We start from the raw sequence: 72089 nt of genomic DNA on the forward strand, positions 1-72089 counted from the left end.
CTTTTTGTGGTGCCTGAATTCCTTATTGTTCAGCTCGTCAATGTTTTTGAAGCATTTTGGGCACACCTTGGCTCCTCGCTTGTTATTATGGTTATTATTGAACACCATCCAGCACAAAATTAAAATAGGTTAAATACATAAATTTACTGCATATTCCAAGACTGTCAAATGGCTCATTTAAGTATATTTACATATTTAAGGTTAACTAGAGCACTCTTCATTTTAGAAGACTAGTAAACAAAGACTCACCTCTGAGTTTACCTAATTTCTCAACAAAATGTCATTATAACATTTTTCTCAGCATATTCCAAGATTGTTAAATGACTCTGTTAAATATTTACATAGTTAAGGTAATCACTTGTCATTTACAAGTCTAGTAAACAAAGATAAATACATTAATTTACCTAAGTTTTTTTCAACAAAAATGTCATTATAACATGTTTCTCAGCATATTCCAAGACTGTAAAGGTAAATATTTACTTAGTTAACGTAATCACTTTTCATTTACAAGTCTAGTAACCAAAGACAAATTCATTAATTTACCTGAGGTTTTTTCAACAAAATCTCATATATGCATTTAAGCAAACACATAGTGTGCAATTGAATATTACTAACATTTTTTGTGGAACACAAGTCTTTTTTTGGTGCCTAAACTCCTTATTGTTCAGCTCGTCAAAGGTTTTGAAGCATTTTGGGCACACCTTGGCTCCTTGCTTGTTATTATGGTTATTATTGAACACCATCCAGCACAAAATTAAAATAGGTTAAATACATAAATTTACTGCATATTCCAAGACTGTCAAATGGCTCATTTAAGTATATTTACATATTTAAGGTTACCTAGAGCACTCTTCATTTTACAAGACTAGTAAACAAAGACTCACCTCTGAGTTTACCTAATTTCTCAACAAAATGTCATTATAAAATTTTTCTCAGCATATTCCAAGATTGTTGAATGGCTCTGTTAAATATTTACATACTTAAGGTAATCAATTGTCATTTACAAGTCTAGTAAACAAAGACAAATACATTAATTTACCTAATTTTTTTTCAACAAAAAGGTCATTATAACATGTTTCTCAGCATATTCCAAGACTGTTAAGGTAAATACTTACTTAGTTAAGGTAATCACTTGTCATTTACAAGTCTACTAAACAAAGACAAATTCATTAATTTACCTGAGTTTTTTTCAACAAAATCTCATATATGCAAACACATAGTGTGCAATTGAATATTACTAAAATTTTTTGTGGAACACAAGTGTTTTTGTCGTGCCTGAATTCCTTATTGTTCAGCTCGTAAAAGTTTTTGAAGCATTTTGGGCACACCTTGGCTCGTCGCTTGTTATTATGGTTATTACTGAACACCATCCAGCACAAAATTAAAATAAGTTAAATACATAAATTTACTGCATATTCCAAGACCATCAAATGGCTCATTTAAGTATACTTACATATTTAAGGTTAGCTAGAGCACTCTTCATTTTAGAAGACTAGTAAACAAAGACTCACCTCTGAGTTTACCTAATTTTTCAACAAAATGTCATTATAAAATTTTTCTCAGCATATTCCAAGATTGTTGTATGGCCCTGTTAAATATTTACATAGTTAAGGTAATCACTTGTCATTTACAAGTCTAGTAAACAAAGACAAACACATTAATTTACCTAAGTTTTTTTCAACAAAAATGTCATTATAACATGTTTCTCAGCATATTCCAAGACTGTTAAGGTAAGTATTTACTTAGTTAACGTAATCACTTGTCATTTACAAGTCTAGTAACCAAAGACAAATTCATTAATTTACCTGAGGTTTTTTCAAAAAAATCTCATATATGCATTTAAGCAAACACGTAGTGTGCAATTGAATATTACTAACATTTTTTTGTGGAAAACAAGTCTTTTTGTGGTGCCTGAATTCCTTATTGTTCAGCTCGTCAAAGTTATTGAAGCATTTTGGGCACACCTTGGCTCCTCGCTTGTTATTAGGGTTATTATTGAACACCATCTAGCACAAAATTAAAATATGTTAAATACATAAATTTACTGCATATTCCAAGACTGTCAAATGGCTCATTTAAGTATATTTACATATTTAAGGTTAGCTAGAGCACTCTTCATTTTAGAAGACTAGTAAACAAAGACTCACCTCTGAGTTTACCTAATTTCTCAACAAAATGTCATTATAACATTTTTCTCAGCATATTCCAAGATTGTTAAATGGCTCTGTTAAATATTTACATAGTTAAGGTTATCACTTGTCATTTACATGTCTAGTAAACAATGACAAATACATTAATTACCTAATTTTTTTCAACAAAAATGTCATTATAACATGTTTCTCAACTTATTCCAAGACTGTTAAGGTAAATATTTACTTAGTTAAGGTAATCACTTGTCATTTACAAGTCTAGTAACCAAAGACAAATTCATTAATTTGCCTGAGGTTTTTTCAACAAAATCTCATATATGCATTTAAGCAAACACGTAGTGTGCAATTGAATATTACTAACATTTTTTGTGGAACACAAGTCTTTTTGTGGTGCCTGAATTCCTTATTGTTCAGTTCGTCAAAGTTTTTGAAGCATTTTGGGCACACATTGGCTCCTCGCTTGTTATTATGGTTATTATTGAACACCATCTAGCACAAAATTAAAATAGGTTAAATACATAAATTTACTGCATATTCCAAGACTGTCAAATGGCTCATTTAAGTATACTTACATATTTAAGGTTAGCTACAACACTCTTCATTTTAGAAGACTAGTAAACAAAGACTCACCTCTGAGTTTACCTAATTTCTCAACAAAATGTCATTATAACATTTTTCTCAGCATATTCCAAGATTGTTAAATGGCTCTTTTAAATATTTACATAGTTAAGGTTATCACTTGTCATTTACAAGTCTAGTAAACAAAGACAAATACATTAATTTACCTAAGTTTTTTTCAACAAAAACGTCATTATAACATGTTTCTCAACATATTCCAAGACTGTTAAGGTAAATACTTAGTTATGGTAATCACTTGTCATTTACAAGTCTAGTAAACAAAGACAAATTCATTAATTTACCTTAGTTTTTTTCAGCAAAATCTCATATATGCATTTAAGCAAACACATAGTGTGCAATTGAATATTACTAAAAAATTTTGTGGAACACAAGTCTTTTTGTGGTGCCTGAATTCCTTATTGTTCAGCTCGTCAAACTTTTTGAAGCATTTTGGGCACACCTTGGCACCTCGCTTGTTATTATGGTTATTATTGAACACCATCCAGCACCAAATTAAAATAGGTTAAATACATAAATTTACTGCATATTCCAAGACTGTCAAATGGCTCATTTAAGTATATTTACATATTTAAGGTTAGCTAGAGCACTCTTCATTTTAGAAGACTAGTAAACAAAGACTCACTTCTGAGTTTACCTAATTTCTCAACAAAATGTCATTATAACATTTTTCTCAGCATATTCCAAGATTATTAAATGGCTCTGTTAAATATTTACATAGTTAAGGTAATCACTTGTCATTTACAAGTCTAGTAAACAAAGACAAATACATTAATTTACCTAAGTTTTTTTCAACAAAAATGTCATTAATTATAACATGTTTCTCAGCATATTCCAAGACTATTAAGGTAAATATTTACTTAGTTAAGATAATCACTTGTCATTTATAAGTCACGTAAACAAAGACAAATTCATTAATTTACCTGAGTTTTTTTCAACAAAATCTCATATATGCATTTAAGCAAACACGTAGTGTGCAATTGAATATTACTAACATTTTTTGTGGAACACAAGTCTTTTTGTGGTGCATGAATTCCTTATTGTTCAGCTCGTCAAAGTTTTTGAAGCATTTTGGGCACAGCTTGGCTCCTTGCTTGTTATTATGGTTATTATTGAACACCATCTAGCACAAAATTAAAATAGGTTAAATACATAAATTTACTGCATATTCCAAGACTGTCAAATGGCTCATTTAAGTATATTTACATATTTAAGGTTAGCTAGAGCACTCTTCATTTTAGAAGACTAGTAAACAAAGACTCACCTCTGAGTTTACCTAATTTCTCAACAAAATGTCATTATAACATTTTTCTCAGCATATTCCAAGATTGTTTAATGGCTTTGTTAAATATTTACATAGTTAAGGTTATCACTTGTCATTTACAAGTCTAGTAAACAAAGACAAGTACATTAATTTACCTAAGTTTTTTTCAACAAAAATGTCATTATAACATGTTTCTCAGCATATTCCAAGACTGTTAAGGTAAATATTTACTTAGTTAAGGAAATCACTTGTCATTTACAAGTGTAGTAAACAAAGGCAAATTCATTAATTTACCTGAGTTTTTTTCAACAAAATCTCATATATGCATTTAAGCAAATACATAGTGTGCAATTGAATATTACTAACATATTTTTATCATATTCCAAGACTGTTAAATGGCTCACCCCTACCTTAAATATTTACACAGTTAAGATAAGCACTTGTAATCTTAGAAGACTAGTAAACAAAGACTCACCTCTAACCAATTTTTTCAACAGAATCTAATAAACTGAAAAATGCATTTAAACAGAGGTGCAATTAAATGAAACTTCTATATTGAATTTTATTTAATGAAACTTCTATGTTGAAGTTAGCTATAATGACCCGCCATCCGAGGAAAAAAAAGATTGGATGTTAACTAACGTTGAAGTTAACTATTGCTTGAATGAGCTAACCAGAATTCTGACGAACCGCAGCCCGAGAAAAAAATAAGAATAAAAAAGAGATGTCAGTCAGCTAATGTTGAAGTTCTAATGCGGAGTCAGCTAAGCGGAGCTCGAACACCCCACCACCGGAAAAAAAAAATTAAAATAAAAAAAGAAGATAAAGGAAAAAAAAAAACGGGAATGTTGATTCCACTACTAGAAAATTGTTATATAGCTACGGCAATTAGCGACGGATGGTTGATTCGTTGCTAAAGCAAGTATTTAGCAATGAATTTAGCAACGAATGGCAATATCGTCCCTTTGATAATTAAATTTCCGCTCCAGCAACAAAAATTGGCGACAGATGGCAAATCTGTTTCTAAAATAAATTAAAAAAATTGGTCAGGTCAGACCGGGCCCGGTGGGCGGGCTGAGATGGGATGGGGGTGGGTTGGGCTATTTTGGAAATTCATAATTTTGTGAGTTTATTTGAAGCAAAACTTAAAAGGTGGCTTGATTTGTAGTAAAACTTGATTCCATGAGTCTAGCTCAAATTCACCCATATAAATATTCCATGCAGGTTGTACATAATTATTTTTGTTTTAATGACTTTTTGTCAGGAGGTCCATAACCAACCATCTTTATTATTTTACGTTTATATGCTATGTGTTTTTGTCCAATAAACACATCCATATCTTTATAATTTTAGGTTTATATGCTATGTGTTTTTCTCCAATAAACACATCCATATGTATTATAAATGAATGCAAATTTAATATATATGATAAAACCATCCCCGACTCTTTAAATTCAATTCCTAATATAACCCTAATTTAACTTTAATTTCATCCATTTTGACCCAAAAAATCTAGGGGAAATATGCAATACCCCCCTCAAATTGAAAATATTTTGAACTAAACCCAATTGATTATTAGAGATTTTTGCCTACACCCAAGTTTCATTCTTAATTAGTGAGACACCCCTAACCATACATAATAAGACTAAAGTGCCCTTATGTGATTAGGTTTTTAATAATTTTTTTTGAAAATAATCGAGTTTTAATTATTTATTTTCCATATGGTTCTGATACCAAACATAATGCAAAAATCATAAACTACCACACGTGTGTTCACATTGGAAGCTGACAAAATGTTTTGTAGAGGGGTAGGTGGTGGAGATTGGGTGCCTTTTAGCTAACATGTTATATATATATTAATATTTACATTATTAAAAATATAACATGTTTATTTATATAAAAACTAAATAAAGAGTAATTGAAAAAGAAAATCAAATAAAAAAAACACAAAAAAAAAAAAAAACAATTCATGTTCCCCAACCTCGTCGCCGCCCTTCGTCGGAATGCGTTACATGGAGATTTCCTTTTTTTCTTTTCTCTCAATTTCTCAATTTTTTCTTCTTTTTTTTTTCTTTTTTTTCCTCAGATTTGTCCACCACCGCCACCGTAGCCACGTCCCCACTCTCTCTGTCATTCACCGTCGTTGTCGTCGCCTCCCCAGGTTTTTTCGATTTTTTTCTTTTTTTTTCTCTCCAAATCTGAAACAACAGCATCAACGTGACTACTCTGGTTCGAATATGACTATTGTTGATTCACTCGATTAGTGATTTATTTATTTCTCGTGTTCGTTGTTTCTCTCGATTTCTCTCTCTTCATACCACTATCGTCTCCACATAAATTTGTACACAACCATTACCGCCGCCGCTCGTTGCCGCCGCCTCTTCATTCGTTTCCACGTAAGACTCTTTCTCTCTTTTTCGTTATCTTTCTCATTTTTTTTTATTTTTTTTTCTGATTTGTCCCCCACCACCACCACCGTCGCCGCCTCTCTCACTCTCTTTACTTCACCACCGCCACCATCGCCGTTGTCGTCGACTCCCCATGACTCTCTTTCGTTATTTTTCTATCTTTATGTATTTTTCGATTTTTTTTTTCATAACAGGACTATAGTCATGTTCGAATATGACTATAGTCATATTTATGTATTTTTTGAATATGATTGTAGTCATATTCCAATAACTAGATTCAAAATTGGTATTTTTTGTGTGAATTTTGATTGGATTGTTTTCGTAAACAATAGGGGAATCTTCTTTGTTTTATATAATTTGGTAAACATGACTATACCACATTATATAATCGAAATTTTTAAGTTGAAAATATAAAAAAAAATGCAATATAAAGAAAGAATATGTCTATATAGTCACATAAAGAAAAAAATTGTCTATATAGTCATATATAGCCTCTCTCACTGATCTCTTTACTTCACCACCGCCACCATCGCCGTTGTCGTCGACTCCCCATGACTCTCTTTCGTTATTTTATATCTTTATGTATTTTTCGAATTTTGTTTTCATAACAGGACTATAGTCATGTTCGAATATGACTATAGTCATATTTATGTATTTTTTGAATATGATTGTAGTCAAATTCGAATATGACTATTGTTGAATATGACTATAGTCATATTCGAATAACTAGATTCAAAATTTGTATTTTTTGTGTGAATTTTGTTTGGATTGTTTTCGTAAACAATAGGGGAATCTTCTTTGTTTTATATAATTTGGTAAACATGACTATACCACATTATATAATCGAAATTTTTAAGTTGAAAATATAAAAAAAATGCAATATAAAGAAAGAATATGTCTATATAGTCACATATAGTCATGTTTAACTATAGTCATATTCGGAGTTGTAAATCTGTCAAGAAAAAAAAATCAATTTTTTGTTTAAAAATTTTTTTAAAAAAAAATTAAATTTTTTTTATTTGAAAAATATTAAAAAATAAAAATAAATGAAAAATGGCTAAAAAATCCGAAAATAATAAAAAATTAAAAAAAAATATTTTTTTTGATTTGGTAGCAAATTTTTAGGAATTTGGAAGAAGATTTTTAGGAATTTGGAAGGAGATTTTTAGGAATTAGATTATTGTTATGGAAAGAGAGAAAAAAAGGAATAATTTAGACTAATTATCCTAATTGACATAAGGGTACAATTGGAAATACAAATTCTAGGGGGCTATCACAAAGAAAGATTGAAGGGTGGACATATCACCATTTATTATGTATATGAGGGGCTTATTGCTAATGACCCCAAAAATCTAATATTGCCGATGCGCAATGTTTTATTTCATCTTATTGGCGATTTATTCTTGGACAAATGAGAGAGAGATTGTTGCAATTACATTAAGATAGATTTTGTCCAGACTTTGTTGCATTTAGTGTCCCGGTGTGATAGCGAATGCTGTTACAATGAATTGCTAAAACAATTCCCAAGTTATTTTAGTGGCAAATATCATTTATAATATGAAATTATTATTTATTAGTGAAAACCCCCGACATATTACAATATATTAGAATGGATTCACTCATTTTTATTTTATAGGGGTTTTATGCACAAGTCCTCACCAACTATTATTATTCTAGGTTTATGTGCTATATCTCTTTAGCCAATAAGTCAATCCCTTTAATATATACTACAAATAAAGCAAAATTAATGTATATGACAAAATTACCCCCAACCATTTAAACCAAATTCCTAATTGTAACCCCAATTCAATTTCAATTTTCATCAATTTTGACTTTTTCCTTTTTTAAACTTTTTCTTTTCTGATTTTTTTGCCGCCGGTTTCTGGCGTGGATTTTTTTTCCTGTTTGTTTTTTCGCCGCCGGTCTCCGGCGTTGATTTTTTTTTTTTCCTAAAACTTTTATCCGTTTCTTTTACGTACGCCACTGAACATTGACTGTAATTGTCTTTTCTAACGAAATATTAATTTCAGGAAGTGGTGGAGACAACAAAGAGCTATGGGTTATTTAAGAAATGTTGGGGGAGCCATGTTACCCACTAACTCTATGTTGTCTCCACCACTAGCTAAAAGTAATTGTCCGTTGGAACTCTATTGGAATAACGTATTCAATGCATTATCCCATTAGAGTTTCTAACTATGTTTCAGGAGGATGAGTGTAGTTATAGATACCATAGTGACATTCAAAGTATTCAAGCATAGCTCAAGGGTATGAGTGTAATTTACTCTTTTTATTTAAGCATACCTCTGAAAAGACAAATTGCCTATATTTTCTTTCATTTCATGAGAAATACGTTCAGAAGGAGCTAATTCAAAACCCCCTAGTAAAATAAGAACACCACCCACATTGAAACCTCCTTCTTACCATTAGCAAAAACTTGTTTCACTTGCTTATCGTATGAAATTCGAAATTGACGGTGACGTGAACTTTATCAAGAAACAAGCGAAAATTAAATTATATTTTATTATGCCTTCATAGATCTACAAAGTATGTGTTGTCCTATGTGATTTAAGAATTATTATTATGCATTATTAATTTATATATTATATGGGGCTTCTTAAATTTTTTGGAATGTGTATTATCTAAGAGCAACTCTTACGAGGTTATTAAATGGGTTATCAAACCCCTCAACCTCCATTTGATTCCCCATATTTAAAAACTCCTTCCTCCAATGGGTTATTAAACTAGAGTTCTATTTTGATAATTCATCCACCCGGAAGTAAATATACATTACAAATAAATAATTATCAAATATTCTCCTGAAAAATAGGAGTACGTGAAAAAAGAAAAACCTCACAAAATTGAGTTTTGTTGTCTATACATAAAAATTTCAATAGAACAAAATTAAATTCTCTACGTTTTCAACAAATTTCCACTGGAAAAAAATCTCAACCGATTTTTTTTTTCTCTAGAGCTTCAACAAAGTTCCACGGAAAAAAACGAATCTCTATGTATATATAAATTCATTTTTTTTTTTCTCTTTTCAAAAGGTAAAAACTTGATTAATATTGATTTTGAGGATAGTTTACCAGAAAAATCGGTTTGTATGGTTATTTAAAATGACTTAAAAAATAAATAATATAGAAATAATCATAAATTTGTTTGATTATTGTTTTTTGATACTTTTGGTTGGAGTTCATTAGTTGTATAGAGATATCAAAGTATAATATGGTTATCAAATGAGTATTTGATAGCCTCATTTGATAACAATGAGTTGGAGTTGCTCTTATAAATTTAGCGAATTATTAAATTAGCACGTTGTCTCCGAGTCAGGATCATGCAAAAATATTATTTAAACGAAATTATTAATTTATCAAGTTCTACTATAAACAAATAAGGTAAAATACAATTTACAATTTACACCCTTGTACTATGGCATGTGTCACATTCACGCTCCTATATTTTACCCATAAATATAACACCCCAATTTTTTACACTCAATAGTCAATCCGTTGACATACGTTAAATTGTTTGTGCAAATACTATTTTGCCCTCACTTATTTAGTACCATACAGACTCTCTCTCTCCTCAATTACTTCACACTTCTAGTCAACAAGAGATCCAAAAGTTCATACTCCATATTCTGCAAAACACCATTTGAAAAGCTTTCACCAATTTTGCGAAAAAAGTATTCATTATCAGGAATCATGGCATAAACAAAGGTTATTTTCCAAATTTTTAAGGTTTTTTCTTCTACTGAAATAAAGTAAAATGTTGTGCTTATTGGTTTATTAACTTATTTTTCCTTTATATTTTTCTGTTTTTATTTTCATGATTATTAGATTATAGCGGAGATGTACGAGTATAAGCAGGGGCGGCCTTGGCCCAAGGCCCACTTCTCAATTCGGTCCAAAAATTATTATATTTTCCCGTTATTATTTTATAATAATTATTTTTTTTTTCTCTTCATCCAACCACTATTTAGAGATGGCAATGGGGCGGGTTTTGCAATTCTCATCCCCACTCTACTATGGCAATCCTCATCCCCATCTTCGTCAAAATCCTTGAACTTTATAAAAAGTATCCCCATACCCGCCCCATAAAATCTTTACGGGTATCGGGGCGGGTAAAAATCTCCATCTATCTTTTCTTCTTTTTTTAATAAATAAATATCCAATCTACTTATAATTTAAAGGTTTATTTCAACAAATAAACAAATATTTAATTATAATACTAATATTTAATTATATAATCGAAACCTAAAAATCCCTTTTTTAGATAATATTTAATATATTACTATTATTTAATTATTTATATTTAATATAATAATTAATAAATATATATTATATATATAAATAATGCAAGGCGGGTACAGGGGATCTACGGGGAGGGTATATGCAAACCCGTCGCCGTACCCGGTCAAAAAAAAAAATTCAATCCCCATACCCGCCCCATTTTTTTTGGGGGCGGTTAATACCCAAAAATTTCGGGGCAGGGCGAGGCGGGGATCCATCGGGGCGGGTCAAACTGCCATCCCTACTCCTATTCTCTTAATCTCTTAATTGCTTCTCTCTTATTTTTTTCATCCAATCTCTTTTGTCCCCTTACTATTTCTCTCTCATTATATTATTTTACTCTAATTTAATTTTTCTTGCACTCCTATATATTTCTCTACTGTTAGTTTCTAGAGTTTGAACTTAGTTGTTTTTTTCCATGTTATTTGTGTTTTTATTTCTCAAAATTAATTTTTTTTCTAATACCCATTTTTATTTAATACATCCATATCTCTCTCTCTCTCACACACACACACACACACACACATATATATATATATATATCGGAATTTAGGGCCTCGATTTTAAGTCTTGTCCAGAGCCTCGAATCACCCAGGACCAGCCCTGAGTGTAAGCAAAATCGTATGTGTCTGTGTGTGTGTGGTTGTGTATGTGTGCGTGCATGTGTGTTGTTGTGGGGCAGAGCATGAGCAGGGAGCGGAGGTGCAACAAATTTGATGCGGTGGAACAGATTTGACGGAAGAAGACAGGATGATGACGTCTCAAGAATAGTGGACTTTTAACAAATTGCAAAAGTGCGACTGTCCTTGTGAAAGACTATTACCGATCAAAGATGTTTAGCAAATTCCCTAACAAATATATGTAAAATGACTCAAAATACCCTTCTTATTAATTGTCCCTGCACTAAATTGTTTTCAAACAAATCACACTAAGTTTCCTAAGAAAACAATAAAAAGAATATATCCAAATAAATTGTCCAACTCCTAAATAAGATCAAATTACGAATAAAATCTTCCTATTTATGTAATTGCAATCAACTCTTACGATATATCTGGTCTTACAAATACCCCCATACAAAGTCAACAATCATGATGCAATATTTTAAATTCCAGCGAATACTCATTTTAAATTTATAACAGGGGAAAATACAATTTGCACCCTTGAATTATGGATGTTGTTGCAAACACCCTCTTGAACTATAAAACGTACTAAAATGCTCCCTCCGTTTCAAATCCGTTTGTGTATGGTGATATGGCGGGTTGACTTTCTCATCTTTTAATTACTTTTATAGCTGCAGCATTTTTTTAACCTTTTTACCCTCAATATACTACATCTACATCTGTATCTATATATGCATATTTGTACATAAAAGTTCATATATATATATATATATATGAGAGTAAAAAGCAGTTTACCCCTAAACATTGACCCATTTTGTGCTTTGCTCCCCAAACAATTTTTTTTTCATGTTTTTACCTAACTTAGTTTTTGGTTGCACGGTGTCCTAAAAAATGCTATTTTTCGGCTATTTTGACCGGAATCTTTACGCACATGCCATTCATGTTGTGAGTTTGACAGGGTCAAAAATGTCTATTCCCTTACATTCATCAAACTAAATTAAAGAAAAAACAAATAAATAATAATAAAAGAAAAGAAGAGTAGGAGGAAAAGTATGCAACACTCCTCCTTCCTCGAGAAAAACCTGAAACTTCAGAGAACCAAAATTGTATACTAGTGTCTAAATATATCTTATTTGAACTGATTTTGTGGACTTTTTGGAATGACATTTTGGGATTTCCTTTGACCATCAACAATGCTCCCGTGCTCCGCCGTCAAACAGTAAAATTAACTATATTACTGCTAAACATCATAAAATTAATTATACTACAGTTTAACACAATAATATTTCTATATTAATCTCTAGTACATTAATATTAACAGAGAAAAATTCATTATTATTGTGTAATAGAGTAATATTAATATGTTGACCGTTCAACAAAGGTAAACATAATAAAAAGTCAAAAAAAATAATATTACTGTGAGTGACAGTAATATTACTACAGCAACAGTAATATCACCGTCAACTACAATAATATTATTGTGTTTTACTGTATAATAGGCACTAATGTTATTACGTTACTCCGTGTATAACTCAAACAAAAAAAACCCAAAAAAATAATAATATTGATGTGGTTGACAGTAATATTATCGTGTTTACGGTTATTTATTGTCAATGACAGTAATATAATTACGTTGACTTGTCAACAAATCAAACAAAATTAACAAAAAAATAACAAAAAAATAATAATATTGTCGTATAATTACATAAATGTATTGTCAATGGGAGTACAATTACGTTAATATACTGTTAGTGACAGTATAATTACGTTAATTTACTGTTAGTGACAGTATATATAGTTACCGTCAATGACTGCACAATTACGGTCAACGATAGCGGCGGGAGTAATAAAAAAAAGCACTAAAGAGAGTCAACGCCGGAATCCGAGGGGGAATAGACCAAGAAAAAAAAATGTCAACGCCGGAGACCGACTATAGAAAAAACAGACCAGCAAAAAAATTTTTGAAAAGTCAACGGCGGGAAAAGTCTAATTTTTGAAAAAAAAAGTCAAAATTGGATTTTTGTGGTCAAAATTGATTAATTAAGGTTACAATTCAGAATTGGGTGTAAATGGTTGGGGTAATTTTGTCATATACATGAAGTTTTCCTTTATTTATAATAAATATTAAATGGATGAGCTTATTGGTGAAAGAAATATAGCCCCTAAACCTAGAATAATAAAGATGGTTGGTTAGGGAATTATGTACAAAAACCCGATATATATATATATATATATATATATATATATATATATATATATATATATATATATTCACAAAAATTAATTATCAACTCATATGTAACCAACAAATACACTAAATTAAACCAAAAGAAAACTAAGAAAATTGTAAAATTATTCTTTTTTGAGGTTTTTTTGTTTTGTTTGAGTTATTCACGAAGTAACGTAACTATGTTACTGTCACTAACAGTAATATTAATTCTTTTGGCTTTTTATTATGTTTATATTTGTTGAATGGTCTACATATTAAAATTACTCTATTACACAATAATAATGAGTTTTGTTGTTTTAATATTACTGTGCTTGAGATTAATATAACTATATTACTGTGTTAAACTGTAGTGTACTTAATTTTATTGTGTTTAATAGTAATATATTTAATATTACTGTCAATCACAGCAATATTGCTGTTTAAACAGAAAAAAAAATGTTAAATAAAAGAAAAAAAAATCAAAAAAGTCAACGCGGGAGACCGGCGTTGACCGCCGGTCCCGCCGGAAAACGGTGGCGGAAAAATCAAGAAGAAAAAAGAAAAAGTCAATGCCGGAGACCGGTTTCTATTCAGCTTGGAAGAGACGGGTAGAAATTTCGCGAGGTTATACGCGTCAAGGTAGCTATTTCTCCATGCCACCGGTTCCTTGAAGTTCACTCCCTCTTCACCGTGCATTTCCTTGTTGCGCCTCGAGTCCAGTTAATTGGTTGAACGGTGTCGAGCGCCACACCTCATTCATCCTCCCACAATCCCTAACAATATGGAGCAGGGTTTCGAGCTCTGAGGAATGGGGGCAGAAAGACGACAGGGGGATTTTACGGCGGAAGAGAGCTACCCTCGTCGGCACAATATCCATGCATGCGACCCTAGCCAAAAGTGTGTCTTGTAGCATAACCAATCGCCATGAGTGTTTCGTAAGCAGTGCCTTATTGAAACAACTTATATCTCGGAATCCAAGTCCGCCTTCTTGTTTCGATAAAAATATTGATGTGGTTGACAGCAATATTACTATAACAACAGTAATATTACCGTCAACCACAAATAATATTATTGTGTTTACAGTAATATTACAATAATAGACAATAATATTATTACGTTAGTTCGTGAATAACTCAAACAAAACAAAAAAAACCTAAAAACATAATAATAATGATGTTAAACATAGTAAAATTAACTAAACGACAGTTAACACAGTAATATTGCTATATTAATCTCTAGCACAAGAATATTAACACAACAAAACTCATTATTATTGTATAGAGTAATATTACTATGTTGACCGTTCAACAAATGTAAACCAAAAGAATAAATATTACTGTGAGTGAGAGTAATATTACTATAACAACAGTAATATTGCCGTCAACCACAGTAATATTACAATAATAGACAATAATATTATTACGTTACTCCGTGAATAACTCAAACAAACAAAAAATCTAAACAAAAAAATAATATTGATGTGGTTGACAACAATATTACTATAACAACAGTAATATTACCGTCAACTACAATCATATTATTGTGTTTACAGTAATATTACAATAATAGACAGTAATATTATTACGTTACTCCGTGAATAACTCAAATAAAACAAAAAACCCTAAAAAATAATAATATTGATGTTGTTGACAGTAATATTTTGTGTTTACAATTATTTTACTGTCAACGACAGTAATATAATTACGTTGACTTGTTAACAAATCAAACAAAATAAAAAAAATTAACAAAAAATAAAGAATAATAATATTACGTTAATTTACTGTCAAGGACAGAACAATTACATAAATGTATTGTCAACGACAGTACAATTACGTTAATTAAGTGTCATTGACAGTATAATTACTTTAATTTACTATCAGTGATAGCACAATTATGGTCAACGTTTAGTGGCAGACGTAAAAAAAAAAAAAAAAAAAAGAAAAACTAAAAAAAAAAAACGCTAAAAAAAGTCAATGCTGGAGACCAGCGTTGACCGTCGGTCAAAGTCGGAAACCGGCAAAAAAATCCAGAAGGAAAAAAAAATCGAAAAGTCAACGGCGGAATCCGGCGGCAAAAAGTTTTTTTGAATTTTTTTTTAAAAAAAAAAAAGTCAAAATTTGATTTTTGTGGTCAAAATTGGATTTTTGTCGACAAAATTCATTAAATTGGGGTTACAATTAAGAATTGGGTATAAGGGGTTGGGGTAATATTGACATATATATATATGAATGTTTCCTTTATTTATAATAAATATTAAAAGGATGAGCTTATTGGTGAATGAGATATAGCTCATAAACATAGAATAATAAAGATGCTTGGCTTGGAACTTATGGACATAAACCCCTTGTTTAATTGTCAATTGCATTTGCTTTATTTCTTGCATTTACACATTTATTTAGTATTTATCATAATTATTGTATTATCCGAGTTCGTCAACAAAATGGTGTACGGTAGAATACCACTACCACGTACCGATTATACCGTACCAAAAGTAACGGTATACTGAATAATGGTATACCGTAATTGTTGGTACGGTAACGGTATATATTTTTTCAATGCCGCAAGATACAGTAGGTACACGTAGGACTGGGACTTGGTTGGTTTTTATCCACCAACCGACCCATTACCGACCATATTTTAAGGCGGATAATCAATTTTTAACCGATCCATTGGATCGGGTCGAAAATTTCAACCAAACCCATCTATAATGGGTCGGTTGGTGGTTTCTAATATTATAAAAAGTTGGTTGACCGATAATTATCGGTCATCCAACTATAATATTAAAATTTTATTAAAAATATAAAATAAAGGCCGTGTTTTCTTAAGTGGTTATTGAAATTATCAAAATAATTAGTATTTTAAATTTTAAAAACAATCAACAAAGGAAAAAAAAATTGACCTAAATCTTCCACCAATTTCTTTATGTCCAACATTAAACAAGAAGCCCACAAAACTCTACTAAATTTCTTGTGCATGTTTGAAATTACTTTGAATTTCCTAATTATATTTTTTCGATAAATTGTAAATAATTATTTTGAACTGATAAATGATGATCACACCGGGCATTACGTGGAATATGGATATTTCTACTCCAAAATTTGATTTTTTTTAAGTGAACTAGGTGGCGGGTATAAACCATGAACCGACCCATTCTAGAACCAAATATTCAGTTATCAACCGTCAACCAATCCGTAAAGGTAACCGTACCAAAACCACCCCTAAAATATACTATAGTCATCTGCAGTCAATTTATGTACAAGAAACTTATAGAAAAATTATCTTTAAAAATATTAACAAATTAAAAAAATTTAAAAATTTAAAAAATTAAAAAAATAATAAATAAAATAACTAATAAAAGAAAAAGACAAAATAATAATTTGTAATTTATATTTTTTATTAAAAAATCTAAAAAAATGAGAAATGTAGGTCCAAAAATGCTAAATGCAGTTGGATATTATGGGAAAAAAGGTTAGGGGTTAGAGTTTTAAATTATAACTAAGAGGGCAAAACGGGTATTTTAATTTGTCTCGAGGTCTATCAGATTAAGATTATAATTTGGGTTTTTGACTAGGAAAAAAAAATCCATAGGACCTATCCATACATATTTTCAAAACTAGGGGAATCCCACATTTCACCTATTTTAATTACACAATTAACCCTAACTAATTAATTGTGTAAGTTAGTTTATCTATGGCATAATAGCAAGCACAAAAATATTCATACTTTTATAGTTGGTACTTGGTAGAGGTAGAGATAGAGATAGATAAAGATAGAAGAAATAGCGTTCCTTAATAATCAAACACCCAAGGAAAGTTGCATTGTACGCATTAACTGGAATTCATAAGCTGATCATTCAATAAAACTCATTAAAATAGATTATGTGGTATTCCTTCAAGGACTAGGATAAAACCATAACAAAACAGACAAAAAAGAAACTAGTCAAAACTATCTTAATTACCAAATACTCTGAAAGAAACCGTAAAAATATTAGGTGTTAGAATTTATTTCGTGCAGATATTAATTATTTGTGTCAGATTCAGTTTTTCGTTACTGTTGCGTGAAGTGTTGCAACAGTTCGTGAAGCAGTTCGTAAAAACAGAAATAAACGAGACACAAATTTTAATGTGGTTCGGATACAATTGTACCCTACATCCACGGGGACCTGCAAATAAAATTTACTATTTTTTAGTTTTACGAATACAATAATAGGACTTAATCGAAATACAAAGACTCCCTCTTTGTCGACGCCGTTCTTGTATACTACGCTGAATTATAAATCTTCAATTTGCAGCACGTCCCTTGCTCCGCACGGTTGAACTCCCTTCAACGTTGAATCCCTCAGTCGGCGGATCGATCTCCTCCCGAGATCTGTTTAAGCCCCTCTCCCGAAGAACCGATCTTCTTTTTGTATAGAAGAAGCAAACTTGTGATACTCCTTGAATCTTGGTGTCTTCAACACAAAGCCTTGAAGCCGGTATATTTTCTATGAAAATCACGTATCACGATGGAACAATAAAAAACGAGAGCCAAGAATATTTTCTGTGAAAAACTTCTCTCGATCAAAGACGTTCCGGGAGCAGCAAAGAAAAGAGAAATCTTTTTCTCTCAAAATAAAGGCACAAGCTGCACACACGTTGATGCTCTTGTTTATATATATTTCCTTAGAGAATAGTAGAGCCCTACACAAAATTAGAGCCCATTAGGTTAGATTTGATCTCACGTAAGGAAAGAAAGAGTTGTGTAACAAGAAAGGTCTTAGTCAAGAAAATTCCTTGTTAACAAAACACTTAGGCAATTAAATAAATTAATGACAAAATAAGAGTTAAAAGAACTAAGGAAACTTCCCTAGTTTTTATACACGGTTTTCACACACGTGTTGAAAACCCGAAATTAGAATCCTCTCGGATTCTAACAATCTCCCCCTTTGTCATCTATTTATTATAATCAAGTCCTCCCCCTTAGTCAAATACCTGAAAATAAAACAATTAGATGATAGACGAAAGCAATAAAACTAAGGATCATCATCAACTCTTTCAACAACAAGAGTGGCATCAACTGCTGCAATAGTAGGTGCCACAGTTTCAGCAACTGTTCCCACAGTAGTGGCTTCGGCAGGTGGTTCACAACGGAGTCAGCTCCCCCTGCATGTGTGTCTTCCACTGTGAATGATCCTTAGGCAACTCCCCTTGTAAATGACTTCATTCTTCCCCTTTGCTTACTTGGCTTTGTAGACTTGGAGAGCGACGTGGTAAATCACCCACTTGATAAAAGACTCAGCAAATAACGTCGGCATTATAGCTCCTCCTTTTATATTCTTGTGAAGACCTAAACCAATTAATGACAATAAACATCTCCATAGAATTCCACTTGGTGTTGTGGACTTAGAATCCCACCGAGATTCTAACACTCTCCCCCTTTGGCATTGATTGGTCAGAACATTTACTCCCTCTAAATATATGATACATGCATGAACAAGGGTCAGCAAATTCAAAATAACATCTGCAAATATAAACAGTTGCAACTGTTTATCAAACAGTTCAGCAGATAGTGTACAGTTGTTCAATTTAGCAAAGAACAACAAAAAATATGCAGTGGTAGAATCAACTTCCCTTTACAATGAATTCCTCCGTATTTGTCCTGTATTTCTGCACTATTCCAACAACTGTATGATGCATTGTCACAACAGTTGTCTGAACTCCCCCTGCAATCATGCACTGTTCCAGCAACTGTCTGATGCACTGTCGCAACACTTGTCGGAACTCCCCCTGTGTTCATGCCATCGATACTGTTCTTTTCTCCCCCTTTCTGGACAATCACCATGCATAGACAACTCAACATGGTGCACGTAGATGTTCAAACACTTAACAAAAAGATCTTGATGATTCGAGCAAGCTGTTCAAACACTTAACAAAAAGATCAAACGTAGAGAGAATTTTGAAAGTAAGTAAGAAGAATCACCATACATGACGTGCACACAAAATCACAAACTCATAAACTCAATACCACACGATAATTGCAATTCGAAAATCAAAGGATAATGATATCAAATCCAACATTAAATAACAAAGACTACTGAGTTTGCCAAACTTCATATGAGACGTGGAAATGCGAGGAGTAAAATCAATAGATCCGGCTGCAACAAAAATCAAATTTAACCGGCACATAAACAAAAATCCCGTCTCTCTCTCTCTCTCTTTTTTTTTTTTTTTTTTTTTTAATAATGCCTAATGCAAGACAAGAAGTAAACATGAGAAATAAGCATGAGTGAAGAGACAGATGTGAATAGGATATCGCATGGACAAACAAAACATATGGGATTTATCTTCACATTCACGATAAGCGCAATCCCCAAAAATCCGACTGCCAATGCAACCAATAAACTTAATAATCCCAAGTCAAACACAAAGATGCTCTTATTAGGTAGCGTACACACACGTCTAATGGTAGCTTTTTCTCATGAAAAATAGAGCAATTAAAAGGAACGAGATTATGGTGGTCGTGCAATGTGAAGTCCCCTGGGCTTTCTAATTGAGCCTTGTAGTGAGTGTTCGGTCAAGTGGTTTACTGGCTCGACTCAACTAGGCTTCGAACTATTCACTGACCATATGTATAATTTATAATGGCCGTGCAATGTGTAGTCCCTTGGGCTTTCTAATTCAGCCTTGTAGCGAGCTTTCGGCCACGTGATTTACTGGCTCGACTCAAAAAGGCTTCGAACTATTCACTGACCAAATGGTTGTAGATATATATATATATATTAGTGACAGTAGTTCAAGAGTAGCTTTCACTCATTAAAAGAGGCAGCTTTTCCCTATAAAAACATCCAACCATGACAAGACTATTCAGAGAAATAAATAAGTTGGAGCCTTTTAAGTAATCATTTTGGGAATTGGTGAAGTTCTACCCCCACAAAATTTAGAAATACACGAAGTATCAAATTCACATTTGTCTCAATCATATGCAGTATGCTTAATGCAGGTCCTATATGAGATGCAAAAACATATGAAGTGTCCTACCACTAAAAGTTGCAAGTCTGGACACACAGACTGTTGCAACAGTTCATGCAACTGCATCAGATTAAACAACATAAATTCCCAGCGATTTTCGCAAGGAATCAAATTTCTGTGCATCAAGGGTTTTTGCAAAAGCATCAGTTAATTCATTCTCCGTTGCAGCATAATCAATTGAGACAACCCCCTTTTCGACCAAGCCCCTTATGAAAAGATGACAAATATCAGTAAGCTTAGTTCTCGAATGCTGAATTGGATTCATAAACTTATTTTTCGCATACAAATTATCACAATTCAGATTACCAAGTTTTTTATTCCCCAAACTAGCTTTGTCACCAGAACTGTTGGAACAGTTAGTACTATCATCACATGAGTTTAAAGAAGTAATGGCAGATAAACAATTAAGATCAGACTTCTTTACCCAGATTTTTTGTTGAGATTTATTCACTAAATCAACCTTTATCTTGGGTTTTTGAGACGACACAAAAGTGTGATCAATTTTAGCGGAAAGTGGTGAGCGGGCCATTATTCTTTTAACCATTTTCAAGTACTTAAAACACTTGGGTCGTATATGACCAGGAACATGACAAAAATGACAGGTAGGGACAAAACGTTTTCTTTGAGATGACTGTGTTGATGCAACTGTCGCAACAGTTTGTGAAACAATGGATTGTTTAACAAAATTGATTTTTCTTTTTGAATCTTCTTTCTGTTTCAATGCATCATTAGATAGCTGATTACCCCCTATACCTATACGACAGTAGTTCGGCTGATTTTTGTTCAAAATTTCATTCAAGGTTACTCTACCAGTATTAAACTTAGAAATAACATCTTGGGTTTGAGCAAATTTAGCCTTCAAGCTATCTATTTCTCTACTAGAAGAAATAACATTTTGTTCAAGAGTAGAAATTCTTACCTTCAACACTTTATTTTCCTCTATGAGAACATGCTTATCCTTTTCAAGGCGCTTATTTACCTCAGATACTTCAAGCCACTTCCTGTACATTTTTTCATATACATCTTTCACCTCTTCGAGGGTTGGCTCTTCATCATCACTACTGCTCTCAGATTCACCTGCAAAATTAAATGGTGAAGTCAAACTATTGTCCTTATTTAAAGATAATTCATCATACCTGAAATCTGTCGGACAGACTGTTGCAACAGTTCCCTCGGTTATGCTCATCGAAGTAGTACCACTGAATGCCATAAAGTTAGTGGTTTGATATCCTTTGTTGTTCTCATCCTCATCACTGTCCTCTTTATCACTCCAAACAGTGGTGAGTGACATCCTGTTTTTCTTCAAAGTGTTCGCACACTCGGCCTGAATATGTCCAAAACCCCCATACTCTCGACATTGCTTTCTCCTAGACTTTGCATCACCAAAATAACCATTATTAGAAAACTTTTTAAATTTGTTAGGGTTAACAGACTTACCTGATTGAGAGGAATTTTCTCTATTTTCAATTTTTTGACGCAGGCTTTCGAGGTTATTTGACATAATTGCTAAGGATTCTTCAACATCAATGTCACACTCATGAAATGTTTGGCCTTGTGAGATGCCATGGGAAGCTTCAGCTTGGAATGCCACATTCTTCACCTTTTTCTTTTCTCGAATATTTGCTCTAAAATTCATTTCTTGGGTTTGCAGTTTACCCATGAGTTCATCTAGCTTTAGCGTATTGATATCTCTCACTTCTTCGATTGCTTCAACTGTGTAAGCGAATCTTTCTGGTAATGAACGTAGTGCCTTTCTTACCAACTTTGTTTCCGAGTATTGTTCACCTAGTGCATACGATTCATTTGAAATATCACACAGCTTAGCGTGGAAATCAGCTATCGTCTCGTCCTCCTCCATATGAAGACTCTCAAATCTCGTGGCTAGCATCTGCAGCTTAGATGTTTTAACAGTTGATGTGCCTTCATACGTCACTTGTAGGATCTCCCATGCCTTTTTTGCTGATTCACACGATGCTATCAGTTTGAACTGATTGTCACCAACGCCATTGAAAATTGAGTTTATCGCCCTTGAGTTGTAATTGGCAAGTAATATCTCTTCATTAGTCCATGCTTCTTCTGGTTTTACCGTTTGCGTACCATCCGTTCCTTTAGCCATGGGCGGGGTCCAACCAGTCACGATAGCACGCCAAGCTCGTTCATCAACGGACTTGATGAACATCTTCATCTTCGATTTCCAGTAAGAGTAGTTTGATCCATCCAAGAGAGGTGGTCGTACTGTAGACGCTCCTTCACGATGAAGCATATCTGCACAAAACAAATTAAAAAATTAAATCCCAAAATCTCACTAAGTGTATCTAGTGACAGGCTCTTGATGCCAATTGTTAGAATTTATTTCGTGCAGATATTAATTATTTGTGTCAGATTCAGTTTTTCGTTACTGTTGCGTGAAGTGTTGCAACAGTTCGTGAAACAGTTCGTAAAAACAGAAATAAACGAGACACAAATTTTAATGTGGTTCGGATACAATTGTACCCTACATCCACGGGGACCTGCAAATAAAATTTACTATTTTTTAGTTTTACGAATACAATAATAGGACTTAATCGAAATACAAAGACTCCCTCTTTGTCGACGCCGTTCTTGTATACTACGCTGAATTATAAATCTTCAATTTGCAGCACGTCCCTTGCTCCGCACGGTTGAACTCCCTTCAACGTTGAATCCCTCAGTCGGCGGATCGATCTCCTCCCGAGATCTGTTTAAGCCCCTCTCCCAAAGAACCGATCTTCTTTTTGTATAGAAGAAGCAAACTTGTGATACTCCTTGAATCTTGGTGTCTTCAACACAAAGCCTTGAAGCCGGTATATTTTCTATGAAAATCACGTATCACGATGGAACAATAAAAAACGAGAGCCAAGAATATTTTCTGTGAAAAACTTCTTTCGATCAAAGACGTTCCGGGAGCAGCAAAGAAAAGAGAAATCTTTTTCTCTCAAAATAAAGGCACAAGCTGCACACACGTTGATGCTCTTGTTTATATATATTTCCTTAGAGAATAGTAGAGCCCTACACAAAATTAGAGCCCATTAGGTTAGATTTGATCTCACGTAAGGAAAGAAAGAGTTGTGTAACAAGAAAGGTCTTAGTCAAGAAAATTCCTTGTTAACAAAACACTTAGGCAATTAAATAAATTAATGACAAAATAAGAGTTAAAAGAACTAAGGAAACTTCCCTAGTTTTTATACACGGTTTTCACACACGTGTTGAAAACCCGAAATTAGAATCCTCTCGGATTCTAACATTAGGTACTGTGGAAAATTTCATGTTGGATCCAAGAGGTCATTATTGACTTGTTAGCTGCAACATTACTGGACGGCAATATCGATTTCGTGCTTCTATCTTCCAAATCAAAGATATGGAGTTCCCTGTCGAGATTCTTGTCGAGATTCCTGTCATCTTCGTTTGTATGGTAAATGGAATTTGGTTTTGTTCCTATAGAAGGACAACAATATCCAGCACCATTTAGACTAACAAAAATTGTCCGATTGCCAATGTTTTGTAACTCAATGCACTTCATTGGATTTGTATCAATCCGAAAAACAGCAAAGTTCATTCCCTCGTAAGAATCATTTATGAAAGGGTATATTTTTTGAACCATCAAGAGCTCACCTCCACAAGATTGTGTTGACTCAATCAACCATATCTCATATAAACGTGACGAATGATCCAAGGCTCTATCATTGGTAGCTCGATAAACTTGATAGTGTTACCCACAAAATTAATAGTAACAAATTTATCCGGATCCATGTAGCCGTAAGTAGTACCTTGAAAAGATACAATCGCTTCTAAATTATCAAAACCAACACGACCATTATCTTGTTCTTGTTCTTCTTGTTGTTCTAGTGTCCGTGTCACATATTCTTCGTCTCCAATCTTGCAAAAAGATTGCTCCAAAACCATTGAACAAAATGTAACAATTAGGTTCCGTGGGCGGTTTGGTCAAGATACATTGATTGTAATCGCATGGATTAATCAATTTGGGGAGCTTGATGATATCATTGGTTATTGGATTGAAAAGACAACAATCACCATAATCATTATCATCAACGAGTTCCACTAAAATCAACCATCCATAAGAAGAACCGAGTACCTTCTTGCCGTCCAAGACCGGAAAACTATCTAACGTGCAACTCCGTTTCTCCGAAGGATTGTAGATTAAATGTTTTTCCACCGACTTCCCATGAGTTATCATAAGCAAAGGAGTTTCGCTCGCCCCGTTTATGCCCTTGGTTTCCATAGTAAATGAATTGGCTGCAATTATAAAGATTCATGAGTTTTTAATTATCCATAAACAACAAATCGACATCAATAGTGAATAATTATAACAAAAATTTCCCGAATTCAATTAATAATACATCTTCTTTTCTCTTCAAACTATTAATAACAGGTAAATCTAGATAAATTAATAAATTGACAAGGCAGAGAGGTTTATAGTAAAGTATTCAGAATTTGTTTGATGAATGAATACATACACGTACGTTTATTTAAGTATCCACATCGTCAAACAAAAATTTAACAAATAAACAAAAAAAAAGAATAAAAAAATTGAGGGGCTTACAGAATTCCTTCGAAACAGCAGTGCAACGAAAAAGAGAGAGAGATTTGAGGATAAATTTGAATGACAATAGAGAGATGCGAATGTGCATATATATATAAATATGTATATATTCGACTTATTATCTGGCCAATATATAATAAAATTGGGTCCATTTGATATACACCCTTAATATGAAAAATATATAGGGATAGGTCCACCCCTAAAATTCTTTCTTTGAGATAACCCCTGGAGAGGCAAAAGTACTATTGTGCCCTTATATCTAATTTTTGTTCAACTGTATTCAGCATTTTTGCTAACTGCATTCAGCATTATGGTCAACTGCAATTAGCATTCAGACCTGCATTTATCACATTCTCAGATTTTTTTAATAAAAAATTATAAATGTTTATTTTATTATTATTTTTATATATACCTCTGTTGTATTTTTTATTTTTTTATTTTTTTTTATTTTTTTAATTTTTTAAAATTGCTTAATTTTTTGTAATTTTTAATTTTAATATTTTTTTAAAAAATTTTTAATTTTAATATTTTTTTAAAAAAATTTAAATTTTTAAATTTTTAATTTTTAATTTTGTTTCAATTTTTTGATAAATTTACTGTATTGAAATTGAGTAGACATGACTCTTGTATATATTACATATGATTATATAAAAAAAACTTCATCTACACCAAAAGTAAAAATTCACAATTTAATCTTGATATTATAAATCAATTAATACCCAACAAACAAAAAATTGGAAAAACACAATCATCAACATCACTGTACATCAGAAAAAACACATAACTTATATAGCTTATATATAACAATATATTACTACGAGTTACTACACGTGACTATATATGACTACACATGACTATATATGACTACATGTATATGACTACACGTGACTATATATGACTACACATGACTATATATGACTACATGTATATGACTACACATGACTATATATGACTACATGTATATGACTACACGTGACTATATATGACTACATGTATATGACAATACGTGACTATATATGACTACATGTATATGACTACACGTGACTATATATGACTACTATGTGACTATATATGACTACATGTATATGACCACATGTGACTTATAGTCAGATATAGTGTAGTTTGTATTTATAGCTTCAAATCTTACTTTTCAACACAACAACAATTTCAATCTATCGATTGCAAAAGAACTGCACCATGTCCTCTCGGCAAAAACTTATTGCATAGAAGTTGTTCGAACACCAAGACCTGTGACAAAAAAATCAAGTTCACCTTAAAAATTGAAGTTATAAATCAACTCATAACAACAAAATACGGATTGAAAATACACAATCACATGCACATGTTACTACATATTACTATATATTCCATTTTAGAGGGATGGGGCAATTTGTTCCAAGCACCCCATCTTAAATTAACTCTTACAACGAAGGCAATATTTACGATGATAAACCATAAGAACTGTGAGAACGAACCATTGAATTTCTTTAAACTCTCAGTTTCAAGTCTTCTGTAATCAGTTTCACCAGAAAATTAACTTACAATCCAGTGTCTATATATCCAGCAATTTTTGGCAGTTCCAAATTCATGTGTCTAGGTTTTGTATGCACCAAATTCATGAAAAATCAATCAGTATCACATAATCGATTCGTAACTATATAAGATTTCGCTTACTGTGCAATCCATACATAATTACAAATAATAACAAAATTCTTGTTAATATATATTCCATTAAATATACACAAAAAAGTCAAATCATCTTCCTACAGTATGAATGTCAATTGTTTAATGAGTTCCCATCCACCGACCAAAAGTCCCCGAAATCAAATACAAGCATCGAACATGAATCTATTCCGTCCGCAATAATATGAAGAGAAAACTGTAATCAACTATAGATACAGTTCTAGAGAAAAAAAAAAAGTAAAAGGCCGAACACTTACTTTCTTAACAGATTCTTCAGGGGCGTTGTTTTTTAAACAGTAAATTGTGGAAGGTCTTTTCGTGCTTGCAACATGAAGCTTCGAAGAAGCAGGAATTAGCGGCAAAAAATGGCGGTCCTGTAAAATTCTCGTGTTCGTAGCGGGACCCAAGTACTCTTGCAAGACCTGCAATCGCAATTGATGATAAATTCTGAGGGTACACAACTTCTGGTTTAAACACACACACACACACACACACACACACACACACACACACACACACACACACACACACACACACACACACACACACACACACACACACACACACACATACACACACACACATTCGTGGCTGAGATTTGTAAACAAATTAAAATTAACAAGTCGACCTACTGTGTGTCGGATCTGCTGTAAAAAGACAGCGATTTTCCAGATCCGTTGTCGGCGGCGCTAGATGGAGGGGGAGCGACCGCTTGAACGGTGGAGGTGGAGCGAGGATGGGCGGTGGAAGAATGGTTAGAGTGAGAAAGGAACCGAGCAGCACGGTGGCGGAGCAGCGGCGATTTTATGCCGGTGGCGGAGCAGCGGCGGTTTTGCGCCGGTGGCAGAGCAGCGGAGCAGGTGGGAGGTGAAAAAGGGAAGAGACGGTGGGAGGAGGGAGGATAGAACGAGAGTTGAGAGAGAGGGGGTTAGGGTTTTAAATTGAAATTAAAAGGGCAAAATGGGTATTTCAATTTGTCCAGGGGGGTCTGTCAAATTAAGATTAGAAATTGGGTTTTTGACTAGATAAGAAAAATTTATAGGACCTATGCTTATATATTTTCAAAACTAGGGGTGTATCCCAAATTTCCCCAATAAAATTTGGAAGGAAACGTAATTAGATGCAACTCTAATTAATACAAAACACGGAAACCAAATCATAATAAAATAAGAAAAAGACTCATGAATAAATTGGGAAAATTAGACAAAAAACCCCATCAAGAAAATATAAGGAAACACCCCCTCCCAAAACTAATTAGAGAAAACCCCCGTAGCTAATATTCCATCCATGTGATATTTTCATAATTCCAAAACTACCTTTAATTGTCTATTGTACTCTTTCAAAACTCTAATCTTATTTTTAATTTTGCATTCCGCCTCTTTCATGTTTCGAGCTTTTCTCTCTTCTCTGTTTTCTCTCCTCTGTTTTCTTCTCTTTTTTTATCTGTTTTCTCTGGCAATCTTCTCCCCGCCTCTACTGCTGCCGCCGCCGCCGGAAGATGGAGAACGAAAGATGAGAAAGCACTCGTCGTCAACGTGTGGAGGAGAAAAACTCTTCTTTCTCAACAGCCTGTTCCTCCCCGTCGACGTGTGGAGGAAGAAAAAGAGAAACATGCTGTTGAAAAATAAGACGAAGCACTTGTCGTCGGAGAAGAATCAACAAAAATTGCTGATGAAGGTATTTGTTTTTGTGGACATTGAAATGTTAATTTGTGATTTTTTGTATGAATTATTTATTTTATTTATTTTATTATTGTTAAGGATTGGTTGAATTGTGTGGTGCGACGGTGTGGTGACGATGGGGAGGCAGATTTAGGGTTTTTTGGTGGATCAGGCGGAGGACGGCGCGTGTAGAGAAATTCGCACAGACTGGAATCTTAATCGACTATGTACATGTTCAATAGTCGATTAAGCTAATCGACTGTGCTCTGGTAGTCGATTGAGGTTGATCGACTCCAATTTTTTTTTTTTTTTTGGATTTTTTGTTCATTGATTCCAATTGTATAAATCATTATAATGTTTGTATATTTTTTTTTGTTTTTGTAATATATAGTTGATTTTGCATTTTTTCGCAGTTGTGATTTGTTATTTTTAGTAGCAGATTTTTAATCAACTATGCTTCACATCATAGTCCATTAATATGATGATTTGTTCGATGCTACACCCGGTGAAAAACACCGGGTGGGTCTTCTGCTGCCACGTGTCTCTTTTTTTGTATTTTATAATAGATTCCCCGCTAGGGTTTACCTTTAGGGGTTTTAGAAAAATAAAAAAAGAACACGTGGCAGCAGAAGACCCACCCGGTGTTTTTCACCGGGTGTAGCATCGAAGGAACCTAATATGATTCATTGACTCCAATTTTTTATTTTATTTTGGATTTTTTGTTTATTGATTCCAATTGTATAAATCAGTTATAATGTTTGTATATTATTTATTTTTGTAAAATATAGTTGAGTTTGCATTTTTGTAAATTTGTTATTTTTAGTAGTCGGTTCCTTAATTGCGTATAATTCATCATAGTCGATTCAATATGCTTCATATGGGTGGATAGTGGTGATGAAGTGACAAAAAAAGGAACATAATTGGAAAAATGAGTGGTTGAAATTAGGAGTGGGTGTTTTTCAAATGGTGCAAAATAATTTGGGGCTCTCCCTATTAAAAGAAGTATTGACGGGGTTATATCAAAGAACCCCTAAATAAATCATCTCCAACTACTGAGTTCTAGAAGAAATTATATATTCGCATGAAGGTGAATGCATATATAATGAAATAGTTAGTGAGAAGCTCCAATACATTTGACTATATTTCTATGGATCCAAATTCTTTTTTTAATAGGATTATTTCAAATAAGCCCATCAATTAGTATTTATTATAAAGGGGTCTAGATAAAAAAGGCAAATGCATATATAATGAAGGGCAAATGGCAAAAAGGCCCATCACATGGGACTTAAATGTATTTTGGTCCACAAAAAAACCAGTCTCTCAATTAAGCCCATCCCCATGTCTTTAGTCTAAAATACCCTCAATAATATAATTCTTATCAATTTCACCCATTATGCTCTAACTTCCTTAATATTATACATTGACCCCGGATTTAAACAAATATATCACATTAACCCCCAAAACTTTTTTTTTTTCAGAAAATAATTTTTTTTTTCTGAAATATTTTTTTTCCGGCCAGATTCCGGCGTTGACCGCCGCTCTCCGGCATTGACTTTTTTTTTTTTTGAAATTTTTTTTTCTTGAAACTTTTTCCGGCCGGTCAACCACCGTTGACCGTCGGTCTCCGGCGTTGACTTTTTTTTTTTGAATTCGTTTTCTTAGAAAAAAAATATTTTAATTAATATAACTGTCTTGGCTACTAAATTACTGTCTCAGACAGTAATATTACTGTTTGGGACAGTAATATTATGAATATTATTTTTCCGAACAGTCATATTATTAATATTATTGTCTAAGACAGTTAAATTACTGTTGGAGACAGTAATTTAACATCCAAGGCAGTAATATTAATTAAAATAATTTTTTTTAAGGAAAAAAAAAAGTCAATTAACAGTTAAATAACTGCCAGAGACAGTAATTTAGCAACGAATACAGTAATATTAATTAAAAATATTTTTTTAAGAATAAAAAAGTCAATTAACAGTTAAATTACTGTCTCCGACAGTTAAATAACTGCTAAAGACAGTAATTTAGCAACGAATACAGTAATATTAATAAAAATATTTTTGAAGAAAAAAAAAATAGTCAATTAACAGTTAAATTACTGTCTCCGACAGTTAAATAACTGCCGGAGACAGTAATTTAGCAGCCAAGACAGTAATATAAAATTAAAATATTTTTTTTAAGAAAAAACAAAATTATAAAAAAAAAAAAAAAAAAAAGTCAACGCCGGAGACCCGGCGGTCAACAGCAATTGACCGGCCGGAAAAAAATTTCAGGAAAAAAGAATTCAAAAAAAAAAAGTCAACGCCGGTCAACGGCGGCGACCGGCGGTCTCCGGTGGTTTGGGGTCAAAATTGAAATTAGGGTTAAAATTGGTTAATTGATGAAATTGGGCTAAATTGGAATGTAAATCATGAAATTGGAGTTAAATTGGGTTTCAATGAATTGGGGGTAATTTTGGTATATATAAAAGGATTTTCCTTATTTGCAAATAAGTTTGAATGGGCTGGATTTATTTGAAAGAAAAAAAGTTGGATGTCCCTCTTTTAATTAAGTGGCCTTGTCATGGGCCTATTTGTCAGTACCCCTATAATGAAATAGTTACTGAGAAGCTCCAATACATTTGACTGTATTTAGATGGATCCAAATTCTTTTTCAATAGGACACTTTACAAATAAGTCCATCAATGAGTACTGATTATAAAGGGGTCCAGATAAAAAACTCTTTTACAAAAAAATTCACACATGGTCCAGATGTTTTTGGTAAAAGACTAAAATAGTCCCTCACATTTTAATATGTTCCAATTTCATCATTTAATTTAATTTAACCTCAATTTGACCCCAAATTTCACGAATTATTCAATTTGACCCGTAACACAATTTTATGGATAATTTTGTCCTTCGCCGGCGATGACCGCCGGTCTCCGGCGTTGATTTTTTTTTTCTTTCTTTCTTTCTTTCACTTCTTTTTGCCCCCTCCTTTAAACAACAATGTTGTTGTGATTGACAGTAATATTAACACAGTAATATTAACTATATACTACAGTTTAATACAGTAATATTGTTGTATTAATCTCTAGTACAAAAAAATATTAACACAACAAAAGTCATTATTATTTTGAAATAGAGTGATTTTAATATGTTGACCATTCAACAAATGTAAACATAATAAAAAGCCAAAAGAATTAATATATGTGGTTGACAGTAATATTACTATCAACCACAATAAGTATTATTGTGTTTACAGTAATATTACAATATTAGACACTAATATTATTAGGAGGTTAGGTAAGGGTAAGTCTGTTATAAAGGATGATTTCATTAGTGAGGAGATGCATAATTGACTGCAAAATGAAGAAGATGATAAAGAACATCATTACAATGACAATTACATCTCCTCAAACAACTACATCTTAACCACTAATACTAACCACTAAAAATTCTAACCACTATTTTACATCATTACAATGACAATTAAACAACCTAAGACAACCAAAAGAACTTTGAAGATCTTCATTCTATATTTGTTGTACTAGGCAATTAAATTCTCCATTTTTTTTTCTTTCATAGGACTTTTTTTTTCCTTTGCCATCATATCTTCTTGCTTTGCCAATTCATAATATTATATCTTCATATCTTTTAACCTATTTGTCATCATATCTTCTTCATAATATTATATCTCCTTTTCTCTTATAGCTAGCCAATTCATGCTTCAAACGTTCTATTCTTCTTATCAATCCAGGGATAATATTTTTTGATCTGGCACATAATTTAGGATCATGCCATTTGAATACATCACAGTATTTAACTCTTTGTTCGAAAAGAAACACATTTGTGTGTGACCAATAATATCAATAATACACACACACACAGACATAATACTAAAAACAAAAGTTTATATATTTACCTACCTAATCACCCTAATGTCATTTTAAATACCAGATCAAGTATTTCATCTCCATCATAAAAAATGGAACTGCACAGAGAATCCATCCTAAGCCAGACCGATGTTTCCTTCTCACTTGCAAAGCAACTCATCTCCACCGACTTCAAAGACAAAAATGTCATTTTCTCGCCTTTGTCGATCCACATCTAGTTGGGCATGATTGCGGCCGGGTCGAAAGGCCCGACCCGAGATCAGATGCTGGGCTTTTTCAAGTCCAGTTCCATTGAAGAACTGAACTCGCTCTTGCCGCAGCACGTGACCAAGGTGTTCTCCGACGGTGAGCCGCTTGGTGGGCCCAGTTTGTCCTTGGTCAACAGCGTTTGGGTTGACCAGAGTCTCAGCTTTAAGCCCCATTACAAAGAAATTATCCAGAATGGTTACAGGGCTGCTTCTTATCGTGTTGATTTTCTGACTAAGGTTAGTTTTGTTCGTTCTTTTAGTTAGTCCACGTATTTGTCTATGCCTCTTTTATATATGGGGTTATTTTACATACCCAAGCCACCAAATAAACTAGACATATTCCTGGAAAAGCGAAAGTACTATAATACCCTTGTATGCAATTTTCGACTAAACTGCATTCAGCATTTCTGGTCCTTCATTTATCGTTTTCGCTGATTTTCTTTTTTTTAATAAACATGTTTGTTAGATATATATATATATATATATATATATATATATATATATATATAATTTTTTTTATAAATAAAATAAATAAATAAACAAATAAATAATTATATATAATACTGACTTATACAAATTTCAATATTTATATTATAAATCACCTCATAACCAATAAAATACAAATCGAAAATACACAAATATATGCATATGTAAATACATGTTACTATAGTAATGTATAGTAATGTACAATAATGTATACAGTCTGTTGAACAAAGCAGATGTAACTTCAACAAAAAATTTTGACACCTTCAAGGAAAGGATCAATGGCCTTCATTAAGCTGCAGTTGCAAAATGAAAACAAAAAAAATATTTTAGTGCAAATCAATCAAAATTAAAGAAACAGTAAAACACTCAAAAAACAACAAACACTAAGAGATCGAGAGATAGAGAGAGAGAGGCCATAACTGCAAATTTTAGATCAAACCGTCAATGACTCTTCACCCCAAGCGCCTCCTAACAAAACCCTTGCCGCCGCAAACCACCAATGATTCCGCGCTCATAAATGCAAAAAAATATAGAAATAAATCTGAAAATATAAAAATGAATGAAATTTACATCAAAATATAGATCCCGACGAGAGGAATGCAACGGTGGGTAGCCTGTCAAATTCCGACTGGCGAAAAACTACACCTTTGGTAAGACAAATGTCGTCGAAATATGCCGACTAAAAAAATTGCAGAAACAGATTTAGCACCCAAACTGAATGGAATAACCATCTAAAGAAAGAGCTCGACGAGAGGAATCCAACGATAGTTGAACTACTGAATTCCGACCACCAGAGAGAGAGTTATGACTCCGGGAAGCAATATCGCCGGTTAGAGACCATGGGAGGGCGGGATTTGGATCTGGGAAATGGGAGAGGAAGATAGAGACCGATATGGGTTGACTAGGGTTTAAAACTGATTTAAAAGGGTATTCTGGGTATTTCAGGGTGGCCTAGGGGGGTATGTCAAATTATTATCCAAATGGAGGAGGTTTGCACTAGGGTGTAAACAACATGGTAGTTAGTTATATATATTTTCGAAATGAGGGTGGTCTCTAAAATAATCCCTTTATATATATTGGGTTAATTGTATATTGCCACCTTTGCTTTGCCCGTTTTTCCACTTTGTCTCCTAAACTAAGTAAATTCGCACGCGCACACCCAAACCCACTTTTTTCAGGCATATAACCACTTATGACAAATATTGGGACGAATCTTTTCTTTTACCGACGCACGCACGATACACATGTTTAATGTAAGTGATTTTTGGTCTTTTCGACTCAAGTAATTTGTGGGCCCTGTTTTTTTCACTTCTTCTCCTTCCCTCTCTCTCGCACACACACACACACACATACAGACATCCCACATCGTCATCTTCTTCTTCTCTTCTTTTTTTGTGCTTTTATCAAGAATCAATCTTTTTTGAAGAAACTCCGTTTGAGGCTTTGTGAATGCTGTGAAATAGGTACTGAATTTGATGGATCGGTGGATGAAGAAAGAAGTCATTTTGGGATTTTATTGGTGTTTTTGGAGATGGATATAAATAGTGCTTGTTTTTTGGCATTTTGTTGGTAAAAGGATTTGGGATTTTGGAGATGGGCAAAGTGCACAAATTGTCCAAATGGCAAAGAAGATGCTTGTCGATGGAAAGGTGGACAAACCCAACAAGAGTGAAGAGGAGACTCACTATGATTTTGATTTGTTTGTAATTGGGAAGGTGAACAAACCCAGTGAAATTAATTGAAATTAAAGTCCGGGTTTTTGTTGAATTAATTGAGGGGGAGAAACTCCTATGGAAGAAGAACTAAAGTTTTCTTTTAGTTCATTTCGAACTTTGAGAAGTTTCAAATTAAGTTCAATCGAGTGCTTGGAACTTTCAAATTCACCCATATGATATATTCAGTTGAAAAGACGAAAAAAACCCATGTACTTTGTCATGTGCTTTGCGTGTGCGCCGGAATTTGTGAAGATTCGCTAGAATATTCTCTTTGGGTGATTAAATGAGTCAAAATAACGGGTTTGGGTGTGCCCGTGCGAATCTTTTTAATTAATGGGGCAAAATAGAAAAATGGGTAAAGTTCAGGTGGCAAAATGATATTAACACTATATATTTCATGCATTGTTTGTCCGGATTTCATGCATTTTTTCTTGATCGTCTTGATTACAAGAAGAATATATCATGGGTTTTTATCTTTTCCCGCTCTAGCTATTCGCTTCATCTCTTGAAATGGGTTTTGTAGTTCCTTTCAATATTTTGTTTGGATTTTGAGTTTTCTGCGTTTTTATATATACACAAAATTGAGGGATAAAAATGTCCGAAAAAGTAAAACTTTGAAAAAAAATTATATAAATGAGAAACCCAGTATGCCACATCATCGTCCACTAATAGATTGTAAAGTGTAAACAGAATGACAACTTTGTTACATTTTGTAGTTGAAGGGTATTTTGTACGACCACATAGTTAAGGGGTGTAAATCTAATATAGTTGTATCCGACATAGGCATTTGTTGAGTGTAGATATTACACTCAACACGTTTACTTTACGTGGATCTTTTGTTTCGATTTAATTATATTTGTGCTTTAATTGATTGATTTTGTGTTTTATATGTGAAAAACGAAAATTAGGTGTTCATGAAGAAGATCAAAAAGAAAGGAAAAAAGTTGCAAATAAGGAAACAAATCAAATTGGAAGAAGGAATCTCGCCACAGCTTTGACAGTGTCCACCATTTCGAGCATATCTCTCTCACACGAACTCCGAATTAGGTGATTTTGGCGGCATTGGAAAGCTAATTTCAAGGGCGACAATTCTTATTTACACAACATTCCAAAACTCGGAATCCAACATGGCACAAATCGATGAACAAATCCTGATGGGGGAAAGTGGCGGAAATTGATTCCTATTAGGTTTCCACTACTTCCTTATCAAGAAAAGCCTATAAAAGCAACAAGGTGTAGCATAACCAGGTGTAGCATTTAACTCTCCACAAAAATTCCTAAAGACTAAAAATCCTTTCTATGTACACGTCAGACTTCTCCCAATTTTCGAAGGGAATATAATCGAGTTGGATTCTAACACACTTAATTTAAGAAAATAATTCAACGTTCAAATGGACCAATTAACTATGCGTAAACTCCCTTCGTGTCGTACAAAATCTGCACCAAATAAATCTCAGTTAGGAAAATAAATTGAATGCTTTAATTAATCTCTTGAAATTAACCGCGTTAATTATTAACAAAAAATGAGATTCCGTGCAAGAAAAATGAAAACGTATAGACTTTTCCGCAATAAAATGAAATTAGGCGAATTGGGTGTATGTTTCTCTTAACACTATGGGGAACTTTAATGAAAACATATCGACTTTTACCTATAGCTTTTCAAAGTTTACGTGTGTTGCAGTTTTATTTTAATTATTGTATTTTCTTATCTTGATGATTTTTTGAAGGCTGATGAGGTAATAAAAGAAGTGAATAAATGGGCTGAGAACGAAACAAATGGCCACATCGAAGAAATACTGCCACCTGATTCAGTTGATGCTCACTAGGCTTATCCTCGCTAATGCAGTGTATTTTAAAGGAAAATGGGAGGAACAATTTGATGCGTCAATGACTAAAGACGACGAGTTTTTCCTCTTAAACGGAAGCTCAATTAAAGTACCTTTCATGACAAGTTGGGAGAGGCAATATATCCGTGATTTTGAGGGTTTCAAGGTTTTGAGGCTGCCGTATAAACAAGGTGAAGATAAACGCAAATTCTCAATGTATATATTTCTTCCAGATGCAAAAGATGGCCTACCATCCTTGATAGAAAAAGCCGGCTCTGAATCGGGATTTATCGAGAAACACCTCCCTCTCTGGGATGTCAAAGTTGGTAATTTCCGAATTCCAAAATTTAAGATAGAATTCGAATTTCGAGCGGGAGAAGTTCTGAGGGAGCTCGGAATGGTGCTTCCTTTTTCTTGCGGTGATCTCACTGAAATGGTGTACTCAACTATAACTACCCCGACAGAGAAATTGTTCGTCTCGGAAATTTTCCACAAGGCGTTCGTTGAAGTGAACGAGGAAGGCACGGAAGCTGCAGCAGTTTCGGTTGGTGTATTTCAACTTCAACGTTTGAGAATTGAGACGAAATATGATTTTGTGGCTGATCATCCTTTCATGTTTGTTATAAGAGAAGATATGAGTGGGATGGTTCTCTTCATTGGGCAGCTACTTGAACCCTCCACTACTTAATTATCGGCACATGTTAATTTTGTGACATCTTTTGGTTTTGTGGTTGGAATTGATAAAAATATTGTGTGATTAATATATTTTCGTCGATATGATTGTGTAATATAATATGTGTGTCATGTGTACATTTTTTTTTTATTGATTGAGTAATAACTGGACGGAGAATCCTCTGTCTGTGTATGGATGATGTAAGATGTTTCACTGTAAAAATGTCGAAAACACCCTTCTCATTCTGTTGGTTTTAGTTTTTAAAAACTGTTCATTTGCCCAATTTTGGTTGGAATAATTTCTTTAGGACAAACTCCATGTAATTATATTTTACTACAATAGGATAAAAATTAATTGTAAGCGCAAGTCGTAGCAATGGTTGCTTGCTGCAGAGAGTTAACTGAAACAACTAAATCTTGTCCATATATAAGATAAGAAGAAAGTCCTTAATAACATCGTATGAAATTTCGTCAATAATTACCCACATAAGAAGAAATAGAATTCAAAATAGATTAATACGAACTTACGTACATGGTAGCTCTGTAAACAATACTTTCTTCTTATTAGCGTATATATTATATATATTACGTATATTATTATTATTCTTATTTATTATAGTTACCTTGTATAATAGGTTACCTTGTGTAGTAGGTTAGGGTTTCCTACATATAACTATATATATGATTAATATACGTGAGATATATTATTCTCTCTTTTCTCCAAATCTATTTCTCCTATATTGTATCAGACACTAGGTTAACCTAGCCGTCACCACCCCTTCTTCTCCATAGCCGTGGCCCCCCCTTCTTCTCCATGGCCGACGACGCTTCTTCTCCCTCCACCGCCTCTCTCAATCCTTTTTCACCTTTCTCATGCCATCTCTAATATCAAATCTCTTATCCCCGTTACTCTAGATCTGAAAAATCCTAATTATCAAAAGTGGAGCCACTTTTCCACAATTACCGTCAGTCGTTTCTGCCTCTCCGATCTTCTACATGGAAAACCCCGACCGGATTCGATTTCCGCCGATGAATGGCAGCGCGCCGACTATCTCCTCCAATCTTGGATTTACGGCACCATCTCCGATGATTTGTCCAGCATGGTTCTCTAAAAAACCTCCACCGCCAGTGATCTATGGACCGCCATCTCTTCTCTCTTCACCGATAACAAAGATTATCGAGCCATTCAACTTGAAGAAAAATTCAAGTCCCTCAAGAAAGGCACTCTCTCCATTCACGATTATTGCCAAATAATCAAAACCACGGCGGACAACTTGGCCGATCTCGGAAATCCAATCTCCGACAAACAACTCGTCCTATAAACCCTACACGGCCTTCCGAAAAATTACGGGACCGTCGCCAACCTCATCTCCTTTCAGAATCCCCTTTCCACCTTTCTACAGACCCGATCGCTTCTTCAGATGGAAGAAACAAGAATTGCTGAACCGGAGAAGACCGCTGCTGTTTTCTACGCCTCCAACGCGAACTGTCCATCAAATAGTTGCAACGGTTCCTGCAATAGTTCCCGCGGAGGTAGTTCTTCGCGCTATTAGCGCGAATGTGGCCGATCCAACCGCCGCGGAGGTCGCAACACTAACCGTCACCCCATGCAACACTACGGCTACCATAGTGCTCATGGCGCATCTCAACTCTGGCGCGCACCTTACCGACAACCGTCAATTCTGGGATCCGCTCCAAATACATCGGGCTACCCATCCACTCCAGCGGCTCAAGCCTACTTTACTGGACCACCTGAACCCTACACCGGCCACTCGGCTCCTACTAAGGTTCATCCGCACCATCGTACCTTTTTATTTGAGCTTTTGGTGTGTTTTAACAATAATTGGTGCTTAAAAAGTTGATTTATTGAATTTTAGGTACAAATTGAAGAATTGGAAAAGTATGGGGTCAAAACTGCAATTTTGGAGAAAATATGGGCCAAAAGTGAAAAAAAATAAAAAAATTTGAAGATATATAGCATGGGACGGCCGTCCCAGATTTACACTTAAAATTGGGACGGCAGTCTGAGAAGCAGAAACAGCCTCTGGTTTTGGGACGGCCGTCCGAGTTTTAGTACAAAATGCGGGACGGCCGTCCGAGATGACGAAAAGGCGCAGTAAAGGAATCCTAATTGCACAAGGAATCTACCTTCTTCTCCATGTTTTCCACCGTATATAAGACCAAGACAAGCACACAATTGGGGATCGATCTTTTACGCAATTTTCAAGAGCAACAAAGCAATAACGAAGACGAAGAATTCGAAGACTCCAAGCATAGACTTATCGTTTATGATTAATTTTATTTGCGTTTTTCCTTTAATCATGAGTAGCTAATTTTCTTATTTCTAGGATTTTATTTGGAACCCTATGTGGGATTTATGAACCCAATTCAATGATTTTATGTAAGTTTTAATTCTAGATTATTTCTCCTACTTGTTTTATTAAGTGCATGAATTTGATCACCTTATGTGCTTTTATGTAATTGTATCGCATGAATTGGAAGATCGGGTTAATAATTAGAACTGTGGTAGAAGAGCCTTTGTGGTATTAACATATGAATATAGTTAATCTCTTAGGTAGCCATTATTGAGATTTGTGCTTAATGTTGTGTTCTAGAATTAATTGCATAGGAATATAGTAATTAAATCTAGAGTATTAGAATCGTAATACACGCGGAAGCGGGTTATGATTATATTAGCATCTCAGGTTAATAATCCGGGTTAATTGCTTGCATAATTGAAGGAATTGGGGGAGTAATAATCACATAGGGGGAAGAATAAAATTCTAGGCTTGTTTACTCTGATTAAACCTTCGTTTTTAATTGCTTTCGTGCTCTTGTCGTTTTAATTTGCTTTTTAATTTAGTTAATTCTCCCAAAATTCGACTGTGTAGGGTGGGCTTGATAATAATTGGTAGGATTTAGCGTCTAGGATTAAATAATTAAATATTCTCTGCGGGTTCGATATCCGAACTTTTAGTCCACTATATTACTTGTACGATACGTGCACTTGCGTGTAGGTTATCAACCAACAAGTTTTTGGCGCCGTTGCCGGGGAGTATTTTAATTATTTATTTTATTCTAGCTCTAGATTTGAACAATTTTCACGATTGACCCATTTAATTTTTGTTTTATTTTATTTTTCTTTTTAGGTACTGTGTATGCGCAGGAGACTCGATCTTGCTAGAGAACCGTTTGATCCCGAAATCGAACGTACCTTTCGAACCGCTAGGAGAATTCAACGCGAAAATAATATAATGGAGGACGAAGAACACAGGGCAGCGGGCAATTTACTCAATGCCAACGAAAACCAAATCCAAGACCCACCCCCTCAACTCCCATTACAGCAAGCAGCTAGGCCACAGGCACTTCAAGACTACATAATCCCACTCTCGACGGGTTCCGGCCGAGCATCCAATATCCACCTATTGAGGCGCACAATTTTGAGATCAAGCAAGGCCTATTGATGATGCTCCAAAATAACGGGCTATTTAGTGGATTGGCGGTTGAAGATCCCCATCTTCACATTGTCAATTTTCTAGATACCTGTAATTCCCACCGTCAAAACGGCGTTTCTCAAGAGGCGCTTCAATTAATTCTCTTCAAACACTCCTTACAAGGAAGAGCTCACCAGTGGTTGATGTCCCAAGCCCCCCACTCTATCTCGTCGTGGTCTCAACTCCTCAACCTTTTCATGAAAGTTTATAGCTCACCCGAGAAGGACGAGAGAATCCGACGAGAAATTCATAATTTCGTCCAAGAGCAAGGTGAGCAATTATACGAGGCATGGGAGAGATTTAAAAATATTTTGCGGCAGTGTCCAACACATGAAGTCGAACAATGGCGGCAAATCCACATCTTCTACCAAGGGATTAACGAGAATGCACGAACCGTCTTAAATGCATCAACCGGGGGAAATTTCATAAGTCAATCGATACCGGATGCATTTATCATGTTGGATCAAATTGCACAAAATCGGTTTGCCAAGTCAAGAAAGAGGACGGTTAGTGGAGCCAAGAAAATTCCCGGAGTGTTGGAGTTAGATGCAATTACGGGCCTTCAAGCTCAAGTGACCCAAATTGCTCAACAAAATCAGCCGCTTCTGCAGCACATCAAAGCAAGTCCACCACAACAAGTCCAAGCTATTGATTCTCCATGTTGTGAAATTTGTGGTGGAAATCATTACACGCTCCAATGCCAACAAGATGTGGAGTCGCTCAACTACGTCAACAATGCGCCTCGCCAATTCCAAAATCAAGGATGGAGATCACAAGGGCAATATGGATGAAATCAACAAGGCCAAGGATATCAAAGACCTCAAGGTCAATTCCAAAATCAAGCCCCTCCTCAACAAAGCTATCAAGGCAACAATCCACCGGCCCAAAAATCAAACGCGGATGAGCTATTGGCTCAATTCATGACCGCTACCCAAGCCTCACTGTGGAATTTGGAGAATCAATTCACTCAATTCGTTGTGAATCAAGAGAAACGTCCGGCGGGAGCATTGCCATCGTATACGGAAGATCCTCGAAAGCAAAAGTTTGAGACGTGCCAATCTATCGATGTCAAGATCGAAAAAATGGAATAAATTCAAACAAAGCCGCAAGTCACTGTAGCTGAATGGGTGGAACCAATCCCATATCCACAACGATTGCGAACGAAAAAGATCGAGGTCGAGACGTGCCAAACAGTCACCTTGAAGAACGGTAAGCAATTGGAGGAAGCCCCACGAAAAGAGAAGAGAAAGACGGTAATCGAGAAGCCGAAAGTGAATGAGGAAAAATAATCAACTCATGAAGAGCCACCATCAACGGTGCCTTCACAAGTCCCTCCAATTCCTTATCCTCAAAATTTTATAAAGAAGAAGCTCGATGCCGAATATCTAAGATTTTTGGACAAGTTGAAGGAAATTCGCATAAATATTCCTTTCATTGAAGCACTTCAAAAGATGCCAAAGTGGGTGAAGTTCCTAAAGGACCTCGTGAAGAAAAGTAACAAATTGCAAGGGAACGAGATGATCCAACTCACGGAGCAAATTAGTGCAATTCTTACTTGGCCCCTTCCACAAAAACTCGGCGATCCAGGTAATTTTACTATTCCTTGTACTATAGGAGGTAAAAATTTTAGATCCCTCATTGATTTAGGCGCTAGCATTAATCTTATGCCTTATTCCACTTTTAAAAATCTTGGGTTAGGAGAAATTGAACCGACGGCTATAACTCTTCAATTAGCCGATAGATCTTTAGTTTGCCCAAAAGGTATTTTAGAGAATGTGCTAGTGAAAGTCAATAAATTTATCTTCCCTGTCGATTTCGTTATACTTGATATAGAAGAGGATATGGAGATACCTCTTATCGTAGGGAGGCCGTTTTTAGCCACGTCAAAAACTCTTATTGATTGTGCTAGTGGTGATCTCACAATGACTGTGCATGATCAAACAATCAAATTCAATGTTTTTAGTGCTAATAAAAATTCATGTGATAATAATGATTGTTTTGCTATTGAGCTTATGGATTTTACAAATAATGAAAAGTTTGGTGTTTTGATCTTGGACAATGGGAAAGCATCTTTGAGTGCAGGAGATGATGGCGGAAACAAGAATCAGAAGGAGCAAGTTTACTTCATGGATTCAATTTCAACTCCTCCGAGAGAAAGTCATACGAGTCGAGGTCTTAACGACGATGAGAATGCAAGGAAGATGTTGCCACCCAAAGACTCGAGCAAGTCACGAGAGAAGGATGAGTCAAGCTATTGGGGTCGTAAGGAGAAAGTCAAAAGGAAATTGCACAAAGGACAATTGGTGTTATTGTGCAAATCACGGCTGTGGTTATTACCAAGGAAGCTCAAATCAAAGTGGTCGGTACCGTTTATTGTCCAAGAAATTCTTCCTCACGAGGTAGTTAAGATAAAGGAATGAGATTCAAATCGTACGTTCAACGTGAAGCGGAGCCGGCTCAAACCATATTGGGAAGCGAGTGAAGATTGCCAAGTGACTTCGGTCACTTTTGCTTGAAAATAATGAAGCAACGTCCGGCTGAAGACTTTAAACTTAGCGCTTCTCGGGAGACAACCCGAGCTTTAATGTTTTTCGTAGTTTCTTTAATTTTTCGTTTCGTTTTTATTGTCATAGGCATGCATTCTAATTAATTTATTCGAATTTTAATTTTCAGGGTCGAAAACATGGTCAGGGGGTCGAGACGGCCGTCCGAAATTGCAAGCAAAATCCCGGACGGCCGTCTGAGAAACAGAACGAAACAATTGTCATCTCTGCCCATGGGACGGCCGTCCGAAAAATAGGTGTAAATGTGGGACTGCAGTCCGACATTTTGCACAAACATCGGGACGGCCGTCCGAACCTATTTGGGGCGTTTTAAATTTTAAAAATCAGATTTTCTCCCCCCATTATTTGCTAAACCCTCCTCGTTCCTTCTCTCCAAATCCCACTCACAAGGAGGCTAGAGAATCAAACCAAATTCTCCAAAATCTACTCTTTCAAGGTACGCCCACAAGGTGTTCGACAATTTGCTCCAACCAAATTTTGAGTTCGATTGTCAACCAATTCTCACCGAATCTATTACAACCTCTCTCCCAACTATGTCGTCCAACAAACGAGGCCGCATGAGCGAAGCATCATATTCCAAAGGGAAGGGAAAGGGAAAGAAAAGTGCCACCGCCCGTACCCGAGCTTTCCGATGAGGACGAGTGTGACAGAGCCGAGGGAGGAGCACCCCGATCACATCGATTCCGACTAAATCAGGTGTTTTCTATCCTTAAACTTTGTGCTAATTTCGTTGAGGGCAACGAAAATTTTAAGTTTGGGGGTGAAAAACATGTTTTTTTGTGCTTATTTGTTTTAGTTTGCATGCATTAGGTTTTATTTATTTTTATTGCTTTTATCGTTTTTTCCGGAATATAAAAAAAAAAAAAACCTTTGCTTGAGTCGAATGCATTGATGAGTTATGATGGTGAGAGATGATCAATGTTTGATGATGAAATTGCTTGTTTTGTGTGATAAGGATTAAATGTTTGTTTATCTTTCGATTCAACGAAACTTAGAAGCGAATTATTGCTAGGAATCACACTTTGTGCATTGCTTTGGTTGAATGTTTTGTATTTTAAATTTGGAATTAATTTGTGCTAGATCATGCTATGTTCGGTTTTAGAACTCACCATAGGAAATTTATGATACAAAGTATTGAGTAGTGAGTGATTTGAGATATGATTTGGGCCTTCTTTGAACCGTTTGAGCATTTCAAGCCGACCTTTTTATCGAAATAATCCTTAGAACCTTGATTTGAGCCTCAAAGAAAATGTGTTCTTTCTTTTAGCCAATGTGTAAGGTAGAATAGGTGGAGATTCTTGAAAAATTACCCCTTGGAGTTCGGTCGAAAATTTTTATAAGGTCCTTCTTCTTCTTCGAAAAAAAAAAGAGAGAAAAAGAGAAGAAGAAGAGACTAGAAGGGAGAAATAAGGACTAGTTGTTGAATTGTTTTGAAAGCTCGATCCATTGTCTTAAGAGCAAAAGTGGAGACTTTTGAACTCTTAAGAATCGAGTTTATTAAAGTCCTTAGAGGTGAATTCATTGTTTCAAACGCCTATCTTTCAAATTTTGGCGTAATCACCTCAATTTAAGAAGAATAGCCACATATACCCATATTTCCTACCTCGAACCAAAGAGCCTAACAATTGAAAGCCACAAAGCCCCAATGATCCCAATAGCTTAATGTTCGATATTAGTAGAGTAGAATAATTTGGTGAGTATTTGGAGTCAAGCATATGCATGCAAGTATAGTTTTTTTCTATCTTTAATTTGCAAATATTGGATGCTTGAAGCAATTGTATGAATTGTGGTTTTTGGTAATGGTGAGTGACTAAGTGTTGTTGAATTTTGAGCTTGCGAATGCCTAAGAATTTTCATTATAATTACAAGTTCTGAAAACGTGAAGTTGATCATTGATCTATGTAATGAGATGTAGTAGTTGACTTATTTGTTTATTGGTAGATTTTGCTTGAGGACAAGCAAAAGTTCAAGTTTGGGGGTGTGTTAAGTGTATATTTTTACACTTTATCGTACTTTTTTTATTTGAGCTTTTGGTGTGTTTTAACGATAGTTGGTGCTTAAAAAGTTGATTTATTGTATTTTAGGTACAAATTGAAGAATTGGAAAAGTATTGGGTCAAAGCTGCAATTTTGGAGATAATATGGGCCAAGAGTGAACAAATCAAAAATATGAAGATATATAGCATGGGACGGCCGTCCCAGATTTACACTTAAAACTGGGACGGCCGTCTGAGAAGCAGAAACACCCTCTGGTTTTGGGACGGCCGTCCGAGTTTTAGTACAAAATTCGGGACGGCCGTCCGAGATGACGAAAAGGCGCAGTAAAGGAATCCTAATTGCACAAAGAAACTACCTTCTTCTCCATATTTTCCACCCTATATAAGACCAAGACAAGCACACAATTGGGGATCGATCTTTTACGCAATTTTCAAGAGCAACAAAGCAATAACGAAGACGAAGAATTCGAAGACTCCAAGCATAGAATTATCGTTTATGATTAATTTTATTTGCGTTTTTCCTTTAATCATGAGTAGCTAATTTTCTTATTTCTAGGATTTTATTTGGAAGCCTATGTGGGATTTATGAACCCAATTCTATGATTTTATGCAAGTTTTAACTCCGGATTATTTCTCTTACTTGTTTTATTAAGGGCATGAATTTGATCACCTTATGTGCTTTTATGTTATTGTTAATCGCATGAATCGGAAGATCGGGTTAATAATTAGAACTGTGGTAGAAGAGCCTTTGTGATATTAACATAGGAATATAGTTAATCTCTTAGGTAGCCATTATTGAGATTTGTGCTTAATGTTGTGTTCTAGAATTAATTGCATAGGAATATAGTAATTAAATCTAGAGTATTAGAATCGTAATACACGCGGAAGCGGGTTATGATTATTTTAGCATCTCAGGTTAATAATCCGGGTTTATTGCTTGCATAATTGAAGGAATGGGGGAGTAATAATCACATAGGAGGTAGAATAAAATTCTAGGCTTGTTTACTCTGATTAAACCTTCGTTTTTAATTGCTTTCGCGCTCTTGTCGTTTTAATTTGCTTTTTAATTTAGTTAATTCTCTCAAAATTTGACTGTGTAGGGTGGGCTTGATAATAATTGGTAGGATTTAGCGTCTAGGATTAAATAATTAAATATTCCTTGTGGGTTCGATATCCGGACTTTTAGTCCACTATATTACTTGTACGATACGTGCACTTGCGTGTAGGTTATCAACCAACAAGTTTTTGGCGCCGTTGCCGGGGAGTATTTTAATTATTTATTTTATTCTAGCTTTAGATTTGAACAAATTTCACGATTCACCCATTTAATTTTTGTTTTATTTTATTTTTCTTTTTAGGTACTGTGTATGCGCAGGAGACTCGATCTTGCTAGAGAACCGTTTGATCCCGAAATCGAACGTACTTTTCGAGCCGCTAGGAGACTTCAACGCGAAAACAATATAATGGAGGACGAAGAACCCAAGGCAGCGGGCAATTTACTCAATGCAAACGGAAACCAAATCCAAGACCTTCAACTCCCATTACAGCCAGCAGCTAGGCCACGGGCACTTCAAGACTACATAATCCCCACTCTCGACGGGTTCCGGCCGAGCATCCAATATCCACCTATTGAGGCGCACAATTTTGAGATCAAGCAAGTCCTATTGACGATGCTCCAAAATAACGGGCTATTTAGTGGATTGGCGGGTGAAAATCCCCATCTTCACATTGTCAATTTTCTAGATACCTGTAATTCCCACCGTCAAAACGGCGTTTCTCAAGAGGCGCTTCAATTAATTCTCTTCAAACACTCGTTACAAGGAAGAGCTCGCCAGTGGTTGATGTCCCAAGCCCCCCACTCTATCTCGTCGTGGTCTCAACTCCTCAACCTTTTCATGAAAGTTTATAGCTCACCCGAGAAGGACGAGAGAATCCGACGAGAAATTCATAATTTCGTCCAAGAGCAAGGTGAGCAATTATACGAGGCATGGGAGAGATTTAAAAATCTTTTGCGGCAGTTCGTAAAAACAGAAATAAACGAGACACAAATTTTAATGTGGTTCGGATACAATTGTACCCTACATCCACAGGGACCTGCAAATAAAATTTACTATTTTTTAGTTTTACGAATACAATAATAGGACTTAATCGAAATACAAAGACTCCCTCTTTGTCGACGCCGTTCTTGTATACTACGCTGAATTATAAATCTTCAATTTGCAGCACGTCCCTTGCTCCGCACGGTTGAACTCCCTTCAACGTTGAATCCCTCAGTCGGCGGATCGATCTCCTCCCGAGATCTGTTTAAGCCCCTCTCCCAAAGAACCGATCTTCTTTTTGTATAGAAGAAGCAAACTTGTGATACTCCTTGAATCTTGGTGTCTTCAACACAAAGCCTTGAAGCCGGTATATTTTCTATGAAAATCACGTATCACGATGGAACAATAAAAAACGAGAGCCAAGAATATTTTCTGTGAAAAACTTCTTTCGATCAAAGACGTTCCGGGAGCAGCAAAGAAAAGAGAAATCTTTTTCTCTCAAAATAAAGGCACAAGCTGCACACACGTTGATGCTCTTGTTTATATATATTTCCTTAGAGAATAGTAGAGCCCTACACAAAATTAGAGCCCATTAGGTTAGATTTGATCTCACGTAAGGAAAGAAAGAGTTGTGTAACAAGAAAGGTCTTAGTCAAGAAAATTCCTTGTTAACAAAACACTTAGGCAATTAAATAAATTAATGACAAAATAAGAGTTAAAAGAACTAAGGAAACTTCCCTAGTTTTTATACACGGTTTTCACACACGTGTTGAAAACCCGAAATTAGAATCCTCTCGGATTCTAACATTAGGTACTGTGGAAAATTTCATGTTGGATCCAAGAGGTCATTATTGACTTGTTAGCTGCAACATTACTGGACGGCAATATCGATTTCGTGCTTCTATCTTCCAAATCAAAGATATGGAGTTCCCTGTCGAGATTCTTGTCGAGATTCCTGTCATCTTCGTTTGTATGGTAAATGGAATTTGGTTTTGTTCCTATAGAAGGACAACAATATCCAGCACCATTTAGACTAACAAAAATTGTCCGATTGCCAATGTTTTGTAACTCAATGCACTTCATTGGATTTGTATCAATCCGAAAAACAGCAAAGTTCATTCCCTCGTAAGAATCATTTATGAAAGGGTATATTTTTTGAACCATCAAGAGCTCACCTCCACAAGATTGTGTTGACTCAATCAACCATATCTCATATAAACGTGACGAATGATCCAAGGCTCTATCATTGGTAGCTCGATAAACTTGATAGTGTTACCCACAAAATTAATAGTAACAAATTTATCCGGATCCATGTAGCCGTAAGTAGTACCTTGAAAAGATACAATCGCTTCTAAATTATCAAAACCAACACGACCATTATCTTGTTCTTGTTCTTCTTGTTGTTCTAGTGTCCGTGTCACATATTCTTCGTCTCCAATCTTGCAAAAAGATTGCTCCAAAACCATTGAACAAAATGTAACAATTAGGTTCCGTGGGCGGTTTGGTCAAGATACATTGATTGTAATCGCATGGATTAATCAATTTGGGGAGCTTGATGATATCATTGGTTATTGGATTGAAAAGACAACAATCACCATAATCATTATCATCAACGAGTTCCACTAAAATCAACCATCCATAAGAAGAACCGAGTACCTTCTTGCCGTCCAAGACCGGAAAACTATCTAACGTGCAACTCCGTTTCTCCGAAGGATTGTAGATTAAATGTTTTTCCACCGACTTCCCATGAGTTATCATAAGCAAAGGAGTTTCGCTCGCCCCGTTTATGCCCTTGGTTTCCATAGTAAATGAATTGGCTGCAATTATAAAGATTCATGAGTTTTTAATTATCCATAAACAACAAATCGACATCAATAGTGAATAATTATAACAAAAATTTCCCGAATTCAATTAATAATACATCTTCTTTTCTCTTCAAACTATTAATAACAGGTAAATCTAGATAAATTAATAAATTGACAAGGCAGAGAGGTTTATAGTAAAGTATTCAGAATTTGTTTGATGAATGAATACATACACGTACGTTTATTTAAGTATCAACATCGTCAAACAAAAATTTAACAAATAAACAAAAAAAAAGAATAAAAAAATTGAGGGGCTTACAGAATTCCTTCGAAACAGCAGTGCAACGAAAAAGAGAGAGAGATTTGAGGATAAATTTGAATGACAATAGAGAGATGCGAATGTGCATATATATATAAATATGTATATATTCGACTTATTATCTGGCCAATATATAATAAAATTGGGTCCATTTGATATACACCCTTAATATGAAAAATATATAGGGATAGGTCCACCCCTAAAATTCTTTCTTTGAGATAACCCCTGGAGAGGCAAAAGTACTATTGTGCCCTTATATCTAATTTTTGTTCAACTGTATTCAGCATTTTTGCTAACTGCATTCAGCATTATGGTCAACTGCAATTAGCATTCAGACCTGCATTTATCACATTCTCAGATTTTTTTAATAAAAAATTATAAATGTTTATTTTATTATTATTTTTATATATACCTCTGTTGTATTTTTTATTTTTTTATTTTTTTTTATTTTTTTAATTTTTTAAAATTGCTTAATTTTTTGTAATTTTTAATTTTAATATTTTTTTAAAAAATTTTTAATTTTAATATTTTTTTAAAAAAATTTAAATTTTTAAATTTTTAATTTTTAATTTTGTTTCAATTTTTTGATAAATTTACTGTATTGAAATTGAGTAGACATGACTCTTGTATATATTACATATGATTATATAAAAAAAACTTCATCTACACCAAAAGTAAAAATTCACAATTTAATCTTGATATTATAAATCAATTAATACCCAACAAACAAAAAATTGGAAAAACACAATCATCAACATCACTGTACATCAGAAAAAACACATAACTTATATAGCTTATATATAACAATATATTACTACGAGTTACTACACGTGACTATATATGACTACACATGACTATATATGACTACATGTATATGACTACACGTGACTATATATGACTACACATGACTATATATGACTACATGTATATGACTACACATGACTATATATGACTACATGTATATGACTACACGTGACTATATATGACTACATGTATATGACAATACGTGACTATATATGACTACATGTATATGACTACACGTGACTATATATGACTACTATGTGACTATATATGACTACATGTATATGACCACATGTGACTTATAGTCAGATATAGTGTAGTTTGTATTTATAGCTTCAAATCTTACTTTTCAACACAACAACAATTTCAATCTATCGATTGCAAAAGAACTGCACCATGTCCTCTCGGCAAAAACTTATTGCATAGAAGTTGTTCGAACACCAAGACCTGTGACAAAAAAATCAAGTTCACCTTAAAAATTGAAGTTATAAATCAACTCATAACAACAAAATACGGATTGAAAATACACAATCACATGCACATGTTACTACATATTACTATATATTCCATTTTAGAGGGATGGGGCAATTTGTTCCAAGCACCCCATCTTAAATTAACTCTTACAACGAAGGCAATATTTACGATGATAAACCATAAGAACTGTGAGAACGAACCATTGAATTTCTTTAAACTCTCAGTTTCAAGTCTTCTGTAATCAGTTTCACCAGAAAATTAACTTACAATCCAGTGTCTATATATCCAGCAATTTTTGGCAGTTCCAAATTCATGTGTCTAGGTTTTGTATGCACCAAATTCATGAAAAATCAATCAGTATCACATAATCGATTCGTAACTATATAAGATTTCGCTTACTGTGCAATCCATACATAATTACAAATAATAACAAAATTCTTGTTAATATATATTCCATTAAATATACACAAAAAAGTCAAATCATCTTCCTACAGTATGAATGTCAATTGTTTAATGAGTTCCCATCCACCGACCAAAAGTCCCCGAAATCAAATACAAGCATCGAACATGAATCTATTCCGTCCGCAATAATATGAAGAGAAAACTGTAATCAACTATAGATACAGTTCTAGAGAAAAAAAAAAGTAAAAGGCCGAACACTTACTTTCTTAAGAGATTCTTCAGGGGCGTTGTTTTTTAAACAGTAAATTGTGGAAGGTCTTTTCGTGCTTGCAACATGAAGCTTCGAAGAAGCAGGAATTAGCGGCAAAAAATGGCGGTCCTGTAAAATTCTCGTGTTCGTAGCGGGACCCAAGTACTCTTGCAAGACCTGCAATCGCAATTGATGATAAATTCTGAGGGTACACAACTTCTGGTTTAAACACACACACACACACACACACACACACACACACACACACACACACACACACACACACACACACACACACACACACACACACACACACACACACACACACACACACACACACACACACACACACACACACACACACACACACACACACACACACACATACACACACACACATTCGTGGCTGAGATTTGTAAACAAATTAAAATTAACAAGTCGACCTACTGTGTGTCGGATCTGCTGTAAAAAGACAGCGATTTTCCAGATCCGTTGTCGGCGGCGCTAGATGGAGGGGGAGCGACCGCTTGAACGGTGGAGGTGGAGCGAGGATGGGCGGTGGAAGAATGGTTAGAGTGAGAAAGGAACCGAGCAGCACGGTGGCGGAGCAGCGGCGATTTTATGCCGGTGGCGGAGCAGCGGCGGTTTTGCGCCGGTGGCAGAGCAGCGGAGCAGGTGGGAGGTGAAAAAGGGAAGAGACGGTGGGAGGAGGGAGGATAGAACGAGAGTTGAGAGAGAGGGGGTTAGGGTTTTAAATTGAAATTAAAAGGGCAAAATGGGTATTTCAATTTGTCCAGGGGGGTCTGTCAAATTAAGATTAGAAATTGGGTTTTTGACTAGATAAGAAAAATTTATAGGACCTATGCTTATATATTTTCAAAACTAGGGGTGTATCCCAAATTTCCCCAATAAAATTTGGAAGGAAACGTAATTAGATGCAACTCTAATTAATACAAAACACGGAAACCAAATCATAATAAAATAAGAAAAAGACTCATGAATAAATTGGGAAAATTAGACAAAAAACCCCATCAAGAAAATATAAGGAAACACCCCCTCCCAAAACTAATTAGAGAAAACCCCCGTAGCTAATATTCCATCCATGTGATATTTTCATAATTCCAAAACTACCTTTAATTGTCTATTGTACTCTTTCAAAACTCTAATCTTATTTTTAATTTTGCATTCCGCCTCTTTCATGTTTCGAGCTTTTCTCTCTTCTCTGTTTTCTCTCCTCTGTTTTCTTCTCTTTTTTTATCTGTTTTCTCTGGCAATCTTCTCCCCGCCTCTACTGCTGCCGCCGCCGCCGGAAGATGGAGAACGAAAGATGAGAAAGCACTCGTCGTCAACGTGTGGAGGAGAAAAACTCTTCTTTCTCAACAGCCTGTTCCTCCCCGTCGACGTGTGGAGGAAGAAAAAGAGAAACATGCTGTTGAAAAATAAGACGAAGCACTTGTCGTCGGAGAAGAATCAACAAAAATTGCTGATGAAGGTATTTGTTTTTGTGGACATTGAAATGTTAATTTGTGATTTTTTGTATGAATTATTTATTTTATTTATTTTATTATTGTTAAGGATTGGTTGAATTGTGTGGTGCGACGGTGTGGTGACGATGGGGAGGCAGATTTAGGGTTTTTTGGTGGATCAGGCGGAGGACGGCGCGTGTAGAGAAATTCGCACAGACTGGAATCTTAATCGACTATGTACATGTTCAATAGTCGATTAAGCTAATCGACTGTGCTCTGGTAGTCGATTGAGGTTGATCGACTCCAATTTTTTTTTTTTTTTTGGATTTTTTGTTCATTGATTCCAATTGTATAAATCATTATAATGTTTGTATATTTTTTTTTGTTTTTGTAATATATAGTTGATTTTGCATTTTTTCGCAGTTGTGATTTGTTATTTTTAGTAGCAGATTTTTAATCAACTATGCTTCACATCATAGTCCATTAATATGATGATTTGTTCGATGCTACACCCGGTGAAAAACACCGGGTGGGTCTTCTGCTGCCACGTGTCTCTTTTTTTGTATTTTATAATAGATTCCCCGCTAGGGTTTACCTTTAGGGGTTTTAGAAAAATAAAAAAAGAACACGTGGCAGCAGAAGACCCACCCGGTGTTTTTCACCGGGTGTAGCATCGAAGGAACCTAATATGATTCATTGACTCCAATTTTTTATTTTATTTTGGATTTTTTGTTTATTGATTCCAATTGTATAAATCAGTTATAATGTTTGTATATTATTTATTTTTGTAAAATATAGTTGAGTTTGCATTTTTGTAAATTTGTTATTTTTAGTAGTCGGTTCCTTAATTGCGTATAATTCATCATAGTCGATTCAATATGCTTCATATGGGTGGATAGTGGTGATGAAGTGACAAAAAAAGGAACATAATTGGAAAAATGAGTGGTTGAAATTAGGAGTGGGTGTTTTTCAAATGGTGCAAAATAATTTGGGGCTCTCCCTATTAAAAGAAGTATTGACGGGGTTATATCAAAGAACCCCTAAATAAATCATCTCCAACTACTGAGTTCTAGAAGAAATTATATATTCGCATGAAGGTGAATGCATATATAATGAAATAGTTAGTGAGAAGCTCCAATACATTTGACTATATTTCTATGGATCCAAATTCTTTTTTTAATAGGATTATTTCAAATAAGCCCATCAATTAGTATTTATTATAAAGGGGTCTAGATAAAAAAGGCAAATGCATATATAATGAAGGGCAAATGGCAAAAAGGCCCATCACATGGGACTTAAATGTATTTTGGTCCACAAAAAAACCAGTCTCTCAATTAAGCCCATCCCCATGTCTTTAGTCTAAAATACCCTCAATAATATAATTCTTATCAATTTCACCCATTATGCTCTAACTTCCTTAATATTATACATTGACCCCGGATTTAAACAAATATATCACATTAACCCCCAAAACTTTTTTTTTTTCAGAAAATAATTTTTTTTTTCTGAAATATTTTTTTTCCGGCCAGATTCCGGCGTTGACCGCCGCTCTCCGGCATTGACTTTTTTTTTTTTTTGAAATTTTTTTTTCTTGAAACTTTTTCCGGCCGGTCAACCACCGTTGACCGTCGGTCTCCGGCGTTGACTTTTTTTTTTTGAATTCGTTTTCTTAGAAAAAAAATATTTTAATTAATATAACTGTCTTGGCTACTAAATTACTGTCTCAGACAGTAATATTACTGTTTGGGACAGTAATATTATGAATATTATTTTTCCGAACAGTCATATTATTAATATTATTGTCTAAGACAGTTAAATTACTGTTGGAGACAGTAATTTAACATCCAAGGCAGTAATATTAATTAAAATAATTTTTTTTAAGGAAAAAAAAAGTCAATTAACAGTTAAATAACTGCCAGAGACAGTAATTTAGCAACGAATACAGTAATATTAATTAAAAATATTTTTTTAAGAATAAAAAAGTCAATTAACAGTTAAATTACTGTCTCCGACAGTTAAATAACTGCTAAAGACAGTAATTTAGCAACGAATACAGTAATATTAATAAAAATATTTTTGAAGAAAAAAAAAATAGTCAATTAACAGTTAAATTACTGTCTCCGACAGTTAAATAACTGCCGGAGACAGTAATTTAGCAGCCAAGACAGTAATATAAAATTAAAATATTTTTTTTAAGAAAAAACAAAATTATAAAAAAAAAAAAAAAAAAAAGTCAACGCCGGAGACCCGGCGGTCAACAGCAATTGACCGGCCGGAAAAAAATTTCAGGAAAAAAAAATTCAAAAAAAAAAAGTCAACGCCGGTCAACGGCGGCGACCGGCGGTCTCCGGTGGTTTGGGGTCAAAATTGAAATTAGGGTTAAAATTGGTTAATTGATGAAATTGGGCTAAATTGGAATGTAAATCATGAAATTGGAGTTAAATTGGGTTTCAATGAATTGGGGGTAATTTTGGTATATATAAAAGGATTTTCCTTATTTGCAAATAAGTTTGAATGGGCTGGATTTATTTGAAAGAAAAAAAGTTGGATGTCCCTCTTTTAATTAAGTGGCCTTGTCATGGGCCTATTTGTCAGTACCCCTATAATGAAATAGTTACTGAGAAGCTCCAATACATTTGACTGTATTTAGATGGATCCAAATTCTTTTTCAATAGGACACTTTACAAATAAGTCCATCAATGAGTACTGATTATAAAGGGGTCCAGATAAAAAACTCTTTTACAAAAAAATTCACACATGGTCCAGAGGTTTTTGGTAAAAGACTAAAATAGTCCCTCACATTTTAATATGTTCCAATTTCATCATTTAATTTAATTTAACCTCAATTTGACCCCAAATTTCACGAATTATTCAATTTGACCCGTAACACAATTTTATGGATAATTTTGTCCTTCGCCGGCGATGACCGCCGGTCTCCGGCGTTGATTTTTTTTTTCTTTCTTTCTTTCTTTCACTTCTTTTTGCCCCCTCCTTTAAACAACAATGTTGTTGTGATTGACAGTAATATTAACACAGTAATATTAACTATATACTACAGTTTAATACAGTAATATTGTTGTATTAATCTCTAGTACAAAAAAATATTAACACAACAAAAGTCATTATTATTTTGAAATAGAGTGATTTTAATATGTTGACCATTCAACAAATGTAAACATAATAAAAAGCCAAAAGAATTAATATATGTGGTTGACAGTAATATTACTATCAACCACAATAAGTATTATTGTGTTTACAGTAATATTACAATATTAGACACTAATATTATTAGGAGGTTAGGTAAGGGTAAGTCTGTTATAAAGGATGATTTCATTAGTGAGGAGATGCATAATTGACTGCAAAATGAAGAAGATGATAAAGAACATCATTACAATGACAATTACATCTCCTCAAACAACTACATCTTAACCACTAATACTAACCACTAAAAATTCTAACCACTATTTTACATCATTACAATGACAATTAAACAACCTAAGACAACCAAAAGAACTTTGAAGATCTTCATTCTATATTTGTTGTACTAGGCAATTAAATTCTCCATTTTTTTTTCTTTCATAGGACTTTTTTTTTCCTTTGCCATCATATCTTCTTGCTTTGCCAATTCATAATATTATATCTTCATATCTTTTAACCTATTTGTCATCATATCTTCTTCATAATATTATATCTCCTTTTCTCTTATAGCTAGCCAATTCATGCTTCAAACGTTCTATTCTTCTTATCAATCCAGGGATAATATTTTTTGATCTGGCACATAATTTAGGATCATGCCATTTGAATACATCACAGTATTTAACTCTTTGTTCGAAAAGAAACACATTTGTGTGTGACCAATAATATCAATAATACACACACACACAGACATAATACTAAAAACAAAAGTTTATATATTTACCTACCTAATCACCCTAATGTCATTTTAAATACCAGATCAAGTATTTCATCTCCATCATAAAAAATGGAACTGCACAGAGAATCCATCCTAAGCCAGACCGATGTTTCCTTCTCACTTGCAAAGCAACTCATCTCCACCGACTTCAAAGACAAAAATGTCATTTTCTCGCCTTTGTCGATCCACATCTTGTTGGGCATGATTGCGGCCGGGTCGAAAGGCCCGACCCGAGATCAGATGCTGGGCTTTTTCAAGTCCAGTTCCATTGAAGAACTGAACTCGCTCTTGCCGCAGCACGTGACCAAGGTGTTCTCCGACGGTGAGCCGCTTGGTGGGCCCAGTTTGTCCTTGGTCAACAGCGTTTGGGTTGACCAGAGTCTCAGCTTTAAGCCCCATTACAAAGAAATTATCCAGAATGGTTACAGGGCTGCTTCTTATCGTGTTGATTTTCTGACTAAGGTTAGTTTTGTTCGTTCTTTTAGTTAGTCCACGTATTTGTCTATGCCTCTTTTATATATGGGGTTATTTTACATACCCAAGCCACCAAATAAACTAGACATATTCCTGGAAAAGCGAAAGTACTATAATACCCTTGTATGCAATTTTCGACTAAACTGCATTCAGCATTTCTGGTCCTTCATTTATCGTTTTCGCTGATTTTCTTTTTTTTAATAAACATGTTTGTTAGATATATATATATATATATATATATATATATATATATATATATATATATATATATATATATATATATATATATATATATATATATATATATATATATATATATATATATATATAATTTTTTTTATAAATAAAATAAATAAATAAACAAATAAATAATTATATATAATACTGACTTATACAAATTTCAATATTTATATTATAAATCACCTCATAACCAATAAAATACAAATCGAAAATACACAAATATATGCATATGTAAATACATGTTACTATAGTAATGTATAGTAATGTACAATAATGTATACAGTCTGTTGAACAAAGCAGATGTAACTTCAACAAAAAATTTTGACACCTTCAAGGAAAGGATCAATGGCCTTCATTAAGCTGCAGTTGCAAAATGAAAACAAAAAAAATATTTTAGTGCAAATCAATCAAAATTAAAGAAACAGTAAAACACTCAAAAAACAACAAACACTAAGAGATCGAGAGATAGAGAGAGAGAGGCCATAACTGCGAATTTTAGATCAAACCGTCAATGACTCTTCACCCCAAGCGCCTCCTAACAAAACCCTTGCCGCCGCAAACCACCAATGATTCCGCGCTCATAAATGCAAAAAAATATAGAAATAAATCTGAAAATATAAAAATGAATGAAATTTACATCAAAATATAGATCCCGACGAGAGGAATGCAACGGTGGGTAGCCTGTCAAATTCCGACTGGCGAAAAACTACACCTTTGGTAAGACAAATGTCGTCGAAATATGCCGACTAAAAAAATTGCAGAAACAGATTTAGCACCCAAACTGAATGGAATAACCATCTAAAGAAAGAGCTCGACGAGAGGAATCCAACGATAGTTGAACTATCGAATTCCGACCACCAGAGAGAGAGTTATGACTCCGGGAAGCAATATCGCCGGTTAGAGACCATGGGAGGGCGGGATTTGGATCTGGGAAATGGGAGAGGAAGATAGAGACCGATATGGGTTGACTAGGGTTTAAAACTGATTTAAAAGGGTATTCTGGGTATTTCAGGGTGGCCTAGGGGGGTATGTCAAATTATTATCCAAATGGAGGAGGTTTGCACTAGGGTGTAAACAACATGGTAGTTAGTTATATATATTTTCGAAATGAGGGTGGTCTCTAAAATAATCCCTTTATATATATTGGGTTAATTGTATATTGCCACCTTTGCTTTGCCCGTTTTTCCACTTTGTCTCCTAAACTAAGTAAATTCGCACGCGCACACCCAAACCCACTTTTTTCAGGCATATAACCACTTATGACAAATATTGGGACGAATCTTTTCTTTTACCGACGCACGCACGATACACATGTTTAATGTAAGTGATTTTTGGTCTTTTCGACTCAAGTAATTTGTGGGCCCTGTTTTTTTCACTTCTTCTCCTTCCCTCTCTCTCGCACACACACACACACACACATACAGACATCCCACATCGTCATCTTCTTCTTCTCTTCTTTTTTTGTGCTTTTATCAAGAATCAATCTTTTTTGAAGAAACTCCGTTTGAGGCTTTGTGAATGCTGTGAAATAGGTACTGAATTTGATGGATCGGTGGATGAAGAAAGAAGTCATTTTGGGATTTTATTGGTGTTTTTGGAGATGGATATAAATAGTGCTTGTTTTTTGGCATTTTGTTGGTAAAAGGATTTGGGATTTTGGAGATGGGCAAAGTGCACAAATTGTCCAAATGGCAAAGAAGATGCTTGTCGATGGAAAGGTGGACAAACCCAACAAGAGTGAAGAGGAGACTCACTATGATTTTGATTTGTTTGTAATTGGGAAGGTGAACAAACCCAGTGAAATTAATTGAAATTAAAGTCCGGGTTTTTGTTGAATTAATTGAGGGGGAGAAACTCCTATGGAAGAAGAACTAAAGTTTTCTTTTAGTTCATTTCGAACTTTGAGAAGTTTCAAATTAAGTTCAATCGAGTGCTTGGAACTTTCAAATTCACCCATATGATATATTCAGTTGAAAAGACGAAAAAAACCCATGTACTTTGTCATGTGCTTTGCGTGTGCGCCGGAATTTGTGAAGATTCGCTAGAATATTCTCTTTGGGTGATTAAATGAGTCAAAATAACGGGTTTGGGTGTGCCCGTGCGAATCTTTTTAATTAATGGGGCAAAATAGAAAAATGGGTAAAGTTCAGGTGGCAAAATGATATTAACACTATATATTTCATGCATTGTTTGTCCGGATTTCATGCATTTTTTCTTGATCGTCTTGATTACAAGAAGAATATATCATGGGTTTTTATCTTTTCCCGCTCTAGCTATTCGCTTCATCTCTTGAAATGGGTTTTGTAGTTCCTTTCAATATTTTGTTTGGATTTTGAGTTTTTTGCGTTTTTATATATACACAAAATTGAGGGATAAAAATGTCCGAAAAAGTAAAACTTTGAAAAAAAATTATATAAATGAGAAACCCAGTATGCCACATCATCGTCCACTAATAGATTGTAAAGTGTAAACAGAATGACAACTTTGTTACATTTTGTAGTTGAAGGGTATTTTGTACGACCACATAGTTAAGGGGTGTAAATCTAATATAGTTGTATCCGACATAGGCATTTGTTGAGTGTAGATATTACACTCAACACGTTTACTTTACGTGGATCTTTTGTTTCGATTTAATTATATTTGTGCTTTAATTGATTGATTTTGTGTTTTATATGTGAAAAACGAAAATTAGGTGTTCATGAAGAAGATCAAAAAGAAAGGAAAAAAGTTGCAAATAAGGAAACAAATCAAATTGGAAGAAGGAATCTCGCCACAGCTTTGACAGTGTCCACCATTTCGAGCATATCTCTCTCACACGAACTCCGAATTAGGTGATTTTGGCGGCATTGGAAAGCTAATTTCAAGGGCGACAATTCTTATTTACACAACATTCCAAAACTCGGAATCCAACATGGCACAAATCGATGAACAAATCCTGATGGGGGAAAGTGGCGGAAATTGATTCCTATTAGGTTTCCACTACTTCCTTATCAAGAAAAGCCTATAAAAGCAACAAGGTGTAGCATAACCAGGTGTAGCATTTAACTCTCCACAAAAATTCCGAAAGACTAAAAATCCTTTCTATGTACACGTCAGACTTCTCCCAATTTTCGAAGGGAATATAATCGAGTTGGATTCTAACACACTTAATTTAAGAAAATAATTCAACGTTCAAATGGACCAATTAACTATGCGTAAACTCCCTTCGTGTCGTACAAAATCTGCACCAAATAAATCTCAGTTAGGAAAATAAATTGAATGCTTTAATTAATCTCTTGAAATTAACCGCGTTAATTATTAACAAAAAATGAGATTCCGTGCAAGAAAAATGAAAACGTATAGACTTTTCCGCAATAAAATGAAATTAGGCGAATTGGGTGTATGTTTCTCTTAACACTATGGGGAACTTTAATGAAAACATATCGACTTTTACCTATAGCTTTTCAAAGTTTACGTGTGTTGCAGTTTTATTTTAATTATTGTATTTTCTTATCTTGATGATTTTTTGAAGGCTGATGAGGTAATAAAAGAAGTGAATATATGGGCTGAGAACGAAACAAATGGCCACATCGAAGAAATACTGCCACCTGATTCAGTTGATGCTCACTAGGCTTATCCTCGCTAATGCAGTGTATTTTAAAGGAAAATGGGAGGAACAATTTGATGCGTCAATGACTAAAGACGACGAGTTTTTCCTCTTAAACGGAAGCTCAATTAAAGTACCTTTCATGACAAGTTGGGAGAGGCAATATATCCGTGATTTTGAGGGTTTCAAGGTTTTGAGGCTGCCGTATAAACAAGGTGAAGATAAACGCAAATTCTCAATGTATATATTTCTTCCAGATGCAAAAGATGGCCTACCATCCTTGATAGAAAAAGCCGGCTCTGAATCGGGATTTATCGAGAAACACCTCCCTCTCTGGGATGTCAAAGTTGGTAATTTCCGAATTCCAAAATTTAAGATAGAATTCGAATTTCGAGCGGGAGAAGTTCTGAGGGAGCTCGGAATGGTGCTTCCTTTTTCTTGCGGTGATCTCACTGAAATGGTGTACTCAACTATAACTACCCCGACAGAGAAATTGTTCGTCTCGGAAATTTTCCACAAGGCGTTCGTTGAAGTGAACGAGGAAGGCACGGAAGCTGCAGCAGTTTCGGTTGGTGTATTTCAACTTCAACGTTTGAGAATTGAGACGAAATATGATTTTGTGGCTGATCATCCTTTCATGTTTGTTATAAGAGAAGATATGAGTGGGATGGTTCTCTTCATTGGGCAGCTACTTGAACCCTCCACTACTTAATTATCGGCACATGTTAATTTTGTGACATCTTTTGGTTTTGTGGTTGGAATTGATAAAAATATTGTGTGATTAATATATTTTCGTCGATATGATTGTGTAATATAATATGTGTGTCATGTGTACATTTTTTTTTTATTGATTGAGTAATAACTGGACGGAGAATCCTCTGTCTGTGTATGGATGATGTAAGATGTTTCACTGTAAAAATGTCGAAAACACCCTTCTCATTCTGTTGGTTTTAGTTTTTAAAAACTGTTCATTTGCCCAATTTTGGTTGGAATAATTTCTTTAGGACAAACTCCATGTAATTATATTTTACTACAATAGGATAAAAATTAATTGTAAGCGCAAGTCGTAGCAATGGTTGCTTGCTGCAGAGAGTTAACTGAAACAACTAAATCTTGTCCATATATAAGATAAGAAGAAAGTCCTTAATAACATCGTATGAAATTTCGTCAATAATTACCCACATAAGAAGAAATAGAATTCAAAATAGATTAATACGAACTTACGTACATGGTAGCTCTGTAAACAATACTTTCTTCTTATTAGCGTATATATTATATATATTACGTATATTATTATTATTCTTATTTATTATAGTTACCTTGTATAATAGGTTACCTTGTGTAGTAGGTTAGGGTTTCCTACATATAACTATATATATGATTAATATACGTGAGATATATTATTCTCTCTTTTCTCCAAATCTATTTCTCCTATATTGTATCAGACACTAGGTTAACCTAGCCGTCACCACCCCTTCTTCTCCATAGCCGTGGCCCCCCCTTCTTCTCCATGGCCGACGACGCTTCTTCTCCCTCCACCGCCTCTCTCAATCCTTTTTCACCTTTCTCATGCCATCTCTAATATCAAATCTCTTATCCCCGTTACTCTAGATCTGAAAAATCCTAATTATCAAAAGTGGAGCCACTTTTCCACAATTACCGTCAGTCGTTTCTGCCTCTCCGATCTTCTACATGGAAAACCCCGACCGGATTCGATTTCCGCCGATGAATGGCAGCGCGCCGACTATCTCCTCCAATCTTGGATTTACGGCACCATCTCCGATGATTTGTCCAGCATGGTTCTCTAAAAAACCTCCACCGCCAGTGATCTATGGACCGCCATCTCTTCTCTCTTCACCGATAACAAAGATTATCGAGCCATTCAACTTGAAGAAAAATTCAAGTCCCTCAAGAAAGGCACTCTCTCCATTCACGATTATTGCCAAATAATCAAAACCACGGCGGACAACTTGGCCGATCTCGGAAATCCAATCTCCGACAAACAACTCGTCCTATAAACCCTACACGGCCTTCCGAAAAATTACGGGACCGTCGCCAACCTCATCTCCTTTCAGAATCCCCTTTCCACCTTTCTACAGACCCGATCGCTTCTTCAGATGGAAGAAACAAGAATTGCTGAACCGGAGAAGACCGCTGCTGTTTTCTACGCCTCCAACGCGAACTGTCCATCAAATAGTTGCAACGGTTCCTGCAATAGTTCCCGCGGAGGTAGTTCTTCGCGCTATTAGCGCGAATGTGGCCGATCCAACCGCCGCGGAGGTCGCAACACTAACCGTCACCCCATGCAACACTACGGCTACCATAGTGCTCATGGCGCATCTCAACTCTGGCGCGCACCTTACCGACAACCGTCAATTCTGGGATCCGCTCCAAATACATCGGGCTACCCATCCACTCCAGCGGCTCAAGCCTACTTTACTGGACCACCTGAACCCTACACCGGCCACTCGGCTCCTACTCAGGTTCATCCGCACCATCGTACCTTTTTATTTGAGCTTTTGGTGTGTTTTAACAATAATTGGTGCTTAAAAAGTTGATTTATTGAATTTTAGGTACAAATTGAAGAATTGGAAAAGTATGGGGTCAAAACTGCAATTTTGGAGAAAATATGGGCCAAAAGTGAAAAAAAATAAAAAAATTTGAAGATATATAGCATGGGACGGCCGTCCCAGATTTACACTTAAAATTGGGACGGCAGTCTGAGAAGCAGAAACAGCCTCTGGTTTTGGGACGGCCGTCCGAGTTTTAGTACAAAATGCGGGACGGCCGTCCGAGATGACGAAAAGGCGCAGTAAAGGAATCCTAATTGCACAAGGAATCTACCTTCTTCTCCATGTTTTCCACCGTATATAAGACCAAGACAAGCACACAATTGGGGATCGATCTTTTACGCAATTTTCAAGAGCAACAAAGCAATAACGAAGACGAAGAATTCGAAGACTCCAAGCATAGACTTATCGTTTATGATTAATTTTATTTGCGTTTTTCCTTTAATCATGAGTAGCTAATTTTCTTATTTCTAGGATTTTATTTGGAACCCTATGTGGGATTTATGAACCCAATTCAATGATTTTATGTAAGTTTTAATTCTAGATTATTTCTCCTACTTGTTTTATTAAGTGCATGAATTTGATCACCTTATGTGCTTTTATGTAATTGTATCGCATGAATTGGAAGATCGGGTTAATAATTAGAACTGTGGTAGAAGAGCCTTTGTGGTATTAACATATGAATATAGTTAATCTCTTAGGTAGCCATTATTGAGATTTGTGCTTAATGTTGTGTTCTAGAATTAATTGCATAGGAATATAGTAATTAAATCTAGAGTATTAGAATCGTAATACACGCGGAAGCGGGTTATGATTATATTAGCATCTCAGGTTAATAATCCGGGTTAATTGCTTGCATAATTGAAGGAATTGGGGGAGTAATAATCACATAGGGGGAAGAATAAAATTCTAGGCTTGTTTACTCTGATTAAACCTTCGTTTTTAATTGCTTTCGTGCTCTTGTCGTTTTAATTTGCTTTTTAATTTAGTTAATTCTCCCAAAATTCGACTGTGTAGGGTGGGCTTGATAATAATTGGTAGGATTTAGCGTCTAGGATTAAATAATTAAATATTCTCTGCGGGTTCGATATCCGAACTTTTAGTCCACTATATTACTTGTACGATACGTGCACTTGCGTGTAGGTTATCAACCAACAAGTTTTTGGCGCCGTTGCCGGGGAGTATTTTAATTATTTATTTTATTCTAGCTCTAGATTTGAACAATTTTCACGATTGACCCATTTAATTTTTGTTTTATTTTATTTTTCTTTTTAGGTACTGTGTATGCGCAGGAGACTCGATCTTGCTAGAGAACCGTTTGATCCCGAAATCGAACGTACCTTTCGAACCGCTAGGAGAATTCAACGCGAAAATAATATAATGGAGGACGAAGAACACAGGGCAGCGGGCAATTTACTCAATGCCAACGAAAACCAAATCCAAGACCCACCCCCTCAACTCCCATTACAGCAAGCAGCTAGGCCACAGGCACTTCAAGACTACATAATCCCACTCTCGACGGGTTCCGGCCGAGCATCCAATATCCACCTATTGAGGCGCACAATTTTGAGATCAAGCAAGGCCTATTGATGATGCTCCAAAATAACGGGCTATTTAGTGGATTGGCGGTTGAAGATCCCCATCTTCACATTGTCAATTTTCTAGATACCTGTAATTCCCACCGTCAAAACGGCGTTTCTCAAGAGGCGCTTCAATTAATTCTCTTCAAACACTCCTTACAAGGAAGAGCTCACCAGTGGTTGATGTCCCAAGCCCCCCACTCTATCTCGTCGTGGTCTCAACTCCTCAACCTTTTCATGAAAGTTTATAGCTCACCCGAGAAGGACGAGAGAATCCGACGAGAAATTCATAATTTCGTCCAAGAGCAAGGTGAGCAATTATACGAGGCATGGGAGAGATTTAAAAATATTTTGCGGCAGTGTCCAACACATGAAGTCGAACAATGGCGGCAAATCCACATCTTCTACCAAGGGATTAACGAGAATGCACGAACCGTCTTAAATGCATCAACCGGGGGAAATTTCATAAGTCAATCGATACCGGATGCATTTATCATGTTGGATCAAATTGCACAAAATCGGTTTGCCAAGTCAAGAAAGAGGACGGTTAGTGGAGCCAAGAAAATTCCCGGAGTGTTGGAGTTAGATGCAATTACGGGCCTTCAAGCTCAAGTGACCCAAATTGCTCAACAAAATCAGCCGCTTCTGCAGCACATCAAAGCAAGTCCACCACAACAAGTCCAAGCTATTGATTCTCCATGTTGTGAAATTTGTGGTGGAAATCATTACACGCTCCAATGCCAACAAGATGTGGAGTCGCTCAACTACGTCAACAATGCGCCTCGCCAATTCCAAAATCAAGGATGGAGATCACAAGGGCAATATGGATGAAATCAACAAGGCCAAGGATATCAAAGACCTCAAGGTCAATTCCAAAATCAAGCCCCTCCTCAACAAAGCTATCAAGGCAACAATCCACCGGCCCAAAAATCAAACGCGGATGAGCTATTGGCTCAATTCATGACCGCTACCCAAGCCTCACTGTGGAATTTGGAGAATCAATTCACTCAATTCGTTGTGAATCAAGAGAAACGTCCGGCGGGAGCATTGCCATCGTATACGGAAGATCCTCGAAAGCAAAAGTTTGAGACGTGCCAATCTATCGATGTCAAGATCGAAAAAATGGAATAAATTCAAACAAAGCCGCAAGTCACTGTAGCTGAATGGGTGGAACCAATCCCATATCCACAACGATTGCGAACGAAAAAGATCGAGGTCGAGACGTGCCAAACAGTCACCTTGAAGAACGGTAAGCAATTGGAGGAAGCCCCACGAAAAGAGAAGAGAAAGACGGTAATCGAGAAGCCGAAAGTGAATGAGGAAAAATAATCAACTCATGAAGAGCCACCATCAACGGTGCCTTCACAAGTCCCTCCAATTCCTTATCCTCAAAATTTTATAAAGAAGAAGCTCGATGCCGAATATCTAAGATTTTTGGACAAGTTGAAGGAAATTCGCATAAATATTCCTTTCATTGAAGCACTTCAAAAGATGCCAAAGTGGGTGAAGTTCCTAAAGGACCTCGTGAAGAAAAGTAAGAAATTGCAAGGGAACGAGATGATCCAACTCACGGAGCAAATTAGTGCAATTCTTACTTGGCCCCTTCCACAAAAACTCGGCGATCCAGGTAATTTTACTATTCCTTGTACTATAGGAGGTAAAAATTTTAGATCCCTCATTGATTTAGGCGCTAGCATTAATCTTATGCCTTATTCCACTTTTAAAAATCTTGGGTTAGGAGAAATTGAACCGACGGCTATAACTCTTCAATTAGCCGATAGATCTTTAGTTTGCCCAAAAGGTATTTTAGAGAATGTGCTAGTGAAAGTCAATAAATTTATCTTCCCTGTCGATTTCGTTATACTTGATATAGAAGAGGATATGGAGATACCTCTTATCGTAGGGAGGCCGTTTTTAGCCACGTCAAAAACTCTTATTGATTGTGCTAGTGGTGATCTCACAATGACTGTGCATGATCAAACAATCAAATTCAATGTTTTTAGTGCTAATAAAAATTCATGTGATAATAATGATTGTTTTGCTATTGAGCTTATGGATTTTACAAATAATGAAAAGTTTGGTGTTTTGATCTTGGACAATGGGAAAGCATCTTTGAGTGCAGGAGATGATGGCGGAAACAAGAATCAGAAGGAGCAAGTTTACTTCATGGATTCAATTTCAACTCCTCCGAGAGAAAGTCATACGAGTCGAGGTCTTAACGACGATGAGAATGCAAGGAAGATGTTGCCACCCAAAGACTCGAGCAAGTCACGAGAGAAGGATGAGTCAAGCTATTGGGGTCGTAAGGAGAAAGTCAAAAGGAAATTGCACAAAGGACAATTGGTGTTATTGTGCAAATCACGGCTGTGGTTATTACCAAGGAAGCTCAAATCAAAGTGGTCGGTACCGTTTATTGTCCAAGAAATTCTTCCTCACGAGGTAGTTAAGATAAAGGAATGAGATTCAAATCGTACGTTCAACGTGAAGCGGAGCCGGCTCAAACCATATTGGGAAGCGAGTGAAGATTGCCAAGTGACTTCGGTCACTTTTGCTTGAAAATAATGAAGCAACGTCCGGCTGAAGACTTTAAACTTAGCGCTTCTCGGGAGACAACCCGAGCTTTAATGTTTTTCGTAGTTTCTTTAATTTTTCGTTTCGTTTTTATTGTCATAGGCATGCATTCTAATTAATTTATTCGAATTTTAATTTTCAGGGTCGAAAACATGGTCAGGGGGTCGAGACGGCCGTCCGAAATTGCAAGCAAAATCCCGGACGGCCGTCTGAGAAACAGAACGAAACAATTGTCATCTCTGCCCATGGGACGGCCGTCCGAAAAATAGGTGTAAATGTGGGACTGCAGTCCGACATTTTGCACAAACATCGGGACGGCCGTCCGAACCTATTTGGGGTGTTTTAAATTTTAAAAATCAGATTTTCTCCCCCCATTATTTGCTAAACCCTCCTCGTTCCTTCTCTCCAAATCCCACTCACAAGGAGGCTAGAGAATCAAACCAAATTCTCCAAAATCTACTCTTTCAAGGTACGCCCACAAGGTGTTCGACAATTTGCTCCAACCAAATTTTGAGTTCGATTGTCAACCAATTCTCACCGAATCTATTACAACCTCTCTCCCAACTATGTCGTCCAACAAACGAGGCCGCATGAGCGAAGCATCATATTCCAAAGGGAAGGGAAAGGGAAAGAAAAGTGCCACCGCCCGTACCCGAGCTTTCCGATGAGGACGAGTGTGACAGAGCCGAGGGAGGAGCACCCCGATCACATCGATTCCGACTAAATCAGGTGTTTTCTATCCTTAAACTTTGTGCTAATTTCGTTGAGGGCAACGAAAATTTTAAGTTTGGGGGTGAAAAACATGTTTTTTTGTGCTTATTTGTTTTAGTTTGCATGCATTAGGTTTTATTTATTTTTATTGCTTTTATCGTTTTTTCCGGAATATAAAAAAAAAAAAAACCTTTGCTTGAGTCGAATGCATTGATGAGTTATGATGGTGAGAGATGATCAATGTTTGATGATGAAATTGCTTGTTTTGTGTGATAAGGATTAAATGTTTGTTTATCTTTCGATTCAACGAAACTTAGAAGCGAATTATTGCTAGGAATCACACTTTGTGCATTGCTTTGGTTGAATGTTTTGTATTTTAAATTTGGAATTAATTTGTGCTAGATCATGCTATGTTCGGTTTTAGAACTCACCATAGGAAATTTATGATACAAAGTATTGAGTAGTGAGTGATTTGAGATATGATTTGGGCCTTCTTTGAACCGTTTGAGCATTTCAAGCCGACCTTTTTATCGAAATAATCCTTAGAACCTTGATTTGAGCCTCAAAGAAAATGTGTTCTTTCTTTTAGCCAATGTGTAAGGTAGAATAGGTGGAGATTCTTGAAAAATTACCCCTTGGAGTTCGGTCGAAAATTTTTATAAGGTCCTTCTTCTTCTTCGAAAAAAAAAAGAGAGAAAAAGAGAAGAAGAAGAGACTAGAAGGGAGAAATAAGGACTAGTTGTTGAATTGTTTTGAAAGCTCGATCCATTGTCTTAAGAGCAAAAGTGGAGACTTTTGAACTCTTAAGAATCGAGTTTATTAAAGTCCTTAGAGGTGAATTCATTGTTTCAAACGCCTATCTTTCAAATTTTGGCGTAATCACCTCAATTTAAGAAGAATAGCCACATATACCCATATTTCCTACCTCGAACCAAAGAGCCTAACAATTGAAAGCCACAAAGCCCCAATGATCCCAATAGCTTAATGTTCGATATTAGTAGAGTAGAATAATTTGGTGAGTATTTGGAGTCAAGCATATGCATGCAAGTATAGTTTTTTTCTATCTTTAATTTGCAAATATTGGATGCTTGAAGCAATTGTATGAATTGTGGTTTTTGGTAATGGTGAGTGACTAAGTGTTGTTGAATTTTGAGCTTGCGAATGCCTAAGAATTTTCATTATAATTACAAGTTCTGAAAACGTGAAGTTGATCATTGATCTATGTAATGAGATGTAGTAGTTGACTTATTTGTTTATTGGTAGATTTTGCTTGAGGACAAGCAAAAGTTCAAGTTTGGGGGTGTGTTAAGTGTATATTTTTACACTTTATCGTACTTTTTTTATTTGAGCTTTTGGTGTGTTTTAACGATAGTTGGTGCTTAAAAAGTTGATTTATTGTATTTTAGGTACAAATTGAAGAATTGGAAAAGTATTGGGTCAAAGCTGCAATTTTGGAGATAATATGGGCCAAGAGTGAACAAATCAAAAATATGAAGATATATAGCATGGGACGGCCGTCCCAGATTTACACTTAAAACTGGGACGGCCGTCTGAGAAGCAGAAACACCCTCTGGTTTTGGGACGGCCGTCCGAGTTTTAGTACAAAATTCGGGACGGCCGTCCGAGATGACGAAAAGGCGCAGTAAAGGAATCCTAATTGCACAAAGAAACTACCTTCTTCTCCATATTTTCCACCCTATATAAGACCAAGACAAGCACACAATTGGGGATCGATCTTTTACGCAATTTTCAAGAGCAACAAAGCAATAACGAAGACGAAGAATTCGAAGACTCCAAGCATAGAATTATCGTTTATGATTAATTTTATTTGCGTTTTTCCTTTAATCATGAGTAGCTAATTTTCTTATTTCTAGGATTTTATTTGGAAGCCTATGTGGGATTTATGAACCCAATTCTATGATTTTATGCAAGTTTTAACTCCGGATTATTTCTCTTACTTGTTTTATTAAGGGCATGAATTTGATCACCTTATGTGCTTTTATGTTATTGTTAATCGCATGAATCGGAAGATCGGGTTAATAATTAGAACTGTGGTAGAAGAGCCTTTGTGATATTAACATAGGAATATAGTTAATCTCTTAGGTAGCCATTATTGAGATTTGTGCTTAATGTTGTGTTCTAGAATTAATTGCATAGGAATATAGTAATTAAATCTAGAGTATTAGAATCGTAATACACGCGGAAGCGGGTTATGATTATTTTAGCATCTCAGGTTAATAATCCGGGTTTATTGCTTGCATAATTGAAGGAATGGGGGAGTAATAATCACATAGGAGGTAGAATAAAATTCTAGGCTTGTTTACTCTGATTAAACCTTCGTTTTTAATTGCTTTCGCGCTCTTGTCGTTTTAATTTGCTTTTTAATTTAGTTAATTCTCTCAAAATTTGACTGTGTAGGGTGGGCTTGATAATAATTGGTAGGATTTAGCGTCTAGGATTAAATAATTAAATATTCCTTGTGGGTTCGATATCCGGACTTTTAGTCCACTATATTACTTGTACGATACGTGCACTTGCGTGTAGGTTATCAACCAACAAGTTTTTGGCGCCGTTGCCGGGGAGTATTTTAATTATTTATTTTATTCTAGCTTTAGATTTGAACAAATTTCACGATTCACCCATTTAATTTTTGTTTTATTTTATTTTTCTTTTTAGGTACTGTGTATGCGCAGGAGACTCGATCTTGCTAGAGAACCGTTTGATCCCGAAATCGAACGTACTTTTCGAGCCGCTAGGAGACTTCAACGCGAAAACAATATAATGGAGGACGAAGAACCCAAGGCAGCGGGCAATTTACTCAATGCAAACGGAAACCAAATCCAAGACCTTCAACTCCCATTACAGCCAGCAGCTAGGCCACGGGCACTTCAAGACTACATAATCCCCACTCTCGACGGGTTCCGGCCGAGCATCCAATATCCACCTATTGAGGCGCACAATTTTGAGATCAAGCAAGTCCTATTGACGATGCTCCAAAATAACGGGCTATTTAGTGGATTGGCGGGTGAAAATCCCCATCTTCACATTGTCAATTTTCTAGATACCTGTAATTCCCACCGTCAAAACGGCGTTTCTCAAGAGGCGCTTCAATTAATTCTCTTCAAACACTCGTTACAAGGAAGAGCTCGCCAGTGGTTGATGTCCCAAGCCCCCCACTCTATCTCGTCGTGGTCTCAACTCCTCAACCTTTTCATGAAAGTTTATAGCTCACCCGAGAAGGACGAGAGAATCCGACGAGAAATTCATAATTTCGTCCAAGAGCAAGGTGAGCAATTATACGAGGCATGGGAGAGATTTAAAAATCTTTTGCGGCAGTGTCCAACACATGGAGTCGAACAGTGGTGGCAAATCAACATCTTCTACCAAGGGATTAACGAGAATGCATGAACCAACTTAGATACATCAACCGGGGGAAATTTCATGAGTCAATCGATACCGGATGCATGTATCATGTTGGATCAAATTGCATAAAATCGG

The 72089-nt window shown here is 35.1% G+C and overlaps 1 protein-coding gene, 1 long non-coding RNA gene and 2 pseudogenes across 4 annotated transcripts; 2 read left to right on the forward strand and 2 right to left on the reverse strand.

Moving 5' to 3' along the window:
* Positions 1-19773: 19773 nt before the first annotated feature.
* Positions 19774-27756, reverse strand: LOC148770177 (uncharacterized). 2 transcript variants are annotated; one of them, XM_088819867.1, is made up of 4 exons: positions 27481-27756; positions 27106-27270; positions 26313-26413; positions 19774-24858 (listed from the first exon to the last, which is right to left on the reverse strand). In XM_088819867.1, exon 4 carries the CDS (start codon positions 22847-22849, stop codon positions 20657-20659), a length of 2193 nt encoding a protein of 730 aa, XP_088675993.1. In that variant the 5' UTR covers positions 22850-24858; positions 26313-26413; positions 27106-27270; positions 27481-27756; the 3' UTR covers positions 19774-20656. The 2 variants fall into 2 exon arrangements, with proteins under 2 accessions (XP_088675993.1, XP_088675994.1); XM_088819868.1 differs by having other exon boundaries at positions 27477-27756.
* Positions 27757-32481: 4725 nt separating this feature from the next.
* Positions 32482-37777, forward strand: LOC105962584 (serpin-ZX-like; annotated as a pseudogene).
* Positions 37778-47893: 10116 nt separating this feature from the next.
* LOC148770178 (uncharacterized) lies at positions 47894-52203 on the reverse strand. 2 transcript variants are annotated; one of them, XR_016031841.1, is made up of 4 exons: positions 51928-52203; positions 51493-51657; positions 50701-50801; positions 47894-49246 (listed from the first exon to the last, which is right to left on the reverse strand). It is a non-coding gene; the product is annotated as an uncharacterized LOC148770178 (long non-coding RNA). The 2 variants fall into 2 exon arrangements; XR_016031840.1 differs by lacking the exon at positions 47894-49246 and having other exon boundaries at positions 50229-50801.
* A 4725-nt stretch (positions 52204-56928) lies between these two features.
* On the forward strand, positions 56929-62296 carry LOC148770179 (serpin-ZX-like; annotated as a pseudogene).
* The last annotated feature ends 9793 nt before the right edge of the window (positions 62297-72089 follow it).

This window comes from Erythranthe guttata, chromosome 6 (assembly GCF_056151865.1).
Source record: "Erythranthe guttata isolate IM_541 chromosome 6, IM_541, whole genome shotgun sequence".
NCBI classification, from domain to species: Eukaryota; Viridiplantae; Streptophyta; class Magnoliopsida; order Lamiales; family Phrymaceae; genus Erythranthe; species Erythranthe guttata.

Coding starts and splice junctions, on each gene's coding strand:
- LOC148770177 (XM_088819867.1), bottom strand. CDS start 22,849: ATGCTTCATCGTGAAGGAGCGTCTACAGTACGACCACCTCTCTTGGAT.